Raw genomic sequence first — 72,089 nt, 5'->3', positions numbered from 1 at the left:
AGCCTGGCCAGAATGCGTCTACTCAGAATTTATGGATGTACAAAGTTTTGCTGGACAATTTTTACAGTTCATGAGGTACAATAAAATGTTCTCTACATTCCAAAAGAGCATCTTAGTCAGAAAACAATCACATGTAGGCAACTGATAAAAACACAGATGACTCTTGACCTCAGGGAGAGCTAACATGGGCCAGTGCGCATGTGTCCAGATGTCCGGTGTGAGGAGTGTGTGATTGATACGTGTGGTGTGCATGTAGTGTCCTGATTGGCTGAGTGTACCTATCTACATGTGGTATCTAGCCTTGTGATGTTTCTGGGGAATGCTAGCTTTTGGCCAAACAGGTTTTTTTGAGAGCAATTACCTTAGACTTGTTTGTGGTGTAAGTATTTGTATGTGGAATAGATCCGGGTTTTCCCTGTGTTTGCGTTTGCCTGTAATTTATGGAGGCCCCACCTGTGACTTGTTACTCAATAAGCATGGGTATGGGTGTCAGGACCTGCCCAACCACTTATCTCCGGGTTCATGGGGAGGTCGCCTTGGGTGATCCCGACAGCAATGATGTGAGTACATCCTAAAGTCTAAAAATAATATGGCAGTCACTGGTATCATTTTTATCGACATTATCACGCAGGCGCATCCAGTTGGCATCTCGTAGATTGATGTTGTTCTTAGTGATACTGTCAAAGATAAGCATGCTTTGATCTTTACGTACATTGACATAGTTCTTATTGGCAACAACTATATTATTGTATGAGCGTGAATTATGACATGCATTGGTATCAGTCAGTCAGTCATTCAACTTTATTTGATCTTAGAAAATAAGATCATAAAGTACAATATATCATAAAATATATATTCAATAATACATTATTGTTCCAATAAATTGAATACAAATAAATACAGATAAAAACCATGAGCAATAACTGAAGCTAAAAACCCTCTGTTAACACATACTAAATTCTTCCAACACATAATATAATATGCAAAAATGCCAAGACTGATTAAAATAGAACTGCAGGCAATCAATCTCCTGGTTGTTAAAACCATACAGAAGTAGTAAGAGAAAAGCGTACATAAGAGTCACACAGCATTTGGAAAAAAAAAGAGCTGGGCAGCATTGTACAAAGTTATATTTCAGCAATAGAGGAAGAATATACTTTTGCGTTCATACATATAAAATTTACAATAAAATAAAGATTAGATTGAGGGGCGGTACCATCACATGTACAAACTGACAATTCATTAACTGAATAAACCTCTGCAGGAAAGCCCAGCATGCACAGAATAGTATTTAATCTAAATTGCATCAATACATATCGATGTTGGATGTTTGTAGCAAAAGCCAGATATGAATTTGCTTCATTAGGAATAGTAGAAAGCCCCAAGTATACTGATCCCATAGTTTTGTTACAATTTTGTGTCTATCTTTCATTTTCCCTGTGAAAACTGGAATGAGATTTAATTTCAGCTTTAAAAATTGAATTGCAGTTGAGTGGTTCATTATACAGAGATTCAAGACCCAATACTGACAATGTTTCTTTTACATATTAAAGCCATGTTACCTTATGAGCCTGCTCAAGGGTTTAACAGTCCCTAATGATATTTTGGGGTAATCCCAAAGTGTCTCGCCAAATTGAATGCCAGAGTAAGACCAGGGCAAGGGATATTAAATCTGCGATATATGAAGTGTTCAGCTCATGATACATATTACAATTTGAACAGCTATTGAGAACGGATAATCATTTCTTATAAAAACCTCCTCTATCCATTGTAATCCATCAGCCTTCGTTATTCTCTAAATCCCTGCCCCATATGTAGCTGATCCAACAGCTTTTACAGAATATATCTTTTGAATTGGCTCCAGTTGCTTTGCACCCAATTTTTTCACAAAGGAAAATGTGGCCATGATGCCCTTTTCTAGAGCACTACATCTATTCATTATCATATTTGACCATGTTCCTGACACAATAAATAGATCACCCAAATATAGATAAGTATTTGTGGTTTCAACTCCACAAGAAGCGATATAAAAGGAGGGTGCCCTTCTTGGTTGTTTATCCGAAAATAAAATCTAGGTTTTCGCTTCGTTGATCTCGAGATCCAATGAAGCCATATAAGACACGTAATTAATAATAATCTTTTGCAATGCTAAACAGGTCCTAGCTGTCAATACGGCATCATCTGCATATAGTAATATGGGGATGCGTTTTTTATTTACCATGGGGACATCAGTTAAGGAGTGATCTACTGCTGATTCTATGCCATAAGTATAAAATGAAAACAAAAAGGGAGCCAGGACACACTCCTGCCTGACACCCCTAAGAATAGGGAATGATCTGGTGCATTCCCCCTGGCTGCCATATCTAATGCACGCAGAAGAATTGGCGTATAAAAGATCTTAAAATTGCATACATACCCATGTCATTCATGATACCCTATAGCTTGTTATGTGAGACACAATAAAACGCCGCCGAGAGGTCCATAAATACCATAAAGATATTTCCTTATTTAGCTTGGGTATACTTCGCCTCAATTAAGTTCAAATTTAAACACTGATCCAAAGTCCCCATCCCTTTTTTAAAACCGTAGTGTGCCAGTATTCATATATTTTTATCATTAGCCCAATCCTCTAGTCTGTTTCATAACAGACAGCTCATTAATTTAACTGTGTTATCCAAAAGAGAAATGGGCTTACAGTTTTTAGGCAGTGAAGTGTCCCCTTTCCTATGTAGTGGTGCAATAATTGTCATTTTCCATGAGTCTGGGTGTCCCACTACCGTAATTGCATAGAAACATTAATGAATAATTGGATCCAGAGGCCTGGGTTTTAAAAAAAGAAGTCCATCGTGGCCCCATCTGGGCCAGAGGCTTTAGTGCTGCTCTTACCACTGCCATAGAGAAGATAATAGGGGTAAGAAGGTCATTAGTCAGAGCATCAGCAGTTAAGTGTTCCCTTTCTGAAACTGACCCAAATATATTTGTGTAGTGATCAATCCAAGCATCCTTTCCCACGTGAACATCTAGAGATGGCCCTGTGTCTTGGTTCAGGAATGGGGTATTACTAATAGCCCACAATTCTTTTGAGTTTTTTGAGAATGCAGCGTGTTGTAGTTTATCCCAAGCATCCTGCTGCAAAAGTTTTACATCTACACCTCAAACTTTCCTCATATTGGAGTAGAGATAAGTGACCAATGCCTTGTCTCTTGGCTTTTCCTTTAGTGCCATATGTAATTTACTGAGTGCCTTGGTGCAAACAGCGTCAAACCAGCACAGAAACCAAGTTTGCTGCTTCCTTTAAGGGGGCTGTAAGTTGCTTTCAATGGCATTCAGCACAAATGCATGCACAAATGCCACCACTATAGTCGATGGTTTACTATAAAGGTCTAGGCAGGTCAATACATCCAGCTGAGTAGAACCAACTATATTCGGTATTAGTACAGCTTTGTTTATAGCCCATTCAAGGCCTTCCCCATTTGTTCTTACTGTAGTTGGCGTTGGTATTCACCGATCAGGAAATTTAAAACATCCTGTCTATAAAATTTGGAAGGTAATCGCAGCGTGATCGCTAAAATCTGTAATGAGGGTTTCTATCTGATTAAAAACATATTTTTAAAGGCAACGCAACCAACAGGTAATCTATCGTAATACCGCAGATAGTGTCTCCAAATGTTTTTTACCAAGGTGCCCATAGATTCATCAATTGGATTCAACATTACCAAGTTTCTTGTAATTAAAAGCCAATTCAACTCAGTACTATATGGAGTATGTGAGAAATGCGATGGTACGACACCTTCTTCATCAATCAGACTGCGTTTTTGTGTCGCGAACCCGATAAAACTATGAGCTCCCACCCACACTACATTCAGAGGGTTATGATGGTTCGTTATTGCCCTATCAATTGCACACTCTAATGAATGTTGACCTCAAAGTTATTATTAAAAAAATGAATTAGCAGTATGTCCTCTACTCCAGGCCCACTACGTGGAGCACCTAAATATTTTTACACATAGTGGGTTCTGTTCAAGGTCAGTAATCCTCCTCTCGCCCTACATGACCTTGAGGGGGGTAGCTGGTGTTTGATTTGTACAAAAAGCGTCAATGTGAACAACATCAACTTCCTGTGTTTCTTGAACACATACTAGATCATATTGTTGAATGATCCTAATCCAGTCTTCATTATCCCGCTTAGATCTAAGGCCAGCTATATTCCAACTTAATGATTTTATAAAATCTCTTCTCAGATCTAGGGGATGGTTAGCTATTATAGAATTTCCCACCTGCTGGTCCTGACTGTGCTGTACTTCCTGGGCCACCCTACTGACCATCTGTCAATCATAAGCTCCAAACCCTCCAGGGCAGCAAATTTATTGCTCAGGGCTATGGCGGCTATGTGATTAAATCTTTCAGGGGCGACTAAGCGAGGGGGGTTGAAATTATTATCGAGCCCTATCACAAAAAACGTAAGACCCTGTGGTCTATAAAGCAACCCCAATGGCTAGGCATAGATCTGTGTTATCGCCATAGGGCAATTCAGAAGTATATTCAACAGATGATTCACAAGGTGTTGATTATTAAATATGATTACTATACAATCCCCCATGATTGTGTTCGAAGAGTGGGCCACCCATTGTGCTCTTCTAGCCTTAATGATATGGCTTGCAATGTTGGTACATTTGTAAGGATTTATTAATCAATTGGTGTGTGGATTATGACTGCAAATATTGCTATTGTAAGGTGTTTGTTAAAATAATCACAAATTGACATGCAGCCGGGGAGGTTTAAGTTAAAAACGTATTTTGTAGTGAGTAACCTTTACGCCCTTCCCCATCCATATCATGCCTTGCTCTAGATTTAACAGTGGCTCTCGGTGTGTGGGTGTAGCCTGTCGAATCTGAGGGTGAGTGGGGTGGGAAGCCTTATTATTTGTAGTGACATTTCCATAACCAATACATGTATAACCTGAACCTTTTATTAGAAAATTAGTTATATTACTCATAACAGTCAATTGTGCCCACAGTGGCATATGGGTACTACTAAGACCTCCCGCGTATACCTTCGTATCACCCTGTATTTGCAGTGGGGTCAGTGAGCGCTCAGTCCTAACCGCAGGTTGCGGTGTGACAATGGAGGTATCTTTATATTTATTGGCCAAGAAGACCTCTGACATCTTTGGTGTCCCATTTCGGGTATACTACCCACGCATGTTCAACAGAGCTAGGCTAGCTTCAATTCGGTTCTGACTGTCCATTAAGAGTTGAAGAAGGCAGGACATAGTTTGCTCCAGCAATATGATGGCTCTCACAGTCCCAGATGGAATCATTGAAGGGGGATACTTCCCAACAGCAGTGTTCGATTTAGCGAAGCTATGGAGCCTGCCACCCCTCTTTTTTCCACCAGTGGCTCTTCATGTGACTCTTGATTACTGGTGCCACTTGGTAGAATTTGGGAATTCAATAATAAGTTAGCAATTAGAGCGGAAGGATTAACATCTACTCGGGTCACCATGTCATCAATTAAGGGAGGTAATTGTAGAGTCGAAAGCTCGGCCTTCTTTCTGCCCTATCAATCTCCTTCGATAATACGTTGGCAGCTCTCATGAGAAAGGACTTCAAAGTGTTAACAACCACTGTCTCTTGGTCACATGTTTTGGCCTTTCATTTTCCCGTAATAGCAACTGAGCCTCTGATAGTATATACAAAAATTCAGGGAGCCTACGTTAGAAGGGGGCCCAGCCCAGCCTCCTCTGGGTTCTGACAGGTGTGGATGGCCCCACCCTTGACCCAGGCTTTTCCCGGGCTTTGCCCAGGCGTGGCCCTGCACCATTGCTTTTTATGTGCGTACTGATGGTCAAGCGCTCCTGGGAGACTGACTATACTCTTCCTAGGCACACATATAACTAACGCAGAATCACTGCTCCTGTGCTGTGCAGCACTATACATCTACATGATGATGTAGGCCAAGGCTGAGATAAGCACACAACGGCAGAACTTTTGAAAAGGTGAGTGAGCCTGTAGGCCTCGCTCCAGTGTTGCAGGGTAAAAGGTCCTGGTCACTATTACTGATCAGTACATGGTGTGCTGCCACCAGGATGTTCATGCTGTTCCTGGTGAAGGTGGTAGCCTTTTACCACTATGAGGGTAGAGCTTTGGCTGCCCCTCTCAGTTCAGTGCGACAAGAACACAATCCGTGAGGCAGGCCTATGTCATGAAGCACATAGATGGAGCACGCGCATCATCCTTGTTCACTTATGATAAAAGATTTTCATTAGGGATCCAGACAACAGGCACTCAGGGTAGGGTTATACGTCTTTACCATGATGTGGACTTTTCTTTCTCAACACTATATATTGTATTTAAGGCATTCCGTCTCCTACCTCACTCCCAAAGCCTGGAATGACCTACTGCTGCACATCAGAGCAGCCTTCTCAATTCTTGAATTCCTCAAGAAGCTGAAGGACTGGCTTTTATATCAGGCCTAACGTCAGCTGGGCCCACACTGTTTATGCTTTAGCACAATGGTATGCTCCTGGACGAAAGGGTGCTCTACAAGTTTACATACCATAACAGATTGAGTGAATGGGTAAAAGCAGATTACATGGGTGAATCAAGTCCAAAATTACCATCATGAGTGTCCTTGCAATAGTTCCACTGGGTATCTTTGTATCAACAGTCATCCAAGAGTAGCCTACATAAGTTTAAGCCTATAGGGTCCTGCCACGCAATCAGTGCTACTCACATAATGCCGAGAAGCCATCAGTTTTCCAGGGACTCAATAAGAGCTACTAGTAGATTGTCCTGTGTACTTATGTAATGGTGTATGAGCCTTACTTTTGATATGATTTTGCAGAAATTGTTCCGAAGCAAAGCCTTCCTCTGCTGCATATACGTCTTGACAATCTGTTTTCCCTAGTTGGTCTTCCAAAGAATGTGAGGGGCATTACTGAACTTTACAGTGTATTTACTTTTCAGAACTCTTGCATGATGACAACTGGTGGGCTGTCTCCAACATACTGAGCTGAAGATACACAATTGATGGACAGATTGCAGAACAAATCAAAACATTCACTCGCAATCAAGAGATCTGTGTTAAATCCATCATTTTTAGTTCACCATGCCACCCCAGGTTAGACCTGCTCATATGCAAATCAGTCTTTACCCTGTGCCTCATGGCTACAGTCTAGCCCGAACTGCCAAGACAGGTCCTCCTTGGACTGGAAACAAGCATCCTAGGACCGGTTTCAGGGTTTCACCCCTCATCAGCCGGGATAGCTTGAATCAAGTGGCACAGTGAGCTGATCACTGATTCCTACGTCATGTCTAACGTTGGTTCTATTTACTGGAGTCACAAAGTACCAATAAGCTGCCAGAACTCGAAGGATATGTGGGATTTGAAGCAGGAGCCCAGATATTAATCTGCCTATCTTCCACACTATGGGATCTTGTTAGACCTGATATATTTTAGTATTTTTCCCCAATCTTTTAGCGTTTTGACCCCCTGTTTTTGATGGTTGCTGGTTTAGTGTCTGTGCACACTTTTTCAATGCTAACCAGTGCTAAGGTGCAAGTGCTCCTACCATAAATTGTGTTAGGATTGGTTTTTCCTGATTAACATATTTGATTAACTGGTAAGGTGTGTGCCCAGGGCCTGTGAATCAAATGCCACCAGTGGGCACATGAGAAGCTATTCAAAGGAGGAGGCGGAGGAGGCATTATTGCTGGTTAGCGGCTTGAGGATGCCACGTTTAAAATGTCTATGTTCAAAAATCTCCAGTGGGCAGAGCTGAAGGCTGGAGATAAGGGCTTCATGGGGCCGGATACCCTTTTTGTAAGGATGCACTTAACAGAATTTACTGCTGCAGAGAAGAACATAGTTGGAGCAGCTGCGAAGTCAGGTCTACTTGCAATGGATCACCAATCAAGTAGGTCCCATTCTCCTCTGAGTTCTCACAGCAGTCGATCAACAAAAATCTAACCAAGTTTTGGATTTGGGCTATCTGGGTTCCGTTAGCACCACGTTCTCAAGGTTCCAGGACTGGAGGGGCTCTACTTCGAGAGTCATGACTCACTCAGTCTGGGACCAGGTGTGGGTTCAAGAAAGTGGCAGACTTTTCTATTGCTGAGGCTCTTATCAAGAGGTCAGCCAACTAGCCCTGTAGACACCTGGATTTCCGGGTTCAAGCAGAGTAGCGGGTCTCAAGCAGCAGGACAGTCTATGAAAGCACAGGGCTGTCTTTCTTGGTGCAGCAAACCAGATCTAAAGAATGGCATAATTAACTGCATGGCAGAGAATTAATCAGGGAACACTAACCTGCACATACATTAGGAGTCTTTTAAGTTGACCATTAGAGGAGAAGCTGGGGTGATCCTAACAGGGACACAGTATGATGATTTACTGGTGAAACATAAAGTGACAAGTCAATTACTTGAGCTACAATGCCAACATCAAATCTCTCCTGTTCTTAAAATGGCCAGGTGTTGTGGGGTGCAACAGGGCCTCCTATAAGTCTCTATTTTTATTTCCTATATTAGCTATACATCGTTTTCTGATGATGGCTTTTTACTTGCTTTATTCATACATGATAATGTATTGAGAAATTATTATACATGCAGTTCATTTCTTAGAAAGCATTATTATCATGTAATTCGTAAACGTTGTCCAATGCTAGGCAAATAGAATGCAATGTTTTTTTATTTGGTTGCCTAGTTGGAGACAGCTTTACGGCTCCAGATTAACCATCACATCAGCTCTGCACCTTCAACACAGTGTGATTTGAACTGTGCCTTTATTATATGAAAGGCCTCTGCTTTACATTCATCAGAGGAGCACGCGATTGGGATTGTCCTGGAATATAACTCACTCTGGCCAAGATACTGTCTGGCTGACTGTGGCCCCTATCCTGCAAAGAATGATAGTCTATTCTGCACAGCCCGGCTTACTGATACATCATTCTTGGGTATGGGGGTTAGGATATGGTAGAGAGTACTCCCACTCTTCTCTCTATAGTATAGGTAGTATTAGGTATCAATATAATTACAAAGTAATGTTATCATGGTCTAACTGTTTATCTTTTTCACCATTCTTTTAATGCTGGTTACAATGCATTGTTCGTTCTGCCTAATAATTGAAGCACACTCTTTCTATACAAGAAGATGATTGTTTCAATAAATTTGTATATTTTTTGTATTTACATTGGGATTGCAAAAGTAAAAAAGGAAAGCATAAATCGGTTTCCACATTTTCTTTGGGGAGTAAAAGAGTGGTCATGTTTGAGGTTGCTGATATCATCTGGTACCCTGGTACAGTTAGGGATTCAGATAGGGCACTCTGAGCTAGCTAGGACCTAGGCAAACATTCTCTGATGGTATGTGTGAATTAAGTTCCCTTATTCTGAAGTTTATGTTGTCCTGAAACTCAGTTCTACTTAATTTGTAGGCACCATAGAACACAGGGACATTAGCATGATAAGGGGTCTGTTACAAATCCTTCAAAGTAAAATAACAGATACAGCCCATCTCTGAGAAAAGGGACATTTTTACAAGCATAATAATGCAGACCATCTCCTTTCTATGAGACTAAGGGAATGAAGGTTAGAAGGTGAACTTGTACATGATAAAAGTTAGAAAAGAGATATGCCCACCAAGTTCTGTCAATCCTTATATGCCTCTGAACACATTGATAACTGCACAATGTCTGCATTCCTCACTCGTGTATTTGATGTAAAAGTTGTGCAGCAAAGGATAGCTGAGGTAGACAAACTAATGCAGGTGCAGGAGATCCTGGTAGCCATGAAGACCATGAAATAAGGGACTGGAACCCAATGGTATTTTGGTAGCTTTCCATAGGGAAAATGCTGCTGCTTTTATTGGCCCACTGACCATGTTGTTCAACTAATTTGTGGCTGTCACAACCTTGATTAGAAAAGCGGATATTGCACTAATCCCTAAAGCGGGGAAGAACCCTGTAGATTGCAAGTCATCTTGTCTAATAGCCCTATTAAATGCAGATGTTAAACTATTAACTAACCTATTGACCTCTAGGCTCGAGAAGATAATAATAGTGCTGGTCAACGTGGGCCAAGTAGGATTTGTAGAAGGTAGCCAGTGCTCTGATATTATATGACAGGAAGTCCAATTAATAGAATATGTGAGATTCAACTAGATCCCTGTCGAATGTTATGCTAGAGGCAGAAAAGGCATTTGACAGAGTGAGATTGAAATTCCCAGACGATGTTCTAAGTAAAATAGGGATGCGGCCTACAATGGCTGATGTAATCTGGATAACTATTACAACCTGAGACTCACAGTGCATCAGGACTTCCACTTGTGCAGGGGGGCCAAGCAGGGCTGCCCCCTGTTGCCAGAGTAATTTGCTGTGGCCATTTCCCTAAAGTCATGTGTTTAGAAATGGCTCCCAAAGAAAAACCTTGATGGCTTCACGCAATAGCTGTCCCACTAAGTCAAATCCCTAAGATTCTAAAACCAACACTTCCATCAGCTACAAAATGCTCAGTAAGAAGAGACACAAACCAGCTAGCACCATATTAACATGCTCCATAAAGTGAAAGCTTTTCTCCATAAAACAGACGTCAGAATACTCTGGTCCTATCCTACTTTGGAGGGGCAACAGCGTTTTCACTGGTAGCCCAGACATATTCGACCCTCCTATCCTACGTATCAAAGGTCTCAGGAAGTTTGACATAATCTCATCCACCTTCAAATAACTCTACTGGTGCCTTTCTACAAGAGTATCAGTTCATTATTTTCAATGTCTACTGCATCACATGTAAGGAAGTGAACTTTAGTGTTTCATCATATCTGCCCAAAAATATATCAAGATCACCAGTGAACGACATAGCACTAATGGAATGAACTCTGACAGGCTTGAAACAAGATCTTTCCGACAGAAAAAAGCAAGATGGAATGCCTTACAAAGCAATACTCCTAGGAACTGAAACTCTCTGACTACCATGATCTGCAAATTTCAATCACTCATGTTCTTTGGAAGGAAATGAAGATACTATTCTTCAAGAAACTCTTCTTGAACATTCTAATCATCAGGAAAATGTATTCAAGATTATGTTAGCCCTGGTCCGACATAAGTCCCCGTCCTCATCCCACTCATCAGGATCCAACCTAAAAGACAATGATGAGGCATAACGAGTCTGAAGCCCATCGGGGGTTACTTGTGTTCCCATTTAGAAGGGTGGTGGACTGGAAATTCAGTTCTCTTGAGTTCAGGCTAGAGTTTTCTTAATGTAGAAGGACAATGACCGATTTGTTTTTAATTTGGCCAGTGTTAATGGGCCATTTGTAATTTGGGAGAAGATAGTGTTCTTAGATAAAAAAAAGTCAACACATTTAGTAAAGTAGTCCAATTTTCTAGACAGAATGTTGAGACAAATGTACAAATGTCCTAACTACATTATGCTACCATATGAGTCCATTCATACTCATGGTGAGACGCTTTGTGTTACTTCAAAGTTTCCCAGTCCTACAAAGTTATTCCTGGGAAGTTCCAACCCTCGCCCCCTACCTTGCACAGATTTGGAGTATTGGGTGACACTGCCAGATAATGAAAGCCTAATTTATCAGATATGCTTTACTCATACATTCTTGTACCTCTTCATTAATCACTGTTTATATTAACAACACCGGCCGAATGCAGAAAGTCAGACTACCATCGTAACACTGTGAACCCACAGAGATAAACTGCAGAGTGCCGCAGGTCTCATCCCTTAGCCCCACCCTCTTCAACATTTACTTGGCCTCACTCGCAGCCATCGTCAGGAACCACAGGCTCAACATTGTCTCCTAAGCCGATGACAAACAGCTGATTCCCTCCCTTACCAACAAACCAACAGCTGCCAGGAACAACTTCCACAACAGAATGAAGGAGAGCTGCCTCCAGCACAACCCAGAGACCAAAGTCTTCATCCAGGGCTCTATCCTCTTCGCCTGGGATGACCCTTAGTGGACCGCAGCACTTGGAACAACCCCACACTCACAGACTACATACAAAAACTTCGGATTCATCCTGGATCCGCACTCACCGTAAACTGCCAGATCAATGCCATCTCATCATAATGCTTCCACACGCTACACCTGCCCTGAAAGATCTACAAATTGAGCCTCACCCAGTCTAGAAAGTTGGTCACCCATGCAGTCAGCAGCCGCAGACACGACTACGTCAACACACTCTAGGCCGGAATCACCCAGAAACTCCTCAAGATATTACTGAACATTCAGTTAGCCACCACCAGGCTAATCCTCAACGTCCCACATCACAGTTACATCACCGACCACCTGAGTTACCTCAACTGGCTACCAGTCAACAAAACAATCACCTTAAAGTTCCTCACACATGCCTACAAAGCCCTACAGAATAGGGGACCTGCATATCTCAACCATCGCCTCACATTCTGTGCACCAACAAGAGACCTCTGCTTCGCCTGACTGTCCTTGGCCACCGTCCCAAGCATCCCACAAGACCATAGCCAGAGGAAGATCCTTCACTTACTTGGAGCAAAGACCTGTAGTACCCTGGCTCTCCACCTCAGGCAATCACCGTCGATGCTCAGCACAATAAGGACCTCAAGACCTGGTTCTACGACTGAACTTCAGCAACTTTGACGGATCAGCAGTCCACCCTAATGCCTTGTGACCCTTATGGGTGAGTAGTAGTTTTTTACAAGATCCCCGATTGATTGACTGTTAAAATGTGGTGTCTCTAGTTGGTAATGGTTTGGACCTTTTTACATATAGGGACTCTTGCTTCTAGTCAGGGTAAGGGAGTTACTCCTTTAGACAGCCCCTGCTCACCCCCTTGGTAGCTTAGCACGAGCGGGCAGGCTTATCTCTGAGTCAGTGTGTAAAGCATTTGTGTACACATACTAATACAGTGAAAACACTAGAAATAGACACCACACCCAGCTATTATGACGTTGTGACTGATAAAAATCCAAAGTACGGCGCCCACTGTGAGGCGTGCATCGTAGGGTATGGTGTCACTCAGACTCCCAAAGAACACTATCTTGTCAAACGATGAAATCAAAGACGGTGCATGGCAACGAGGAGGTGATGCTTAGTTTGCGTTGGTTCCTTCTGATCACAGGGGAGGGGATAAGGCAGTTCCTTACTACCCCAGGAGATGTGAAGTCTTGGTTCCTTACTGTGATGCAGGGGGGTGAGGCATCCATTCATTACTGCTGTCAGGGAGGTGAGGCGTCAATTCCTTACTATTGCCTGGGAAGTGATGTCACGGTGTCGTAAATTGGCAGCAATGGGTTAGCATTAGCTGAAGCCATTTTGTATTTCTGGCAGCCATCTTGTCTGCCATGTGCTGTAAATTGTAAAAATTGTAAATTGATACTTGTATAGCGCACTACTCACCCGCAAGGGTCTCAAGGCGCTTGTACGAATACCGCTGTGGAACCCATCCTGGCTTTCCCTGTGAGGCGTCCACTCCTGGGCACCCCCAAGGTGAAGGCCAGGCATCCTTAACGTTGTGGGGGCCGTTGTGGAGATTAAGCAAGCTATTGCCCAGAGTTGCAGAGTGGGAATTATCAGGTCCGTGGAATTTTGAGCCCAAGACCTGCCGAGGCGGGGAATTGAACCCTGGTCCCGTGCCTGAAGTCTGCCCAGTAACAGGATATTTCTAGCCTTCTCCACTTTAACGCATGCCCAGACATGCCCGGTAGGGTCTGCAGCTGCTACTTATTAGTTTCAGATAGGAATGTGTTTACTACTTTCTGAAAACTGTTAGCTCCTCCCACTTGGTTGAGCAAGTAGTACTTGCATTTCCATATTAGGCATTTTTGTGTGCTCACATGAGCCAGGACTGCCCCTTGCATTTATGCTTACTATGTAACTCTAAAACATATATAAAGCCCCAGGTTTCTGCATTCTTCAGGCTGCCTCATTCAGTTGCTAAGGCTTCTGTGTGACGTAGTCTAAACTCATGTGAGTTTAAAAAATATTTCTTTTGATATTGCAGTTTCTGTGCCAACTTTTGTTCAGCTTTTGAAGGACTAAGTATCAGCGAGACCCCTGAGAAGGAGTTTTGATTTCTACAACGGTGGTGGCAAGCGGTAGCTCCTCACGACAGTGCTGTGTTGGTGGATTCCGGATGTCACCCACGTCCAGTATTAACTCGGCGATGATGAAGCACCGGCATCGGTGAGGTCAGGGCTGCGGTGCATTGTGAGCGTCACGAGTGGGGCCCTCTGCTCCGGGGCAGGCAGTGGCCTCAGTGACAGCTTATAAGTCGATACGGTGGGGTGTTGGGAGGCGTCGGGGCTGCGGTGCAAGTCAGGGCGGTGCATCATGCTTTTCACAAGTGGTGCCCACATCTTCGTTGCAGGTCAAGGTGTTGCTTGCCGACATCAGTTTTGCAATTTCCCTCTATGGCAGCTGAAACAGCAATTCCAGATGCAGGAGGACAGAGGAAATTAAGTCTCTGTGTCCCAGAGACTTCAGAATAGGGAGCTAGCTCTACACCAAACCCTTGGAGATCTTCTTCACGCAGGATACACAGCACACAGCAAAGTCTTGGTCCTCTCCTTGGTGGAAACAGCCACTGCAGGCCAACCCCAGACAGCACACAGCAAAAGGACAGTACTTTTCCTTTAGTTTTCCCAGCTCTTCCTCTTGGCAGAGGTTCCTCTTGCGTCCAGAAGTATTCTAAAGCTTTGGGGTCTTGGCCCCAATATTAATACAGCATTTTCGTCTGTTCTTTGGTGGCAGAGAGGTGGCTGTGCTCAGTCAAAAACTGTTCTGTCCTCTCTGGTCCAGCTTCTCGGCAGTAGGTGGAGACAGCATTGTGTAAGGCAGGTCAAGCCCATTGAGGGACAAGGAAATCTCCTCCCCTACTCTAAATGTATCCCAGATCTATTCAGCCTAGCCCTGACTCATCCAGGTAAGGTGGAACGCACCTCAACCCTCCCAGTGGCTGTCTACAGTGATTGCACATCCCCAGCCCCTGTCACTCCAAAGCCAGATAGTCAATCCTCAAACTAGCAGAGGCCCACAGGATGGCTAAGCCAGAAAATAAATACACACTTTCTAAAAGTGGTATTTGCAAACACACAATCATGTTTACTAAAAGATGCATTTTTATATTCTGACTACAGGCATACTAAACTCCATCTTTCAATCTTGTCCCAATGGGAAGTTATACATATAAGATGTTATAAATAAACTCTCATTCTATCCTATGGACCGATAGCCTTTACAATAGTGAAAAACAAAATACACTGTATTTCAGTATCGGGATATGTCACACACATCAGTACATGTCCTACCTTTCACATATACTGCACCCTGCCCACAGGGGTACCTTGGACCTACGTTCGGGGTTACTCATATGTCATAAAAGGTAACGCTAGGGCATGGTAGGTGGGTACTAAGGGTGGGCGTAAAATCCGTTTCGCGGGCGAATTTGCGGATTATCCGCGATTTCGCGACCCGCGAATCACGCCAAATTGCGGTAAAATCCGCGAATCAGCGGGGACGAATTTTCAGCATAGCAAGGGTTACAGCAGCAGGTGCAAAAGTTGAACCTAATTTCTTTGTAACCTTTTACAAAAAGGTTACAAACAAATTAACTTCAACTTGGACACCTGCTGCTAATTGCTTCCTGGCGCCTCCTTGCCTACTTGCAACTATTCTCTGACCCTGCTCTGACCCTTGAAGCAGGGTCAGAGAATAGTTCCAAGGAATTAAATCTCATCAGGAAGCACTTACAGATATAAAAAACAGGAAGAATGGAGAGGATGGCAAATACACCCATTTTGAGTTGTCAGGAGGGGTTAAACTAAAAGAGACCTTTACAGCACAATTTTCATATGCATTTTGCTAAAAATAAAAAGCTGTAAGTTCTGTAGGGGCAACTCAGGAATCTGGCCCTTCAGAGATCCGGCCTCTCTTTCTTTCTCTCGTTCTCTCTCTCCCTCTCTCTTTCCCTCTCTTTCCCTCTCTTTCTCTCTCTTTCTATCTATCTATCTATCTATCTATCTATCTATCTATCTATCTATCTATCTATCTATCTATCTATCTATCTATCTCTCCCTCTCCCATAAACGACTGCATGGGTAACTTCGCTATGCAAGCGGCTCGCAAAGAAGCAAAAAGCCCCGCGAACAGGCAAAAAACCCTGCGAACACGCAAAAAAACCCGCGAACACGCAAAAAAACAAAAATCTGCAAATTTGCACAAATTCGCAAATATTGCGGATCGCAAATTCGCAAAATTCGCAAATCCGCAAATTCACGGATCGCGAATCGCAAAATTCGCCCATGCTTAGTGGGTACACTTGCCAGGTTGACATAGCAGTAGAGACTGGATGCAGACACTGAAGTGGCAGGTTTGAGACCCCTTTGAAAGGCTGCTTATGTGGGTGGAACAATCAGTGCTGTAGTCCCACTGCCAGTAGTTGACTTACAGGTCCTGGGCCCACACAGTGTAATGTAATGTAATGTAAGTGCCAATTTGTATCGCGCGGCAATCGCTCCAAGGAGCATCTAGGCGCCCAGAAAGGACCACCAGGTGTTAGGTAGTCCCTATGCTTACTTGACCGAGACCCGAATTACACTAGGCTTCTGGCAGTTATATCTTGGAGATTAAAGATCCAGGTTTTTAGATGTTTACGGAAATCTATTTCTTTATCCAGTAATCTCAACTGGGGGGGAAGAGTATTCCATACTTTTGCTCCCAGTACCGCCAGGGATTTGCCCCCTCGAGTTTTAAGTCTGAAACTCGGGACGGTAAGCAGGTTGGCCGTTGAAGAACGCAGTGCTCTGGTTGGACAGTATCTGCTGAATTTTTTCCTCAGATAGGACGGGCCTAGGTTGTGAACAGCTCTAAAAGTAATTACCAGTACTTTGAACAAAACCCTTTTTGTAATGGGCAGCCAATGTAATGCCTTGAGGGCTTTGGTTGCAGATGATCTTTTCGGCCATTTTAGAACCAACCTCGCTGCTGCATGTTGCACCATCTGAAGTTTGTGTGTGACAGCTTTATTTGTACCAGCATAGAGGCTGTTGCAGTGATCGATGCGTGATGTTACAAGTGCAACCGTAACTGTTTTCCTTGCTTCAAGGGGCAAAAGATCAAAGAACTTTCTCAGTCCCTTTAATACCCCAAAGCACATGCCTGCCACTCTAGCCGCTTGTTGTCTAAAAGACAGGTCAGAGTCAAAATGCACCCCCAGATTACGGGCCGAGTTGGTTGTATGAGGTGGTATCTCAGCTTTTTCTGGCCACCATAATCGTGGGATGAACTCATTTTTTGGGCCTGTAGGCATGATCTCTGTTTTACCTGTGTTGCATTTCAGATGATTTAGGCGCATCCATTCAAAGGTGGCCGTTAGGCAACCTTTGAGCTTATCCTCCCAGGCTTGGTTATGCTTATCCATTACCAGGATAAGTTGTGTGTCATCGGCATAGGCTATAGCGTCTATGCCAAATGACGATATCAGTTTTATCAGGGGTGCAGTATAGACATTAAACAGGGTCGGGCTCAGGCTCGAACCCTGCGGAACTCCCGTCAACAGCGCTTTTTCACTGGAGCAGAATTCCCCCAGGGTCACCACTTGCCTCCTGTCACTTAAATAGTTTCTTATCCACTCAAGCACTGTCCCTGTGACACCAGATGTTATTAGCCGGTCTAATAGGATGGCATGTGAGACCGTGTCGAAGGCCGCCAATAGGTCTAATAAAATCAGGACGGCCTTCTTGCCTTGGTCTAGGGCTGAGCGGATAGTTTCTGTAGTGAACAGGAGGGCCGATTCGGTGGAATGTGCACTGTGCTAGGGACTTAGCAATAAGTCAAACAAGCCAAGCATGGAAACTCCAATCCATATTCACAATTTCTAGAGGGAGCACTTGCAGTTTGTCACTGATCAGCAGTGGCAAAGTGCCCGAACCCTCTAGACCGGCAAAAACGGAATCCAGCACCCAGCACAAATACAAGAGGTAGATAGATAGATAGATAGATAGATAGATAGATAGATAGATAGATAGATAGATAGATAGACAGACAGACAGACAGACAGACAGACAGACAGACAGACAGACAGACAGATAGATAGATAGATAGATAGATAGATAGATAGATAGATAGATAGATAGATAGATAGATAGATAGATAGATAGATAGATAGATAGATAGATAGATAGATAGATAGATAGATAATTGGATGGACGGATGATGGACGGATGGATAGATAGACAGATGGACAGACAGACAGACAGACAGACAGACAGACAGATGGATATTGCTCATAGTAACAAATGTCTTGCCGCTACTACATGTGTATGCATGATACAGGAGTGAGGTATTTTAGGTTACAGCTATACTGCAAATCTGTCCGCCATGTGCATGTATTTTTGGTAAAAAAAAAAAAAAAAAAAAAAAAACACACTTTTAATATTGTACCAGCATGATAAAACTGGAGAATTGAACAGCCAGCCAGATGGCGTAATCTGCTCACAGTATTTAATTGAATTTCTGTAGGTGGCACCGTTTTATTAAAGTGTCGTCATAGCCGGGTAATATGCCCACTCTGTCAACAGCGGGGCGCCAGCTCACTGTGTTTGTTGGAGCCATCTTCCTGGTTCCTCGTAGCCATATTTATCACTAACACACTTGAGCGGGAAGTTTGCATACAGGAAGAGGCGTCCGTCGCGTGTAGCTGTGGTCCTTTGGAGATTAATGACGGCGACCACGCGAGCTGCGGGCCATGGGTGGTCTCCTGTCCGCGCGAAGCTACATTCCGCATGGATGTACAGCAAAACCACATCCACACACGGTGCAATGCTTTTTGGGAAGGTTTTAGTAATCCTTTATAAATTATTCATATGTCCTCTCCCAGGAGATCTGTGTTCAGACCTGGTACCGTGGAATCCCTGCGCCTGGGTATGGCCGGCGGCGACAATCACACCTTGCATGCACCCGGGCCCCGTGGTGCAGACACATATTTGCAGGTAAACACGAGCCTCGCATAGCTCCCAAGGCATTCGAGAGGCGCTGTGTGCGCACACGGTACGGAGATGATGGCCGCGGCAGCTGAGCAGGTGAGTGCGGCTGCGACATTTTATATGGCATAGACTTTGAAGAGCTATAATCCATCGAGAGCGTGCCCATTGATGTATTGACGCAGTCGCTGTAATAGTTCGTTCTCCGAAATATGACATGGACGATTCCCCGTTTCTACGGAGCCCCCTAGGAGCGCGGTGGAAGCAGGGATACATATGCAGCATTTAGAAGCGGTTTGTATCGCAATTGTACTTATATAGCGTTCTACTCCCCTGACGAGGCTTCTAAGCGCTTTCAGTGCGGGGGTGCGACGGTACTCTATAGTAATGCACAAATGTAAAAGCAGTATTCTAGAAACGGTAAAAAAAAATTGTAAAGCATATTGGACTGATTAATGATTGCAGAGGTGCGCATTTTGTGCTAGATTTCAGCTCGATAGAGACAAAGAGTAGGTGCCGAAAACAACTGCAAGAGAAGCACATGACTGAGAGCCGATGGTTTAAGCATTCACATTGGGAAACAAAAAGTACAACTTCACACGAGATAATGAGAAATTAGCATTCAGAAGTCATCCTAATACAGACTTTATACATGATTGTTAAGCTTATAGTTCATGTTGCATTAATTTTGAAAATATATACTGAATTAAAGGATAACTGTGTCTGGTCTCAAAGGTATATGGACTTTATGAAAAAGCCGCTAGAAAATACATTTTTGTGGGTATGATATAGCCTGACAATGAGGTCCTATGTGTACCCCTGTTGGGTACGATAACACCTGTGAGAAGTCGTATAGAAGCTATTCTACAGTGCAAATTGTTTAAATGACAGTTTTTTTTTTACAGTCAATGGTTACAATCCATTTAAAATTCATACATAAGTAAACACTTGTTTGTTAAATAAATGTGAAAATAATATACCCATTGCAGATACATTTTTTACACTAAATACAAAAAAATATAGATAAATACAGATAGAAATGCCCCAAAAATAAATACAATATAAACGGTAGCTCCACTTCATTATATACTTTGACTGTTATGGTGGTTCTCTTTGACCAGCATTTATCACTTTTTAGACCCTTGTTCAAGTCAATGAACTTTAATTAAATTTTCAAAGAAAATCATACAAGTCCACAATAAAAAGATTTCTGCGTAAACAAATAAGTTTAAATAGCTAATCACGCACATCTGGCCATAAAATAAATTAAAAGTAGTCACATGAAAAAGCAAATACATTAAAATAATACAAAAAAGAAAAAAATAATAGATCATTCCTAAAACAGACAATTAGATATCTCTCGAGTAATGCTTAAACCCCCAGTTAAAAAACAGTCGGGTCTGATATGGTTACAACCACATGCAGATAATATAGGCCTTAAATATTTATGCTGGAGGGCAGAGAATTTTGGACATAAAAGTACTATATGCTTGAAAGTCCAGGTGGAAGTCACAGGTACATGGAGGTAGGTTATGTTGAGAGAACGAGACCTCCTTTGGAAATAACAATTGATGAAAGATATTCAGTCTCAGGGGTGTTAAGAGATGTTCAGCCACTTGAATTTGATCAATTTTGCCAACCCCCTAAATTTAGAAACCCAAATTGACCATGAATGCATTTGGCCTTCTATAGTTTTAATACGAAGTAGGGTAGTTTATGACCAATACGCCTAGAAGAGTCATGCACTTCTGAACTGGCTCTTTACAAAGTGTGCCCGTTTTTCTTTACTAAAGGTGTCCAGCTAAGCCCCAAGCTCAAAAGGAGCCCCAGGTAGGAAGAGTCTTCCACCCTACATAATGCCTGGCCCTGTGCAAAAAGACAGCAAGCTTCGGTATTTTTTGGGCATGCCGCCATAAAAACTGTTTTTTTTAATTGGTAGAAAAGTCCCAAATATTCATAAAAATAATAAAAGAATCTAAAAGCATTTGCAAACTCCTAGCAGTCTGGGCAATTAAAACAGCATTGTTGGTGTAGAGGAGAACCGGGAGTGGTCTTCCACCGACCCTAGGAACATCTGCCCCCATATTAGTTAAAACACCCTACAACCGATTAATATCCCTAACAAATGAAAAAGCAGCAAGAATGTATCCCTGCCGGACACCTGTTTCTAGAGCAAATGGGCTGGTAAATTCTCCATTAGGACCATATCTAACTACTCCTATGAGACCAGCATGGAGAGCTCTCATAAATCCCAATAGTGCCTAATCCACCCCCATGGACTCCAGCTCGGCCCAGAGCTTCTCACTATTGAATTTATTGAAGGCCAAACTTAGGTCCACAAAGGTCATATGTATAGCTCCCCCCTTCACCCGGGTATATTTAGAAATCAAAAGATATAAATTGAGATTCTGTTCAATTGTGCCCCTACCAGACATAAACCCAAAATGCACATCAGAGACAATGGCCCTTATTTTTCCATGTGGTAAGTCTCTGTCAATGATGTAGACCACCACATCGATTAGCAAAATTGGCCTATAACAGGCCAGGTTGGCTACGTCTCCTTCTTAAATATTGGGACAATAACATAACTCTTCCAGGCCTCAGGCAGGTGGGCCTCTAAGGGTTGCATTGAAATGGTGGTTGATAAGAGGAGCCCACACATCCATCAAAGATTTCAGAAGGTCACCCGGGACCCCATTGGCCCGAGGGACCTTGACTAGAGGGAGTGAAACAATGGGAATTCTCACCTACCAGTCAACCGTGAACATATCGGTCAGAGTGACACACGTTGGAGGGGGCTCAGATATCTCCAAGTCATAGATAGATGGAAAATGATTCTCCATCACTGGGCAGGAACTGCAGCCGCCTGATAAGGATCACTATTAGAAAAGGAGTGGTTCAGAATGCTCCAGAATTAGCTGGTGTCATTCATTTGGTTCACCATCACCAAATGATCCCACAACTCCTTCTTCAACTGTAGCTTCCTATTTTCAGGGGCAACTTTACAGGCCACTCTGGATCTTTTGTCAGAAGCCGTGTTCCGCATGATGCTTTAAGTATCATAATCAACTCTCTTTTGGCTGTAACACAGTGCTTGTCAAACCAGTTGCAAAGTTTGGAGCAACCCCCTACACCTTGCTTGGTCAAAGTATGGTTACTGTGTGCACATATACGCTCAAAGGCCATAAAGACCTGGGTATCACTGGTGTCATCCTCATAACAGATATTAAAATCATCCTAACATGTGTGGAACATGCAGGAATTACAATCTTACGCAATAACATTTCCCCATTTAATCTTGCGCCCCTGATGCTTAGTCTCGATAGAAATTTTATATAGACTAATAGTTCCTTCCTTCTTTTTTCCTTTTCCTGCCTTGAGTTACAGTCAAGGGATTATGATCACTTTGAGGGTTCCGGGTAAAACTCACCAAAGCAGAAAAAACCCTAGATACGCAAATAAAATACATTTTGGAACCAACCCCATGCCCTTTAGATGTACGTGCTCCAGATGACTGTTACAAAACATTTTTAGAGAGAAGATTCACTAGGTAAAAGTGGGTAATTAAGTAGCTTAACATATCCCCTTAAGCCACATGCTTCACGGGAAGCTGAAAATCCGAGGCACCATCTAAATCATCTGAGCAATACCGATGACAGTCTTTACAGAGGGGAAGATCGAAGCCCCCCAATACAATTAACATCACATTTTGGGATGAATGGGTGAGAAGAAAATAATTAAGAAATTTGCCTACTACAATGGAAGGGCGAGATTTTGATCGATACCTTATCACTATTGATCTAAAACCCCGATCTGGTCGACTGAACCTTTATTGCCTGTCATTGAGGGAAGAAAGTGCATCTCTTACCAAGTTAGTTCACCCAATAAAGGACTCCGCTCCAAAAGATCACAAACAACTTCTAGCTTTCAAAGGTTTATTATAAGGTTAAGATAAGTTGTAGGTACAGGCACCTCAAGATGAGATTCACAAAATACACAGGCCCAACTACATACATGTGCTCTCTGAAAGCCCTCAGACGAGCAACGGAAACTACCAGCACAAGTTCTAAGAATAATAAAGCTATCAGCATTGACACATACTGCGATCTCTCCGTCATTTAAGTTGGAGGGAAAACACAAGTTAGGCTGTCCCTACCCTGCTCTAGATGGTATCCCTACTTAACCAGGTCTCAACCTAACAAAAGGTGTCAGCAGTGAATGACCCCCAAGGGAAGTCACCCACTCTCAGTCTCTTGGTGAAAACCTATAGTTCTCCAGTCATGACCCCTCTCTGCCTACCCATCCGCTCTCTAAAGGGTCCTCAGGCTTCTGCTCTAACTCCACCCAGGGGTGCTGTCCCTAATACAAAGAACATAACAACATTTGGGACGCCCCTCGTGAGACGCCCCTCACATGGTGTAGCTTCTGGCTTTTTCCATGATGAGGCCTTGTGGTTAGAGTCGACCTTGCTTCTCAGACTCTTCTCCGGCCCGCTGATACCCCTCAAAACATTCCGGAACCCTCCTCCATGTCTGGGCCGTCTCCCGAACAAACCTCTATTTATTTCATTTATAATTGGATACCCCCTTTTCTCTTGCAGACAGACATCTGCAGCCAAAATCCCAATTCTCATAGACTTCCAACAAAAGTTTGCAACATTTCCCGGCCCAGACCAGTATGTGTAAATCAACGTTTAAAACATTCCAGCCCTACAACATTTCTCATAATGATTATAGCATTCAACTTCTTCTTTAATTATTAGCATGTTAGTACTCTTATTCTATTTATTCGGTAAACACATCTATAAATCATGGCCTATTAACGTTATTACTAAAACATTAGTGCAATCCATGTTGTGAAATTGAACCACCTTCCCCCTCCCTTCTAGCTCTGGCCCTGAGGCCTACCTCGTTCTACGTTTAACCGTATGCCATCTTACATTTTAGCAGCTACACAACATGGATTCAGGAATAATCACGTCTACTAAAGTCATATAATTCACACAGTTTTTCATTAGTTCCACTTCTACTTAAATCTCTATATTAACTACACATTTTAGACTATAGATGTAGATACTATCAGCACTCATGGCATTTCTCTTCATGACTTGTGCTTACTACGTGTAAGTGTGGTGTACTTATACATTTAGGTCAGTTTGCGCTCTCTCAGTTCCCCCCTTTGATGACCTCTCGGGGTCATCATTAACATTTAAACTGCAGTTATTGCTAGCATAACTCGTTTCTGCGTTTCCAGAGCCCTCAGACTCCTGTACTGACTATCTTGTATGGCAGCCAATCTCTGCAGCTGTTCTCTCTGGGCCCTCTCTGACCTTCTTGCTCTGTACCATTTGAATACCCTCACCAATCCCCACAACATGATCCCACAGATCAATATTATGATGATAGGTTTTAGGATAGACCACACAAAGCTTTTGCCTAAGGTGGTGAGCCAACTTCCAGCTTCACTCATTCCATGGCCCACCTTTTCCCAGATATTTTCTCTACTCAGGTCTTCGATCTCCTTGTGAATATTAGTTATGTTCCTAATAACTTTCTCAAGGGGCTTTGAATTGTCTGGAATGTAAGTGCAACATTCTTGGACCTTCAAAGCCTTACAGACTCCGCCCTCTTTTGCTAATAGGACGTCTAATGCAAGACGGTTCTGGAGAACCATAGCCCTTATCGATTGCATCTCTCCTTCTACCAGCATTAAGGACTGAGCAGTGCTGGCAGACAACCTGTCTACGACTGTTGCCAGACGTCTAATTTTAACATCATTAAGGATTAATCCCAAAAGAGGGAACACAGCTCCAAAGACATCTCCCACCATTTCTGCATCTCCTACATCTCTCCTTCCCCTCGATGATGTCTTGCCCTCGATGATCTCTAAGTCTTGGGCATGATATATTTTGGGGAAGATAATTGCCAAGTAACATGATCCATACCAGTTGTCAGGTAGTTTCACGTAGGCATTTCTTCCACATACAAAATATACATTTGGAATCACTTGCATTCCCTTCAGGAAGTCCTTGGTATAGTACTCTAGATTGAAAGCATGTTCACAGCTAACTTCTCCCACGTATACATTTTCATAATACGTTTTGGCTCTATGAAGACATAACTTTCCTCTCTGCATTCTATCTAAAGCTATTGGACCACTACTACCCTTTCTCTTGTGTGCCTTCTCTTCCTCGGTCCAATCTGTTTTCCATTGTCCTGATTTTTTCAAAATCTTTTGTCTCCTATTTCGATCATCCACCTGCCCTATGAACTTCTTCTCGACTTCTGACACCTTGCATGTCAGGTTATTTCTACGGGCATGTGAAGTATCTAAGGTAATCCAAGGAATGAAAAACTTTGCCAACCTGTCTTCACTTTTCCAGTAGTCCCATTTGTTCATCTTTTTATAATTTGGGACTTCTGGTAACACTGCATCGTAATTGGAGAAATAGTATTCAAAACTATCTCTCCCATAAAATATACTAAGCAACAAGCTACATGTAATGCCATATGTCAGCGGGAGGTGATGATATCGAATGCCTTCATCTACAGACGCCGGCAACTGCATGCAGACATAGCAGTCCTTGACTTCCATGGCATCCACGTATTCATACAAAAGTTTCGCATAAGCATTTGACCTAAAATCTCCTTGGGACTCATCTACGTGTAACCTGCGGGCTTCTGCAGCTAATAACGCTTTTTCTTGTGTGTTTTCCCCTTTCTCCCCAGCAACGGTGGGTGTAAGCGCCTCTACAGATTTCACATCGGTTACCTTTGCCTCTTCCTCACGTCCCTCTACATAAGAGACAGTTACCACTAAAGCTATTAATATTATCACTCCTACTATTAGTGTACCTATTATACATTTCGCTCTGCGGTTCTGGGTGCCGGCTTCCATTTCGTCAGACAGTATGGCTCTCTCGTAACTCAGCACAAAGTTCTTTTCTTTTCGTTCCTTTACAGTCTCTTTTACTCCACTTGTCTTTAGAACCACACAACTGGAAGCTGACAACCTTCTTCGCAAAAGTTCTTTATAGTTCAATACAGACAACCCTAGCCCTTCTCCATCAACTCAAGGGAATGTCCCTACGATTCTCTGCTTCCTGGGCGCTAGGTAATCTTCTTTTCTTCTCGCTTATTTACAAAGTCTTTTAAGCATCTACTATCAGCCGATTGCCGGCAGCTTCGACAGCAAAGTTCAATATTTCCATACGAAGATTGTGCTCTTCTTGGTCTGTTATCTTTGTACCAAAATCGGGGAATTGCAATTCTGTGAGAAACATGTGCTTTAACTTGCTGAGGCGGGGAGGTCTGGGGAGCATGAATGTCAGTGACCCTTCTTGTTCGACTCCGGGTACTAACAGTCGTATTTCCACTGTGACGATGGGCTCAGAACTGGACACCACCACCGCTCGGATCCTCCCGGTCTCCGGTTTCAAAGACATTTGTCGCCAGATATGTCCACTCAGGGGTGGAGTATCTTCTGTTAGGCACACGCACTCTTCTTGACCTCCTCAAGTTCGGTGCTTCAGCGCCCTGAGCACCTTCTTCCGGGTCTGAGTCCTCTGATATCGGAGGAAGGGTTCTCTCTGGAGTTGACCTCAGACTAGAGCTTCTTCTTTGCGGCCAATCAGCTTCTCCACGTACCCTTCTACTCCTTCTCCTTCTTGCCGGTTCACGCTCTCTGTCAGACCTGTCAGTGTCTGACTCGTACTCCCAGCTACTTTCTCCTTCAGTAGCGTCGTCTGTTTCGCTGTTGTACTGACCGTCCTCAGTTTGGTCGGACTCGTTCCCTGCTTCCGCTGGCACCTCTACAGCTTGGCTGGCCCCCTCTATGGCTTCTCGGTCCGCAGCTGGACGTCTATCCGAGAGAGGAGCTGTTTCTTCCAGAGGTGCTGGAACCCTCCGCGTATGCGACGCGTGGATCCAGTTGGGCAGGCCTCCCACCTTCACAGCCGTGTTCGTGATCAGGATGATCTGGAAGGGCCCACGCCAACGAACATCCAGGCAGCTTCTTCTCACGTGTTTTTTCACCAGGACCCAGTCCCCAGGAAACAGGTCATGACACGGGCCCTGGCACGATGGAATCTCAGCAGCCTGCACCTGAAGGGACACAGAATGAATGGCGTCAGACAGCCCCTTACAATAGTCCAGGATCATATCATCTGTGATGTTAATCAGTGCAGCAGTTGGGACAGAAGGCAACCTCATTGCTCTCCCCATCAACACCTCATGGGGAGACAGCCCCGTTCTCCTATCTGGGGTACTACGGAGGCTCATAAGAACCAATGGCAAAGCGTCAGGCCAACTCAAGGAGGTTGATGAGCACACTTTCGCAATTCTGGCCTTAATGGTGCCATTTATCTGTTCCACAATTCCTGAGGCCTCTGGTCGATAACTGCAATGCAATTTCTGATCTATGTTCAAAGCCGCACAAATCATTTTCACAAGTGAGCTGTTGAAATGCGTTCCCCTATCTGATTCCAAAGAGGCCGGCACCCCGAAGCGCGGAATAAGCTCCCTAAGCAGTAATTTGGCTACTGTGAGGGTGTCGCACCTACGTGTAGGGTATGCCTCAACCCATCTGGAGAATACGCAAACAACCACCAAGACATAGCGGAGGCGGTTGCACCTTGGCATTTCAATAAAATCTATCTGCATTCGATTGAATGGACCTCCTGACCTCCCAATGTGGCTCAGTGCAACTGGTGTCTTTTCCCTACATTCAACTGCTGACAAGTCACACAACGCTGGCACACTGCTTCGGCTGCTACTCTGAACTTAGGGTTGTACCAGGTCTGTCTAAACACTCTCAGCATAGCATCTCTTCCTAAGTGGACAGGACCATGTATTTGTCTGGCCATTGGGCTCACCATCTCATTGGGCAACACTGCTCTGCCATCTGGTGAGACCCAGAAATGGGCCTCACCCACCACACATCCTGCCTTTTCCCATGTTTCTTTTTCAAAATCAGGAGCATTTTCTTGCATGTTTTTCAGTTCGTCCCAAGTATCAACAGTTTCTAATATCATGGCTAATTCAGTCCTTACATTTATTCCACCCACTTCCACCTCCGTGAAAGAGTACCCTTGTTCTGCGCAATACCGCGCGACTTCGTCGGCATATCTATTGCCTTGTGACACGAAGTCCATATTTCTGGTATGTGCGGTGCACTTCACAACTGCGATACCTGCTGGACATTGCAACGCCTCTAACAACAGGTGCACAAACTCTCCATTGCGAATGGGAGAGCCTGAAGAGGTCATGAAACCTCTTTGAGACCACAACTGCCCGTAATCATGAACTACCCCGTAACCATATTGGCTGTCGGTGTATATGGTGACTCGGATTTGATTGCTTGCCAGGCAGGCACGCGTCAGGGCAATGATCTCGGCTACCTGTGCGGAGTGTACTCCTTCCAGGCATCCAGCTTCCACAACTCCAGTAATTGTACAAACAGCGTAAGCTGCTCTCAACTGCCCAACTTCGTCTCTTACACATGAGCCATCAACAAAGAAAATTTGGTCTGGGTCAGTCAGTGGCTCATCTACGATGTCGGGTCTTGGTTTGGTGCATAGTTCAGTCACATCGAGGCAGTCATGGTCTGTACATTCATCATCATCCTCAATATCATTTGGGAGTGGCATTAAGGTGGCAGGATTTAAAACAGAGCATCTCCTGAGGGTCACGTTCTCTGCAGCAAAAATAACTTGCTCATAGCGCGTGAGCCTGCTGTTGGTCAGATGCTGGGTTTTGGTCCTGGTCATTAACAATTCAACAGAGTGGGGCACATACACCTCTAACGGGTGCCCCATGACAATGTTCTCACATCTTTCTATGCTGACACCTGTTGCGGCAACGGATTTGAGACATCCGGGCAACGCTGCGGCTACTGGATCTAAAGTAGCCGAGAAGTAAGCGACTGGTCTACGGGCATTCCCATGAATTTGGACCAACACAGACAGCGCGCAACCCTCTCTCTCACAACAATAAAGCAAGAATGGTTTATCGTAATCTGGCATTCCCAAAGCCGGAGCACGACATAGGTCCTCTCTCAGCTGTAGGAACGCCATCAAACAGTCTTTGTCCCATGGTACCGGATCACTCACCTCCTTGTGCGTCAGTTTTTGCAAGGGCTTTGCTTTCAGTGAAAAGTTTGCAATCCACTGTCGGCAATATCCCACCATCCCTAGGAACATCCTGACTTCTCTCTGTGTTTTAGGCGCATTCATTTTCATGATGGCCTCTATCCTGTCTGGTGACACTTTTCGTTTACCTTTCTCAATTCTGTGTCCCAAGTACTGCACCTCTGTCAGGCAGTACTGCAATTTTCCCGGGGACACCTTGTGGCCATTCTCAGCTAGGTGATTTAACAATGCAATAGAGTCTTCCCTGCAAGCTTCCTCTGTTTCTGACGCCACAAGGAGGTCGTCTATGTACTGGACCAGAACTGACCTCTGGGGCAGCACTAGACTTTCAAGATTTTTCTTTAGAAGCTGGTTGAAGATCGATGGGCTCTCTGTATACCCCTGAGGAATACAACACCATGTTAGGACGCGACCTTCCAGCTTAAATGCGAAAAGAAAATGGCTCTCTTCGTCCAAAGGGATCGAAAAGAAAGCCTGGCAAAGATCAATTACAGTGAACCATTCTGCTTGGAACGGTATCTGAAACAGTATCACTGATGGATTCGGTACCACTGGACAACACGAAACGACTATGTTATTAATCTTTCTGAGGTCCTGCACTATCCGGAATTTCCCATTTGGTTTCTGCAAACCCATAATCGGGGAGTTACATGGACTACCCACGATTTCCTTCAGTATTCCCTGTTTAATCATGGACTCGATCACGGGTTTTATGCCTGCAATCGTTTCTGGAGTCAATTTATATTGAGGTGTTCTTGGAAACTCAGCATGCGGTTTCACTACAATTTTCACTGGGTCCACCCCTTTCACCAACCCAATCTCTTCCCCAGTGAAATCCCACACTTCTGGAGCTACTGTCTCTCTCAGATCCCAGGGGAGCTCATCTACTGTCAGAGTGGGATACAACTCCACACACATCCTGGAATTTGCGACTTTAAAGTCAGCATCATCGTCATTAGTCAATACCTCCACTCCCTGTGGTGTGCAGTATATGGTGCAATTTAGTTTGCACAAGAGGTCTCTTCCTAGCAGACATACAGGACTAGAATCGCAAACCACAAACTGGTGCTCATCACTGTACTTCCCTATTTTCACCTGCACGGGTTCAGTCAGAGGACTGGTCATCCTCTTGTTAGCGACCCCCACCACTTGTATGGTCTCTCCAGACATGGGCAGGCCTGGAACTGCGGCTGATCTGATCGTGGATCGAGTGGCTCCTGTGTCCACTAGAAATGTCGTGGGGAACCCTGCCACTTCGGCCTCAACATAGGGTCCCCTCTGGTCTACCTCCAAAGCTGCCCCGAGGGTGCAGTCATCCCTTTCCACCCTCTCTCCAGTTAGTGGGTCCACATAATAGCACTCCTCTCCTCCTACAAACAGGGGCATCTGTCTATAGGTCTTACCCATAGTCCCTACTCTGGGTGGCTGCGGGAACTGGGCTCGGGGAGGAGGGCCCCCCCCTTTGAGCACCTTTCCCTGGTATGGCGTTACCCCTCTTGTAGGCGCACTCTGGGTCTCTTCCTCTTCTACCTCTTGGTCTCCTATCTCTACATTATAGGGACACTCGCGTTTCCAATGCCCCACCTCGTTACACTGGTGGCACCTAGTTGTTTTCTTTAAGGCAGCTATATCTATCCTGGGTCTAAAGGTGGAGTTCTCCTCATTGCCCTTGTTCTGACTGTACTGTTTCTTTCCTCCAGTGCCTGTTCCTGGTTGCTGTTGCTGCTGTCCCCCCTTCCCTGCTGCCTGCATCTGTACCACCATCAGTTTCTCCTTTAGTTTCTTTGCCTTGGAGTCTATCTCATCACAGCAGTACCTGGCATACCTCAATATTTTGTCTAGGGGTTTATTTTGCCAACAAATCAAGTGTTGCTGTATCATTAAACTAATATCCGGTCTCAGGCCCAAGACGAACTTGGACACAAATTGCCCTATGTCCTTTGGATCCATTACATCCAGACCGCTATACTGTTTAAACGCCTTCAGCAACCTCTCATAGTATTCGTGAACCGTCTCTTTGGGTTCCTGTCTTGTTCGGTCAATTTTGACCCAATCTATGTCTTGCATTGGCACTTTATCTTTCAGCCAAGTCATTACTCTCTCGAATTTTGCCATCACACTCTCGGACGGCCCATTGGTCTTAGCATCTCTCTCTGGCTCTGTGGTGGGCCACTCAGCGCTAACCTTGCATGCGGTCCACAAATCTCCTGGCACTACAATGTCAAACAGCGTGTTCAAATCTATCCATAGGACCTTTGAGATTTTTACGAATCTCTCAACTTGCTTATACCACTCCACTGGGTTTTCCCGCAGTTTGGGGAAGGAGGTGGTAAAAGCAGCTAAATCTCCCCTACTCCAAGGGACGTGGACATAGGTCCCATTTGCGACTTCCCTCAAAGGGTATGCCTCTACTCCCTGCTGTCTTCCCGGCGTCATACCAAGTGTGCTTCTCCGGACGGTCCCTTTCTTGGACCACCTCTCTTCCCACTTATCTAGGGCCCTCCATGTCCTTATTCCAGTGATCAGCTCCCTTATATGTGTTTTCAATCCGATGGTTCTCCTCTCATCTAGGTCTCGGTCTGAGTAATGTAGCCTGTGGTTGCCCTGTAATGCTTTGGTTCTTGACAGGTCCACCATATATTTGCCTGCTAGTTCTACCAATTTCTCATGGATTGCCCTCGCCTTTCGAGTTACGTCTTTTGCCATGAACAGAATTTCATCCTGCTCATACATTTCCATTCTTTCTAAGGGCAGGGTACCGTCTACCATGTCATCCAGATCTGACCTTAAGCTGGAGACATCGAGTCTTTTGGCTTTTATCTCGGCTCGCAATAACTCCTTCGAGGGAGGTTCGCAGGTTTCTCTCCCATCCCAACTCCGAGCCCTACGTTTGGGTTCGGAAGAGCTGGGGAGTATTCTCCCTTGCTCCCATCTCTCCAGGTCCCATGCTCGGCCATCCGATCTTGGAAGGTGATGGAACACGGGCCTGTTACCCCCTATCTTACCTTGTCCATTCTCTCTCTCTTCTCTCTTTTCACAGTAGGACTCTCTGCTATTCTCCCTTCGGTCTCCATTCTCTCTTGGCCTAGTATCACTCAGTATCTGATACGATCCTTCCTGGTTTCCCATATTCCCTGGACTGCGCTCATGTCCATCATCACAGGGACTATGGTGCGACCTCTCGCAACTCTCATTCTGTTCTCTGTTGCCGGGCACACAGTGGATACACTTAAAGCTGTCTCTGTACTCCCGAGCCCTCCTGTCTTCATCACTACGTATTGGGCGAGACACCCCCCCGCTTCCTGGGCCCCCGTTTTCCAGGTCTGATCTACCTCCACTCCGGGCCCAATGGGTGACTCCCCTCCTATCCTTTTCCCTTCCGTCCCACTCCGGGCTACTCTCCTCCGCCCCACAGTGAGTCCGGGCTCTGCTATCTTGACTTTCTCTTCCAGCTTCCGCAGCTATGATGGTCTTGTGAGCCTCAACTGCCTCATCCCACTTCTTCATGTACTCGTTTAACTCCTGAAAGGATTTCCGTCCTGATCCCCTCATATCCTCTGGCCATCTATGGCCCCCCGGATCTCCTGCTGTGTGTACTGGGGTGCTCCACTCTCTTGGTATCGGCAACTGGCTTGGGGAGTTGATCGTATCATTCCCCCTTGCCATCTCTGCTCTTTCTCTGTCCCTCCGTACCCGTTCCTCCCCTTTAGCCCTCTCTGGGTCATATATCGATATTATAGGACCTATGGTAACAGGTACCTGTAGTGCATCGGGTAATGCGTAGGATGTGGCACACTCCGTCTCTGGCGCCCTTTGCACCACAAACCTCCCGACTACCTGCTGCACCTGGCTAGGCTGGGACAGTTCTTTCTTTGCAGCGGGATCCCAATCGGGACCGGGAAGCGGCCCATGCTCTCCTGCATTGCCCCCCCCTTTCTCACTATTCTCGACATCTCCCCCTGCTCTGTTATACGGGGGTGGCCTGTCTGTCAATAATCTGTTTATCAGGCTGTCCTCTGTCTCACTCTCGTCGTCTTCTTCTAGGGGGCTTTTGTTCCCGGGCATCTCTAACACCGGATACAATTTATTTACTTCCAAGTTATGCACCCTCCATCTTTTAGCATCCGCATCCCACTTGGCATCCTGTACTGCCCTTACCGAACGTTTCACCCTTTCTTGCCGTCTGTTCATGTTCTTTTCGTGCGCTGCCCTAATCCACGCATTAAGGGCTTCAAACTGGGTCGGTCTAGGCAAGGGTCTCGTTGAGGTCATAATTGCTTTTAATCTGTGTAGCACCTCTAATCTGAACGTCCCGTACTTCGGGAACGTGAGTTCCTCATTTCCGTCTGTAATCTTCTTCCACTCTGAGATCCACAGAATCGTATGCAGCCCAACATGTGTCCCCATATAACAAGCCGGCGTACCCTCCGGCGGGGCTTCTTCCCCTTCATACGATCCCCGCCGCTCTTTCCTAAACAGCGCTCTTAACCATTTAAAACACTTCATAATTACGCACACGATTTCCAGCTTGAATACTCTGTTTACTTCCTGATGACAATCCACCAATCCTAGCGCGGCTTTGCTAGCTGGCCTATCGCAGCGCGGTCTTTCACCGGCCGGCCAATCCCAGCGCGGCACTTTCTGACGTCACTAGTCTCCGCTTCGCAGCAGCACCCCTCCTTTCTCAGCTCTCCTCGCGGTCATGCATGCGTCCCATTCATACTCTGAAAAATGACTACTTCCGACCAAGCGGTCACTTCCCTCGACTGTACGTCCACAGTCTATCTGTAATTGTCAACACAACTGACGAGATGTCTATCGTCTCTCTGATAGGTTCTTTACACACACAGTAACTTCCGTCCAGCGTCCGTTACTCACGCACTCACTCTTACGTTCCCCCTATCACGTTCCCCCTATCTCGGTCCTTCGGGTGATCAATGGTACCTCATGACCCCCCTTCACACTAGTTGACAATTACTCTGGGTGTCCGGCACACCCGAACCACTTAAGCTCTCCTTGAACTTAAGATTTCCACCGGTTGTGCGCGCTCACAACCTGTTCCACAGTCTCTCTACAGTCATTCAACTCCGCCAGACATTACAACATAGATACAACACAAAAACACCGCAATCTAGCATGCATGACCCTTTATACTCACTCTCGACCGATACTGCTGCTTTTTCTGTCTCACGTCATCCGGTCCTTCTTCGGCGGGCGGTTCTTCCGATCATCGATCTCTAGGGGCCTTGGGGTAATCTAACCTGGCCTAGATCACCTTCCTCAAGAAGGCAACCATCCTCTATAGCTACCAACTGGAAGGGCGAGATTTTGATCGATACCTTATCACTATTGATCTAAAACCCCGATCTGGTCGACTGAACCTTTATTGCCTGTCATTGAGGGAAGAAAGTGCATCTCTTACCAAGTTAGTTCACCCAATAAAGGACTCCGCTCCAAAAGATCACAAACAACTTCTAGCTTTCAAAGGTTTATTATAAGGTTAAGATAAGTTGTAGGTACAGGCACCTCAAGATGAGATTCACAAAATACACAGGCCCAACTACATACATGTGCTCTCTGAAAGCCCTCAGACGAGCAACGGAAACTACCAGCACAAGTTCTAAGAATAATAAAGCTATCAGCATTGACACATACTGCGATCTCTCCGTCATTTAAGTTGGAGGGAAAACACAAGTTAGGCTGTCCCTACCCTGCTCTAGATGGTATCCCTACTTAACCAGGTCTCAGCCTAACAAAAGGTGTCAGCAGTGAATGACCCCCAAGGGAAGTCACCCACTCTCAGTCTCTTGGTGAAAACCTATAGTTCTCCAGTCATGACCCCTCTCTGCCTACCCATCCGCTCTCTAAAGGGTCCTCAGGCTTCTGCTCTAACTCCACCCATGGGTGCTGTCCCTAATACAAAGAACATAACAACATTTGGGACGCCCCTCGTGAGACGCCCCTCACGTGGTGTAGCTTCTGGCTTTTTCCATGATGAGGCCTTGTGGTTAGAGTCGACCTTGCTTCTCAGACTCTTCTCCGGCCCGCTGATACCCCTCAAAACATTCCGGAACCCTCCTCCATGTCTGGGCCGTCTCCCGAACAAACCTCTATTTATTTCATTTATAATTGAATACCCCCTTTTCTCTTGCAGACAGACATCTGCAGCCAAAATCCCAATTCTCATAGACTTCCAACAAAAGTTTGCAACATTTCCCGGCCCAGACCAGTATGTGTAAATCAACGTTTAAAACATTCCAGCCCTACAACATTTCTCATAATGATTATAGCATTCAACTTCTTCTTTAATTATTAGCATGTTAGTACTCTTATTCTATTTATTCGGTAAACACATCTATAAATCATGGCCTATTAACGTTATTACTAAAACATTAGTGCAATCCATGTTGTGAAATTGAACCACCTTCCCCCTCCCTTCTAGCTCTGGCCCTGAGGCCTACCTCGTTCTACGTTTAACCGTATGCCATCTTACATTTTAGCAGCTACACAACATGGATTCAGGAATAATCACGTCTACTAAAGTCATATAATTCACACAGTTTTTCATTAGTTCCACTTCTACTTAAATCTCTATATTAACTACACATTTTAGACTATAGATGTAGATACTATCAGCACTCATGGCATTTCTCTTCATGACTTGTGCTTACTACGTGTAAGTGTGGTGTACTTATACATTTAGGTCAGTTTGCGCTCTCTCAACAAGAAGGATATACATTTTCTCCTTTCCCACGAATAGGGATATAGATGATGAGATAAAGGATCGAGAGGTGACAACTGAGAGACAAAAAAACCTTGGAGGAAAAGGGGGAGGTACAGGCAATAGTATAGGGCTTAGGCACCAGGTTTAATTTAACTAAGGTAATCAGACCCTCTCTTGCTCTCCCGCTTTGGGAGCAAATTCCATTTACACAAAAGGATACATTACCTGCTAAATGCCAATCGCCCTTGATGTCCCAGTTCTCCTGTAGATTAATAATATCATTGCCTCTAAGAAAAGAGATCGCGTTGGGGTCCCCCAGCTTACCATGAGCACCCGCTATCTTACAGCTCAGAATTTTAAGCTGCTCCGGGTATGTTGGGACATTTGGCAAGGGGGTAATAATACCACCAAAATTCAGTAAATCTGCAGCATTTAACCAGCTTAGGGGCTCAAAACAGTTGCGCAATGGGAGGGGCGGGTGCTGCAAACAGGGAAACTAGGGACAGCTGATGACAGTGCTGAAGAAGAGGCCTACCTCCAATTTTAGCCTCCCCCTAACAGGGGCTTATAACAAAATCCAAGAGGAAGCACAGACATTTTAGAGGGACTCATGGAAATAAACATAGCTTCCCTCAGGATGACTCCCGCCCTGAAAGGGTTGGCAAAATTCACGATTATGAGTTATTCCTCCAGGGACTTTGGAGAGGTCCCGATCCATCCAGCTCTCCTTATCATGATGATTTCATTAAACAGACATTGACTATTCCGATTAGGAAACGTCACAGCCAACCAGTGGATGACCTTGTTCTTCACTTGGGAATATGTCTCCGATTCCCCATGTTTAAGGGAGGGTACATTTGTAAGTACAACCATGTATGCGGTACGTGCTGGTGGGAGCTGGACAACCATGTCATTACGAAGATGGCACAGTGCCGATCTGGTTTGCGGTTGTACATGATCGATCTGATTGCCATGGGCTAAAGTTGTTACATCTGTTTTGGTGGAAGAGCAAGTGCTTGAACCCTTATCAGCACTTTTGAAACTGAAAACCTGAGTAAGGGGGAACATGCAGGTTAGAGCTAAAAGAAGCTGCCACTGAACTCAATGTCTGTATTTGCCCTTCCTCTGCTATAATAGCAGAAGGTAACACTGGGCCCACAGACCTTGAAGCTAAAGGAGGTTTGGAGATGAATGAAGCCGCAGTAGTCGGGTGTGCACATACCACTGAGGAGGAAGCATGCTTCAAAGACAAGGCCTCAATCCCTTTACCCAAAGAAGATACATTGTCCTCCAGCTCTGAAAGCTCTCCTAGAAAGTACATCTATGGCCTCCAAAATCCTTCTTTACAACTGTTTAAGAGCGGTGAATACCAGAGGTCTCCTCCCGTTTACTGTGGGGTTTCCCCTTGTTTTACTAACTGCTTTGTAAGGAGCTTGATTTTGGTCAGCCAGGGGTGGACCCCAACAGTTTTTGACTTAACTCCCTTCTCTTTCACTCTATGATTCTCAGCTGGTCCGGAGGTAAGACTAGCAGTTTCAGAGTCTATGGGGCCCTATTTTGGGGCACTGTAGATCAAACTTTGGTGCAGTTAAAGCTCCTGAGGCTGAAGGCTGTGATTGGCCTCCAGAGAAAATCCTGTATCGAAAGGGGTATAGTCTGCAGGAGCAGAACAGGAACTAGGTGACTATTGGGATTGGATGAGGTGTTCCTCAACATTAGAAGTTTCCTTGGTTAAAGCCCCCACTGCATTGGAGAGGAAATATAAAATGGTATTGCTTGTCCTGGGCCGTTTACCCCTTATATTCACTGGCTCCCCCCCCCCCTTCCTTTTCCTCATATTTCAATCCTGACCAGGACCAATTCTAAAGAAGTGCTGGTACAAACAGAGAACCAAGTAAAGCAGACACCCATAAATAGGACCCCCAGCAATACACCCCACACAAATTGAAAAGGACTGCAAGTACACCAGGCCTGAGCCTTGTGAAAGTAAAAAATGCTGAAGAATAAAACTTAAGTTTCAAGCTGTTCTACAATGCAAATAGTATCAAATGACTGTTTTTTTTTACTGTAAATGGTTATAATCCATTGGTCATTTAAACATGAGTAAACATTTGTTGGGTAAGTAAATGTAAAAATATACCCATTGCAGTTTCAGTTTTTTACACCAAGCACAAAAGAAACATGGATAAATACAGGTAAAATGAGCAAACACTAAATATGGATATAGTTGCATGAAAATGAGTAAAACACCATCACTATAAGAGCAGATAGACCCAGACGTCTAGTCAACAATAATAGGAAATCCCATACATGACATTTGGCTCGGGCTCATAACTCGTGGAGGGGGCTTTAATCACAGTTAGAGCCCTGGGCACAGGACTATCATGCTAAATTTAGTTTTTTAGCATTTCTTCTTGATATATCAACCGATGACATTTATGTTTGAAAAAAAAATATGATCCTGTATAGCCATTGTTCAGAATATTCTTGTTTAAATTATGACATAGGATTTAATGATTGTTCCAGGAGTTTGCAATTATACATGACCATTTTCCAGTTGAGGTTCTGCTCACTTCCAAATTTTTGTTTTAAAGAACACTAATTTTCTAATTTGTAATTGACAGAAAGCAGAGGAAGACTTCTGTGAAAGTGCCAATACCATCTTGGGGACCATCCAGACGACAGTCTTCCCTGCCACGTTTTTGTCCGTCCTGGTCATCGGGCTGATCCTAAACCTCTCCGTAATGTGGATCCTCATCTACAGAGTGAAGCACTGGAACCGCAGCACCATATTCCTTTGCAACCTAGCCGTGGCGGATATCACCTGGATTTTAACGCTTCCCTGCTTGATATACTACCATTTCAACCACCTGCACTGGATATTTGGAGATGCCGCCTGCAAGATCACTAGAACCTGTTATCACGCCTGTTTCTACTGCAGCATCTACTTCGTCACATGCCTCAGCGTGGACCGCTATTTGGCCATAGTGCACCCGCACAAGTCTTTCCTGGTTCTGAAAAAGCATCAATCACTCCTGATCTGCATCACAATTTGGGCCTCCACTGGCCTATGTAGTTTGCCCGTTACTTACCTGGCCTCCACTCAGACTTGTGACAACAATAAAACCACGTGCTCTCTCTATGTCTTCTCCAATGCCACCCACATCACACTTCCCTTTTCCTTGTGTACTACCACCATTGGTTGCGTGCTTCCTTTTGTGTTCATCTGTTACTGCTACTGCAGCAGCCTTGGTGAACTGCGGAAGGGCAAGCTCCGCCGGTTTCAGAAGAAAAGCACTCTGACAAAGCTCATGTGCTCCGCTCTGATCATTTTTGGCCTTCTGTACTTACCATACCATGCGTCGAGGAACGTTTGCATCATCCTGAGAGCCTATTGGCCCAGCGCAAGCCTCCCCATTGAGGAATCTGATGCCTTCTTTTTCATTGAAATGGCGGTCTGCAGTCTCAACACATGCATCAACCCTCTTTTCTGTTTCATTAGTGGTGGGGATTTTCGAGAACAAGTTTGCAAGCTTTTGCCATCATTTGGACACATTAGCACCTGGAGACTGAAGAAAAAAAGATCTACTGTTCACCCTAATTAACCAATGAACCTAAAAAAACATGGAACTATGTCCATTCTTTCAGCCCTTCTGCAGCTGTCCCTCGATGAAATCGCATATTTTCTGTAGCCAGGGCTTTAAGTCGGATGAAAAAACTGGAGGTCTCTCTAAGGGGCTTGAACGAAGTAATTAAGGACGTGGCTCAAAAACGAGTAATATAAAAATCTCTGCTTGTCATAGTTGCTGCCCGACTGATATTTTGTAGCTTCTGTCATTGTTTCCAGATATATAATATCACAAACAACATTACACCTACCAGACGCCACGACTATTGGCTTTGTCAATGGTTTTTTGCTGCATAAGTTAAATTAGCAACATTCATGTCTTTGCTGTATATACAATTGGAAATGCTTCAGTTCTGAAATGATGAGACCATACAGAGTCTCTTTGAAGTTACATCAGAGGCAGTGAAGTGTGATGCAGAGTTGAGGTATATTTTTTTTATCCTGCAGATAAGGACAAAAATAGAGAGCGCGATAGGGACCCGTCTCAGCAATTGCTTTTTAGAACTGCCACTGCTGAGTACTGGCAAGACCGGGCCCACTTAAAGCCCTGACTGTAGCTGATTCAGAATTGTGCATGGAGCTTTGAACTGCTGTAAGTGTGTTTTTTAGCTCTGACATTTAAAAGAAGGATGAGGTTTTGCACATGCACCAACGACCAAATAATCAGTCGTGTTTAAATTGATTCAGTGGCTGTCACAAATTGATTGAGTATTGGTTATTACTTTGAAATGATGCACGCATGTGTGTGTTAACCCTTGATTACACTTAAACAATTGTGCCTAAAATGTTCTGGTGAAGACAATGAGCAAATGCCTCTTGTTCACAAATATAGACTGAGGGTGAATTAGTTCTGATTAGCTCAAATTTAACACAAGTCTACGATATCCTATAAAAGAACTTCACCAGGATACACTTGAGAGGTTTAAACAAAGTCGGTTTCTTCCTCAGAGTAGATCTCGCCCATCACCTTACAATACTGGTGCAACTGAGACTCCTTGCATTCTTTCCCTACATTCTTAACTATGTACTCTAATGTCATATCTAATGACATGCTTCGTGTTCCATTTAGAGGAAGCCTGATGACTCAGAATGTGCTCTCAGCTGCTAAGCACAGGTACCACACACCCCCTCCCTCACACGAATGCAAAGAACAATTTAGATCAAATGAAAATGAGACTAAACATAGGGGCATATTAACAAGCAATAGCGATAATTATCGCTATTGCTTGGTTAGAGACAAAAATTTACCGCTGAGCTGCGGCGATTTTTACCGCAAATAAACCTTGGTATTACCAAGGTTTATCGCAAATGCGATAAAAATCGCCGCAATGCATGAATATCGCTGAAAAGTCCGCGATATTCATGCATTACCGAGCTAATGCTCTTAGCCATGTTATCCACCTCCCATTGGATAACATGGATAAGAACTGCTCAGGGCAGGTGTTAGCTTTTGGAGATATTCGCACTTAGCGCGAATATCTCCAAAAGTTGGTAATAGGAGATAGCGATGTTAGCGACTGTTTTCAGTCGCTAACATCTTGGCACGCCCACTTTGCATGTCTTAGTGATAAATATCACTGACATGCAAAGTGGGGCCCAAGATGGTCGCTATCTCCTACTAGCTGCCGCTAACTGGTGTTAGCGACAGCTAGGTAATAGGGAGATAATTTTATCTCCGCTTTCTTGGCTTTTAAAGCCAAAAAAGCGGAGATAAACCCCCTTGATAATATGCCCCATAGTCTTTTAGATGAGCAGATTTTTTCACAACTCTCTCAGACCTTCTTCTCTCAACATTCTCCTCCTTATCTCCAGATCCAACTTCCTTACCCACACCTTTAGGTAAATCAGTCTTCTTTTTGAATACAGCAACCCTGGTGAGATTCTACATGCTACAGCCTTGAGTTTTTAATGCATTGTTAACAATCTTAATGCCATATATAGGGTTGTAAAACTTCAGACCAACCCCACACATTGCGGGATACTTTATCATTACTAAGTCTCTTACCACACTCTCTATTTTCTTCAATGCTTTTCTCTTATCAAAACGTATTTTGCTGTTCTCCACCCTTGACTCCTCTCCAGTTTGTATGTTACCCTCACCGCAAGTTTTCTGTTTTAATACTTCATATTTGCTCTCCCATGGTGGTACGAAAAAGTGCTGGGTAACCTTCCTCGAAAATCTTCAAAGGGAATGTTTTCAGTAGTGCTCTGGGGTGTGAACCTGTCAGGCGCGGTTCGTCCATTGGGGCGTAGCCCTCCCTGCCCGAAGCCGCCCGCAGCTCCCTCGGCGTTCTTTAGTTAAGACTGTGACAATCATGTCAATGAATCAACATGACGTCAGACTGCCCTGCCTGGTGGTCTGGCGTCATGTTGATTGATTGACCTGATTGTACAGGCGGCAACACAAGTGCGCATGAGTGGGGACGGAGGGTGAATTTTTACCTGTGCCCACTCATGCACACTTGTGTTTTTGCGATGTTGCGCATGCCCATTAGGATGCTGTGGGCGAGAGGGTACCTGTGCCCCTGGCACCAGGATTGGCCAGGGGCGCTGTGAGCCTGTGACGTGTGGGGAGCAGAGCCCAGAGGTGGCGCGGACCGGGACCGGGACCGGCAGCAAGGTAAGAGTGTGTGTTTTTCTTTTTTTTTTTAAGTGTTTGGTGCGAGCGTGCGTGTGTGCATGAATGTTTGGTGGAGAGTGTTGCAAATGGACGTGTTTGTGTGTATGAGTGTGTGAATACATTTCTTTGAGTGTTGTGTACGTGGGTGGGGGGCGGGGGGGCGCTGCCGGCCTGAGTGGCCTGGGGCCCGCACTCGCAAATCAGTTTGCGCCACACCACTTTAAAATGTTACCAGCCGCCCCTGGAACCTGTACATCTCTATTTTTTGGATTACATCTTTCCTTCAGTTCAATGTGTTGAATTTTGCCTTTCCTATCCTTTTGTAGAGCAATTTATTTAACCTTTTGACCATTCCACTGGTTTCTGGGTGATAAAGCGCACATTTGTTTATGCTGGATACCTCTACACCTTTAAGAATCCCTCCATTTCCTTAGACAGAAGCTGAGCACCATTGTTGGTCAGAATAGTTTCTGGAGCCTCCTCTCTAGACATAATTTCATACAGAAACACGATGAGATGTTTGGTATTAATAGCGCTTGTGTCTCGGTGTCCCATTTAACCTCATGCGCGCTAGCGGAATTCCGCTCGCACGCTGAGATTTTTTAAATCGCATGTTACGTGACGAGCTGGGCTCGTCATCAGCGTGTGAGGAGGCTACGCCATGACGAGCCCAGCTCGTCATCAGCGTGGAAGGGGTTAAAGGAAGCCTGAAGAACCAGAAGGTGCTCTGAGCTGCTAAGCACAGGGACCAAAAAATCCTTGAACTCAGAAGTAGCTTCAGACTTTAAATAAATATTGGCCTTCATTACACGAAAGTTACTTTAGGACCTATTGGAAAACAATCATGAAATCAGCTGGGTGGGGGCACGTCTGGTTATGGCCTCTTTGCTGGCTAGCTTTGAATGCATTGAGCGCTCAGAAGGCTAGTATGTGATCAAATGCTAGAACATACAAAAAGTCATCATACATGCACTCTGGCACTTATTTTGTGCTCCTGACATCCATTCACTCACTGATTGATCTTGTTTATCCGTCAACACCAAATATACACCTGAACACAACAAGATAAAGTAAAATAATAAAAAAGTATAAAAATGAAAATGCACTTCTCTAAATTTGTTATCTGAGAACTTTTTTAGCAGTATCTATCATTGTTTTAAATTTACAACATCGCCAACTTGTAGTTGTAAATTAATGGTACACTATGCACAATACTATTCCAAGATGGGTGCTCAGGGTGCCTTTGAATGGTATTATGCTTTGTATTTTGTAGTTGTGCTGATCCAACATGAGCCAACACAATGCTTAAAAATGCAGTTGCCCTCATAGAAAGGTAAAAGGATGATATACAATGGATAATACCATTCTAAGATGGCCGGCTTGTTTAGAATCATGGTGATGTTGCTGTAGCACACTGCAGATTAAATAAGTGGTTAGCAGTGTCCAGGGAGCTGCAGGATGCTGTTAAAAACAAAATAAGAAGGAAAGACATTCAAAGTGAAACAATAATGCAGAAAATTCAAAGAAAAAGGCTAGCCTAACAGTATTGGCACAGAAACATACTCTTTTTTATGCAGATTTGCACGTTATGAGGCAAAGTTCTGTCGCTCAAAGACAATAGAGCCAGTGACTGAAGTGGGCCAACCTATTACCCCATTCTGTATATTGCCATGGACAGAGAAGAATATGAATGACACTTGAACACACCAATGCAGAAGAGGGCTGACCAAAGCTGTACAAGTATGTATTTGTGTGATTTGTATTTATTACAAGAGTGTGTATTATCACTAGATCTGTCTGGCCCTCCGAAGAGGATTATCACAGTGCAACCCCTCGCCTGTGAGATTTGTGAGAGTTGGGTAACCATAACCCTGTCTACTAAGTTAATCTGGGATATATTATGTAACAAAATGCTGGTCTATGGGTATTTATAATTTGCTTGTTACCGTATCCAGAGCGGGCCTGCTGTATTGAGCATACCGTTTCTCACCGAGCACCCAACATACTATCAAGAAATTACAAAAATAAACAAACGTTTGGCTGACCAAAAAATATTTAACCCCTCCTAAGAAGAAATATTAACGAATGACAAGCATTCTCACAGTGCAAAATGTCTACACCACGGGTTGGTTGGTAAGAAGGGATACCCAACAGCAAAATGGTTACCTATAACAGTAATCTATAAGATTCCATGTAACAAAATACTGATATACAGTCTTTAGAACACTATAGTAATAATTTACCCTTAGGAGGACTATTAGCTTTAACTTATGTTACTCACCTTTTCATAATTTTTTGTAAAAAACAGGTGAGACCTATGGCATCTGACATCATGTTTCTCTGTTAATCATCCTTGCCTACAGCCTACATCATTTCCTTGTCACCATCACCAACTCAGGCCTATGATATTGAGCATAACCTTCCCACTAGGCAACCTTCAGACATACCGTGACAAAATTACAAATGTTTTTTTACAATTACAGTTGGCAAAATAATATGCATCCTCTCTCAAATGACCCAAACAGGATTATCACATTCCAATACCTCAACCCCAAGGGTGTGTCATAAGAGATAATCAACACTAAACCACTTGTCTACTATGGGAATCTTTGAAAGTCCATGTAATAAAGTAACAAAACATATATATACTGTATACTTTAAAACAGTGCAATATCCTCAAAACCCTATTACTTTTGACACAGGGGGTTCACAGTAAATAAGCAATGCTTGCTGCCTTTTTCATAGCTTTTTACAGGTAAGACCTAAGGCATCTGAACTAACTTTTCACGATGAGTCAATCAGGTGTATAAGCTTCATCATTGGCTTGTTACCATAACCAGCTCAAGGCTACTACATTGAGCAAAAGCTTTAGCACAAAGTAATCATCAAGCATATAGTCATACAATTATACACCTGTAAAAATTTCCGTTGGAAAAAACATTATACAACCCTTCCTAAAATGGGCTAACAAGGATTACCATAGAGAAAATATTCTACTCATGGCATTTGTCAGAGGAGATAACCAACACCCAAACCCTTGCCTATTACGGTAATCTGTGAGATACCATGTAACAAAATAGCTATATATAGTAGTGTGATAACCTCTTACCAAGTAATTATGGACACTGTTTCTAGTCCTGAAATGCTGGACCTGGTCCTTTTTTCAGGGTTATCCCCAACCTATTGTCTTCCTTTGTGTATTTTTCTGACCTTCTTTTTGTTGGCTTTAGTACTCTAGGCACTTTACCACTACTAATTAGTTATAAAGTGCATATGCTCTCTGCTCTAAAACATGGTATATGTGGTTTCTCCATGATGTACATATTTGATTTACTGATAAGTCCCTAGTACAGTTTTGTGCATGTATACAGGGACTATAAAGCAAATACCACTAGTGGGTCTGCAGCACTGATTGTGCCACCCACATGAGTTGCTTTTCAAACCTGTCTCAGCTCTGCACTGCAAAGCTTGTGTGTGCAGTTGTAAACTGCCATGTCGACCTGGCAAGTTCACCCACATGACATGCCCAAACGTTTCCTTTTACTACATGTAAGTCACCCCTAACGTAGACCCTAGATAGCCCTATGGGCAGGGTGCAATGTATTTAAAAAGTTGGACATGTACTTTTGAGTTTTATATGTCCTGGTAGTGAAAAAACATACATTTGTTTTTCACTACAGCAGGCCCTATCTCTCCCTTAGGTTAGCATTGGAGCTACCTTCGATAACTTCACAAGTACATCTTCCAATTGGGAGCAGATAGAAAAATGGAGTTTGGTGTCTCTGGACTAACAATTTAAAAATACACCTTTTAGTGAAGTTGGTTTTTAAATTACCGGTTTGATAAATGCTACTGTTAGAAAGTTATCCTTTTCTTACTTTAACCACCCTGTCCATCTGCCTGTCCCTAGAACACACGTCTGGTTTGGATGACAGTTGGGCTTTGTGAATTCCCTTTCTGGACAGTCACACTCCAACGGAGCTGAGGTGTACCCTACATATCCTGATGGCCCATCAACTGGCTGAATAGTCTTCCTGAGCCAGAGTAAATAGGGCTGTGCCTGTCCCCACACAAAGTTGCATCCCCCCCCTGTAGTGTGTCTGGAGCAAGGGCACTACAAAGACATTTCTGAGAAGTCTCCCTACTTGAAATACTAAACTGGATATAAGTGCTGGACCTCTGACCTCTGACACCATATACTAGGAACACTTCTTGACTGAGGACATTCTGTCAGGAAGAAGCACTGTTATGCTGCCAGGAGGGACTGCCATTTTTCTGCTTGCTTTGCTGTGTTGACCTGCTGCATCTGTCCTGGAAGTGAGAGGCCTGGACTTTGCTCTCTGGATCCTGCTTTCTAAAGTTTCTCCACGGACTTGAGTTGAGCTTGCAAGATGTAAAAACTATCCACCCTTGAATGTCTATTAGCTTTAACAACTGCTTTTCACAATAAATAAACCTGGTCCTCTGCCTTTCAATAATAAACAACTTTAGTCATTGACCTTGCTCATTGTCTTGTCATCATAATAAACTCTGTAAATTTGTTTTGAACATAAGCTTTCAATATGAGATAACATGTATCAGTGAAACATACATTTCTGTCCTGTCAAATACTGCACTCAAGAAAATGAACATGTGGATTGAGTCTAAGCAAGGCTCCTTAAAACTTTTTTCTGTTGATACCACAAGTTAACAGCTGTGCTATCAAGTCAAATTTAAAAATGTGTGCACATATAAGTAATATACCAGAAAGCTTTCAATGATGCTTATTTCCAACAAACAGCATATTCAGCAATAAGTCTGTCTTCTTGAACCTGTACTGCTGCTACTACAGCCCTGTAGCCCATTCTTTGTTTTTTAGAAAGCTTGCACCTCTGCCCATAATGCACCAGTGTTGTTTGATATTTAAAGATGAGGATAACAGTTCCTCAAAAGGCAAAATGATTTGCATATGAAGAGGGCAATGGTTGAAGGAGCGTTTGTTGCAAGGGGGCAGTGAGCGTAGCGTGCCAGGGGGCACTGCGTGCAATAAGGATTGTTAGAAATGGGGGTCTCTAGTTGGAAATGATTTGCACCTTTGTCCAAATAGGGACACTTGCTTCTAGTAAGGATAAGGGGGATGCACTAAAATAAACCCTGCTCACCCCCTTGGTAGTTTGGCATGAGCAGACAGGTTTATCTCAGAGGCAGCGTGTACAGCATTTGTGAACACATACTGTAACACAGTGAAAACACTACAAATGGACACCACACCAGCTTAGAAAAATAAGTAATCTTTATCTAAACAAGACCAAAGCACAAAATTCCACAAAACAGTATCAAAATTAGGCTATTCAATGGTTAAAATAGTTCAGTTCAATGCAAGTTGTAGATGAGACACTTTTCCAACAAAGTACTTTAGATGCATCACGCAAAGCAAACACAAGGGTCGCCGGGAATGTTGTGCGATGTTCCTTATACTCAGGGGAGTGGATACGTCTGTTCCTTACTGCAGTGCAGGGGAGGTGATGCGTTGCTTCCTTACTGTGTGGGGAGTTGATGCGTCAGTTTCTTACTGCATCCCGCTTACGATGCGACATCATGGCCCCTCGATGCTATGCAACAATTCGGTTTAATGCAGTAAAATGGCAGCTTGCTCTGATGCGACGATCTTGTCCGATGAGTAAACTTTTGCAGCCACATGCCAGGCACTGCGACGAAGTACTCTGTGATGCATCGAGACTCAGTGTAGATGCAGCATGCTCCTTCCCCGGGGTTCGGTGATGCGCCAGGTATCGGTGCGGATTTGACACGCTACTTCATTGCTCCGTCGTGCTTCCAGCTCCCAGCGACAAGAGGTCCTAAACAGCAGCCGGCACCTCTCTGTAGGTTAGAATTCCAAGCAAGGACATTCAGGGAAGCTGGTGGTGAAGTCTTTGTGTCCCTGAGACTTCAGACAGGAGGCAATCTCAATTTCTAGCCCTTGGAGATCTTCCTCAAGAATGACAAAGCAAACAGCAGAGTTATTTTCTCCTTTCCTTGGCAACAAGTTACCACTGCAGACCAACCCCAAACAGCAAACAGCACAGGGGCAGTAATCTTCCTTCAGCTTCTCCGTTTTCTTCTCCGTGGCAAAGGTTCCTCTTCATCTCCCAGAAATTCTGGGGTCCGGGTCCCCATTTTTATATACACATTTCCTTTGTCTCTGAAGGCAGAGAGTGTCTGTACCCAGCCAAAGCCAGTTCTGTCCTCTCTGGTGCAGCTTCCTGGCAGGAGGTGGAGACAGCTTTGTTGAACGCAGAACTGGCCCAGGCAGGTGAAAGGAAATCTCTTCCTCCTATTCTAAATTCAACCCAGGTCCCATTCAGCCGAGCCCTGACTAATCAGACTGCTGGAGCCACATCCCTCGCCCAGCTCCTGTCACTCACAAGCCAGACATGCAATACACTAACCTAGCAGAGGCACACTGGATAGTCAGGCAAGAAAATACCTACTTTCTAAAAGTGATATTTTCAAACACAGAATGTTAAAATCACCCACACTAAATGATGCACCTTAATATTCTGATGAGTTCAGGCATACTAAACGTTATATTCCTATCTTGTTCCCTGGGTCAGTTATGTTTATAAGATGTTATAATCAAACAGCCCATTCTGGCCTATGGGGACAGATAGCTGGGCTTGAGTCAGAGCTGGGTCCGGCTTGCCCAGTGGGGTATAAGATCCTCCACAACCCCAGGCTTAGGGAACGAGGGGGGTGGGGACTGGAGTCATTTTCAAGGAAGAACTGAACATCGCTATGTTAGACATTGACAAAGTATCCTGTGCAGAATTCCTTGGATTCTCAATAAAACATGACTCAGGCCACTGCCTTACCGGCTTGGTATGCTACAGGCCACCAGGGGCCATTAATGCCATGCAACAGCAGGAACTGATTGGTGTTATTAATAACATGACACTTACACATAACAGATTACTAGTGTTGGGCAATTTGAACCTATGGACCAATGGCAAACTATCTCCAAAAAATAGAGAGTTACCCAAGGACCAGAAAGGACTGGGTATCAAGTATTTATCAAAAAGAAATCCTTTCTGTGTATTGATCTTTCCTTTGGTGACCAAAAAGCCTACCCATTCAAATCATTATCAGTGTTATAATTATGGTATTTGCAAAGATATATTCCAATGGCAAACTAGACACAGCTTTCCACAATATCACACAATCCTGTGCCAATTTAGGGCTAAAACAATGGGTAACCACTCCCACACACAGGGAAGGCAACATCTTAGACCTAATCTTCGCAGAAGAGGACCTTGTATCCATGGGAAAAACCCTACCAGTGGGATGGTCACATCACTATTTAGTAACATTCAATGTCCATACTCTGAATAAAGCAAGGCCTAGGGACAAACAGGTCAGAACCTTTATCAGCCGTGACTGGAAAGGACTATTAACAAAAGGGGATAGAGGGGAAGCTCTTTTTCAGCTAGAAGCTCTTTTTAACCCGGTGAATGACATTACAGTGAACTATCGTTCGCTCCGTGAACACGTGACCATGAAACTTGATGAAATTGCCCCTCTGAAAGTAATCAGGAAAAGATGCAACCCTTCCGCACCCTGGTACACGGAAAAACTGAAAAATCAGAAAATCGCCTGTAAAAAGGTGGAAAGACACAGGAGGAGGGACTACACAGAACAGAATAGACTACTCTTGAGGATGTCAATAACAAAATATAAAAAAGAGATTGCAACAGCCAAAGCAGAACACTTTTCAGCCATTATTTTGAAAAGCACAAATAAGTCACAAGTAATTTTTAACATAGTGAGAGAAATGTCCCACCCGAATTGCGCCAGCAGCAACATCAAACCTTCCCAGGAGCTATGCAATGGTCTGGCCTCCTCCTTCCGGGATAAAATCATAAAAATAGTAGAGAGTATGGAGGACTCTCCCACATCCATAGCACAGCACCAGAGCACTGGGGACAGCGGGAAAAAGAGAGAAGGAATGGATAGGCACTCACCACCAAGGGCCATCCTGGACAAATTTGAAATCCCCCCAGAAAAAGAGTTTGCTCAAATTGCCCTCAGTATCTCCTCTGGATCCCCGCTGGATCCTCTATCCCACAAAGTTGTAAAGGAATTCAGGGCTGAATTCTTTCCCTTACTCCGTCAGCTATGTGGTCAATCCCTCTGCACAGGCATTGTTCCGATGGAATGGAAGCAGGCGGTTATTACACCCCTGCTAAAGAAACCAAATCTTGACCCCAGCTGCCACAAGAATTACCGACCCATCTCGCTCCTGCCGTATCCAATTAAGATCACGGGACGGCTGGTCAGTAGGTCCCTCTCCCTCTTCTTGGAGACAAACAACATCCTAGAAGAGGAGCAATTTGGGTTTAGACCAGCCCATGGGACCGAGTCAGCTCTGTTGGTGGTCCTGGACAACCTGCGAATGAGGGTGGACAGGGGTGAATCAGCTATTCTAATTCTGCTGGACCTGTCCACTGCGTTCGACACGGTGAGCCATGACATCCTACTGACAAGGTTGGAAACCTTTGGAGTAAAAGGCACGGCGCTCAACTGGCTGCGCACGTACCTGGCAGACAGATGGCAGGCAGTGGCACTCCCTCCATACCAGTCTGAATTTGCCAAAGTCCCACATGGGGTCCGCCATCAGTCCCATCCTTTTTAATGCCTACATGCAACCCCTGATGGGCATCATCAAGGCTTATGATATTAGCGTAATCAACTACACGGATGACACGCAACTGATTATCTCCCTTAATGGCGCCCATGCAGAATCACTTGAGACCTTCCACACCTGCATGCAGGAAATGGCAACATTTCTAAAAAGAAACTCGCTACAATTTAATAGCCGAAAAACAGAGATCATGCAATGTAAAGTGGGGAGAATTGCCAGAAGCCAGCCTGGAGACTTGTGGTCTTTAGCCTCAGATGGACCACTGACACCAGTAAAAACGGTGTGGAATTTGGGGGTCAGCTTCAACGAGAACTTAAACCTGGAGACCAATGTCAATAAACAGGTGAGCAGCTGCTTCACCCTAATGCGGGACTTCCGAAAGCTGCTGCCTCTTCTTCCAGCACAGACTAGAGCAACTGTAGTCAGGAGCACCAGTCTTAGCCGCCTGGATTACTGCAACACTCTGCTACTGGAATCTCCTGCATATCTGATTTCCAAACTCCAGAGTATCCAGGCGGCAGCAGCTAAACTGGCACTCTCACGAGCCCGCCGATCTTCCACTACATTAGCACTGGCCGACCTACACTGGCTGCCCATGCCTCAGAGGATCCTCTTTAAATCTCTATGTACTGTTTTTAAAGCAGTACACGGTCAGGGTCCTAAACCACTACAAAACAAGTTCCAATGGTATGAGCCCACATGGGCCCTTCGCTCCTTATCCACTAACCTTATCAGAATACCTAGAATCAGGAAAGCAACCCAGGGTAGCAGAGCCTTTAGCATAGCAGCAGCCCACCTCTGGAATAGCCTTCAATTGTGATTAGGAAAACCAGTGAACTGCTGCCTTTCCGCAAAAAGGTCACAACCTGGCTCTTCCCTAAAGTATAACTACCCTACGAGCAATAATGTCATTCCTCCATCCTGCCCCTATGCTGATCACTTCTTAGTTGCACCTTCTTCCAAAGTGCCAGGACGCCTCAGCCAGACTCATCCTCGACATCCCACGAACCATCCACTCCGGATCACCGATCGACCCCTGCCCTCACCATGTCTTCAACAAGGCCGACGCCGTCATCGCACCCCACCTGCGAGACATCATCAACACATCCTTCGACACCGCCACCTTCCCTGAGAGCTGGAAGCACGCCGAACTCAGCGCTCTACTCAAGAAACCTACAGCGGACCCCACCGAACTCAAGAACTACCGCCCCATCTCGCTCCTCCCGTTTCCAGCCAAAGTCATCGAGAAGACCGTCAACAAGCAGATGGCCGCCTTCCTCGAGACGAATGGATCCCTCGACCCCTCACAGTCCGGCTTCCGAGCCAATCACAGCACCGAGACCGCCCTCATCGCCGCCACCGATGACATCCGAGCCCTGATGGACAACGGAGAAACAGCGGCCCTCATCCTCCTAGACCTCTCCGCGGCATTCGACACTGTCTGCCACCGCACCCTAGTACAGCGCCTCAGCGACGTCGGAATCCAGGACAAGGCGCTGGAATGGATCATCTCCTTCCTCGACGGAAGAACACAGAGAGTCTGCCTACCACCGTACAAGTCAGAGGCCTCCGAAGTCATCTGCGGCGTCCCTCAAGGATCCTCTCTGAGCCCCACCCTCTTCAACGTTAACATGAGCCCCCTCGCGGCCATCGCACGCCAACACAACCTTAGCATAATCTCCTACACCGACGACACCCAGCTGATCCTCTCCCTGACCAACGACCCCGCCTCCGCCAGAGCCAACCTGCACGAAGGGATGAAAGAGGTAGCCGAGTGGATGACGACCAGCCGCCTGAAACTGAACTCTGACAAGACGGAGGTCCTCATCCTGGGCTCTTCACCCTCCGCCTGGGACGACTCCTGGTGGCCTCCCGCCCTGGGCACCGCACCCAAACCGACAGACCATGCACGCAACCTGGGCTTCATCCTGGACTCCTCCCTCTCCATGACCAGGCAAGTCAACAACGTCTCCTCGGCGTGCTTCAACATCCTACGCATGCTACGGAAGATCTTCTGGTGGATCCCCACCGAGACCAGGAAGACCGTCACCCAGGCCCTCGTCACCAGCCGACTGGACTACGGCAACGCCCTCTACGCCGGTACCACCGCCAAGCTCCAGAAGAGACTCCAGCGGATCCAGAACGCCTCAGCCAGACTCATCCTCGACATCCCACGAACCAGCCACATCTCCGGACATCTGAGAGACCTTCACTGGCTCCCCGTCAACAAAAGAATCACCTTCCGCCTCCTCACCCACGCACACAAAGCCCTACACGACCAAGGCCTGAGCTACCTCAACAGCCGGATCAACTTCTACGCTCCCAAACGCCACCTCCGATCAGCCAACCACGCCCTCGCCGCAGTCCCCCGCATCCGAAGAGCGACTACAGGAGGAAGGTCCTTCTCCTACCTGGCCGCCAAGACCTGGAACTCCCTCCCGACCGACCTGCGCCTGACCCAAGACCACCTCTCCTTCAGGAAGAAGCTGAAGACCTGGCTGTTCGAGAGTTGTGGTGTGGTGTGGCTCACTGGTTAGAGGCGGCAGACCCGGAAGCAGAGAACGGCCCGGGACCAGGGTTCAATTCCCGACGCGGCAGGGTTGTGAACCAGGGTCAACGGACTTGATAATTCTCGCCTCGGTGCCTACTCTAACCAGGGATCACACTCGGCAACTCTGGGCATTAAGCTTGCCTCATCTCTACAATGGCCCCCCACAGACGCCGGGGATGCTTGGTTTCACCTTGGAGATACCCAGAAGGGACCATATCACAGGGAAAGCCAGGACGGGTTCCCCAGCGGTCTTCAGCGCCAGGACACCCCGAGATGGGGTAACAGTGCGCTTTACAAGTATCATCATTACATCATTACATCCCCCCTCCCCCAGCGCCTTGAGACCCTACGGGTATGTAGCGCGCTCTATAAGTGTCTTTGATTGATTGATTGATAATGTCATTCCTCCATCCTGCCCCTATGCTGATCACTTCTTAGTTGCACCTTCTTCCAAAGTGCCAGGATGCCCATGGGGTTGCAGTGCGCACTATAAATGATATAAATAAATAAATAATAGCCTTGTAATCGTGAAAAACAAAATTGGCTGTAATTCACTATCAGGACATGCCACACACACCAGGACATGTCCTACAGTGGTACCTTGGGCCTACCATAGGTGTGACTAACATGCAGAAAATGGAAGGTTTAGGGACTGGCAAGTGTGTGCACTTGCCAAGTTGACATGGCAGTCCAAGACTGCACACAGGCTCTGCAATGGCAGGCCTGAGCCATATTTTATAAGCTGCTTTTGTGGTTGGCATAATCAGTGCTGCACACCTACAAATGTAAGACATTGTTCTGCATTCTGTCCAGAAGTGTGGCTCACTGGTTAGAGCAGGCAGACCCTGAAGCAGAGGTCAGACCCGGGACCAGGGTTCAATTCCCGACGTGGCAGGGTCTTGAGCTCAAATGTCCATGGACTCGATAATTCTCGCTTAGGTGCCTGACCTAATCATGGGTTCACACTCTGCAACTCTGGGCATTAAGCTTGCTTAATCTCCACAACGGCCCCCCGCGGCGGGATGCCTGGCTTTCACCTTGGGGATGCCCTGTAGGGGCTATCTCACAGGGAAAAACCAGGACGGGTTCCCAAGGCAAGCGCGGAGATACCCCTTCGGGGGTCGATTCTGGCGCTATATAAGAATATAATAATAATAACTGTGTTTTTTGCAATTTTTACCCCGAGTGGGCTGGGTATGCCCAGACCTGAGTCCCAGGCTCTCCACATCACTGGAGTCAAGCTATCCAGGCTTAAGTAGGCTGATGGACAGAAACCGGTCCTTGGATGCTTGATTCAGGTCTGGGAAAGACATGGCTTGGTAGTTCGGGCTGGACTGTTCCCATGAGGCACAGGGTCAGGGCTAATTTTCATATAGCCATTGTCTGACCAAGGGTGGTGTGGAGTGCAAAAAAACGATGGATTTAGGCCCAGATCTTTGTACTGCGGTGAAAGTAAGACGTTGTTCTGCATTCTGTCCATCAACTGTGTTTTTTGCAATTTTCACCCCGAGTGGGCTGGGTATTTTCAGACGTGAGTCCCAGGCTCTCCACATCACTGGAGTCAAGTTATCCAGGCTGAAGAAGGCTGATAGACAGAAACCGGTCCTTGGATGCTTGATTCCGGTCTGGGAAAGACATGGCTTGGTAGTTCGGGCTGGACTGTTCCCATGAGGCACAGGGTCAGGACTGATTTTGCATATAGCCATTGTCTGACCTAGGGTGGTATGGAGTGCAAAAAAACGATGGATTTAGGCCCAGATCTTTGTACTGGGGTGAATGTAAGACATTGTTCTGCATTCTTTCCATCAACTGTGCTTTTTGCAATTTTCACCCGAGTGGGCTGGGTATGCTCAGACGTGAGTCCCAGGCTCTCCACATCACTGGAGTCAAGCTATCCAGGCTGAAGAAGGCTGATAGTCAGAAACCGGTCCTTGGATGCTTGATTCCGGTCTGGGAAAGACATGGTTTGCTAGTTCGGGCTGGACTGTTCCCATGAGGCACAGGGTCAGGGCTGATTTGCATATAGCCATTGTCTGACCTAGGGTGGTGTGGAGTGCAAAAAAATGATGGATTTAGGCCCAGATCTTTGTACTGGGGTGAATGTAAGACATTGTTCTGCATTCTGTCCATCAACTGTGTTTTTTGCAATTTTCACCCAGAGTGGGCTGGGTATGCTCAGACGTGAGTCCCAGGCTCTCCACATCACTGGAGTCAAGCTATCCAGGCTGAAGAAGGCTAATAGCTAGAAACCGGTCCTTAGATGCTTGATTCCGGTCTAGGAAAGACATGGCTTGGTAGTTTGGGCTGGACTGTTCCCATGAGGCACAGGGTCAAGGCTGATTTGCATATAGCCATTGTCTGACCTAGGGTGGCGTGGAGTGCAAAAAAACAATAGATTTAGGCCCAGATCTTTGTACTGGGGTGAATGTAAGACATTGTTCTGCATTCTGTCCATCAACTGTGTTTTTTGCAATTTTCACCCAGAGTGGGCTGGGTATGCCCAGACGTGAGTCCCAGGCTCTCCACATCACTGGAGTCAAGCTATGCAGGCTGAAGAAGGCTGATAGCCAGAAACCGGTCCTTGGATGCTTGATTCCGGTCTAGGAATGACTTGGCTTGGTAGTTCGGGCTGGACTGTTCCCATGAGGCACAGGGTCAAGGCTGATTTGCATATAGCCATTGTCTGACCTAGGGTGGTGTGGAGTGCAAAAAAACGATGGATTTAGGCCCAGATCTTTGTACTGGGGTGAATGTAAGACATTGTTCTGCATTCTATCCATCAACTGTGTTTTTTGCAAACCTGCAAGCAGCATTTAATTTACAGGCCCTGAGCACACATGGTGCACTGTACTAGGTACTGACAAGTAAATCAAATACCCAATCATGTAATCACTAATCCATAGAACAATTTACAATAGAGAATACATGCACTTCAGCACTGAACAGCAGTGACAAAGTGCCCAAAGCATCTAGAACGGTAAAAACAGATGAGGCAACAGCAAAATATGGAAAGGAGACTCACGCCAATGGTGCCAAGTCTAACATGTGTCCCCTCCGGCTGAAATGTGGGTAGAATTACCCACACTCTTGGGAGTACTCTTCACTAAAGGGGAGAAATCTGGACAGACCATCAGCATTAGTGTGTTCTGTACCATGGCGGTGTTCCACCGTAAGTCCATCCCCGGTAGGGAAATGGACCACCTCAACAGTTTTGGATTCTCACCCCTCATCTGCATCAACCATCTGAGGGGCCTGTGGTCTGTCTGAACCATGAAGTAAGTCCAAAACAAGTATGGTCTCAACTTATTCAGTGCCCAGACCACAGAAAATGCCTCATGCTCAATCGTAATCCACCTCTGCTCCCGTGGCAGTAACCTCCTACTAATAAAGGCTACAGGTAGGTCTAGGCCCTCTTCATTCATCTGTGAAAGCACAGCCTCAGCACCATGCTCTGAAGCATCTGTCTGCACAAAGAATTCCATTGGGAAGTTGGGCGCCTGAAGCACGGCGCCGTGCACATTGCAGATTTCAGGGCATAAATAGCTTTCTGGCAGTAGTCAGTCCAGTCCACTTTCTTGGGCTGATTCCTGGAAGTCAGCTCTGTCAAGGTGCAACAATGCTGCCATTCCCCTTGACAAACCTCCTGTAATACCCTGTGAGTCCTAAAAAGGCTATCACCTCTGTCTGGGTCTTGGGGGATCCCAGACAGAATGGTATCAATCTGGGGCTGATGGGGAGCCACATGGCCACTCAACATCTTACTGACCTCATCCTTAATGCGAGATCTTACCCTGTCAGTCACTCTGTAAATATTATGTTTTACTGGAGAATATCCCCAGTGTCCACATCATGGACACACCACTGAGTGACCCCAGGGGTCAGGGAGAACAGGTCAGGAAAGTGTCCCAATAGTTGGCGACAGTCATTCTACTGCTCAGAGGTCAGGGCAGTAGAGAGGCTCATACCATCCACTGACCCATCTTGCTCCTTGGCAGACAAGATGTCAGGAAGAGGCTCAGTCTCCTCTTCCATCCCCCGCATCTGTTGCTAAGAGCCTGCCCACTTTGGACCTTTCCAAGTGGGTCTTCAGGCGGTTCACATGCAGGAGCCGCAAAGGGTTCTTAGGAGACTGCAAGTCCACCAAGTAGGTGACATTACACTTGCTCTCCACCACCTCAAATGGTCCGGTCCACTTATCCTGGAGCACACAAGGCTCCACTAGGCCCATGACCCAAACTTTTTGTGCAGGCTGAAACTCGATCAGAGTGGCAATCTGATCATACCAACGTTTCATTGCTTCCTGGCTGGCTTCCAGATACGCCTGAGTGAGTTGTCTGAAATGCCTAGTCCGATTTCTGAAGGCCAGCATGTAGCTATATACATCCTGGGGAGGTTTACTGGGAGCTTTCTCCCAGCCTTCTTTCACCAAACTCAGAGGTCCTCTTACATGGTGATTATTCAATAGTTCAAAGGGACTGAACCCTAAGGACTTCTGTAGCACCTCTCTGTAAGCAAACAGAAGGCAGGTCAAGAGGGCATCCCACTTATGCCTCATGGTTTCCTCAAGACCCATAAGCATGCCCTTCAGGGTCTCATTGAATCTCCCAACCAGCCCATTACCTTGGGGGTGGTTAGGAGTGGTGAAGTTATGGGTTGCACCGCACTCCTGCCACAGGGACTTCAAATACTTAGTTATGAAGTTGGTAGCACAGTCTGACACCATCTCTCTAGGGAACTCCACACGGGAGAAAATCCCCATCAATGCGTGACCCACCACAGGGGCCATCACAGTCCGGAGAAGAATGGCTTCTGAGTACCGGGTGGCATGGTCCACCAAGGCCAGGAAGAACCTGTTGCCCATGGCTGTCTTGGGATCCAGAGGCCCCACAATGTCAATGCCCACCATTCAAAGGGGGTGCTGACCACAGGGAAAGGCTGGAGAGGAGCCTTGTGCTTCCTCCCACTCTTACCACCTGCCTGGAAAGTCTGACATGTCCTGCAATGAGTATCTAAACTCTTGCGCATTTGGGGCCAATACAAGTGGGTGACAAGCCTTTTAAAGGTCTTGTCTTGCCTCAAATGTCCTTCTAAAGGCACATTATGAGCCAGACCCAGTAGGAAGGCTCTGAAGTGCTGGGGTACCACCAGCACACTGGCTGACCCAGGCTCAGTAACCTTAGGCTCCCTATACAGGAGACCATTCTCCCAGTAAATCCAATGTGATCCAGACTGATCACCTGCTGCCTGGTTTGCAGCCTGTTGCTGCAAACCCACAAGAGAAGGGCACTTCTTCTGCTCCTCACAGAACTGTTCCCTGGAGAGGCCTCCTTCCTGCTGCCAATGGGACAGCTCTGATAGGTCCCCCAGTTCAGCTACTTGTTCCCCTGTAGGTTACATGGCATCCCCCGCAAGGTATACCTCCTCCTGGACTGTGGGAACTTCGGGGGCTGATTTCCCGCTCCCTCTTCTCTTTAAGGCAGGCACCTGGGCCCCTCTTTCAGGCTCCAGGTCCTCTTGAACACCCTTACCGGCTGCCATTGACCGAGTGGTCACACACACCCACTCTGGCGGACCCAACATCTCCTAGTGAGACCTTCTCTATACCTTAGCCCAAAAGGAGCTCTCCAAATCATTGCCTAGCAGACAGTCATCAGGCATTGCTGACCTCACAGCTACTTAGAAGATACATGAGACCACCCCCATTCAAAGTGAACCTGAGCCACCTTTCAGAGGCTCTCTGAATTGTCAGTGGAAATTACAGGGTAGAATGCATTGGGGAACACCTGCTTTTCAGACATAAGCAACTGACAGCTGTCACACTGGCTCAGTTGTCTCTCAGAGCCTCCACCCTATGGCCATTGATGATCACCCACTGCCTTTGCTTCTGTTATCAGGCAGTTGAGTCCTAGGGGCCATCTCACTGTCTCCTAAATAGACTAGGGACATCTCTGCGGAACCCTTCCCACCTTGGGCACCAATCTCCTCCCCCGGGGCTACACTAGCCATCTGCCGGGGCGGTGCACCATTGGGTGCTGCAGTAACCTTGGTGGGACACTTAGGATCCCAGAAGAAGTGGCCCACCTGTCCACAACTAAAACATTTCTTGGGACACCTCTGAACAGGCTTATCTGTCAGGCCCCTGGCCTCTTCTCAGTGGGAGGCAGGGAACCCTTACCTTGGTTCCCTTGGGATTAATTAGGGCCCTTTGTGGAACTCTCTCTGTTTATCCTTGTCCCCCCTACTCTTCTCCTGGGGACTCTGCCTACCTATGGCAAAATCTCCCACATGACCCATGTGGACCCGGGTAACGACCCAGTGGTCCACCTCCATAGCACGCTCTCTGGGTACAGTTAGCTTACTATCAATCAGGTGCTGACGTAGCTCTGGAAATCAATTATTGGACAAGTACTCCCATGCAACCAAATCATAGAGCACCTGAAAATCATTTACTTTGATACCCTCCACCCAACCATCAAATGCTCTGCAAAACAAAGATTAATACTCCAATCAGGTACTAGACTCCAGCTTCTTGCAATTCCTAAATTTCTGCCTATAAAGCTCTGGGATCAACCCATACCTGGAATTAAGGCTTCCTTACTGGGGGCATAGGAATTCTAATCCTCTCTGGGTAGGTCTAACAAGTTGTCCCTCCCATCACTGACAAAACGACCCCACAACCGCGCTCCCCAGTCCTTTTCAGGGATTCTATGGGATGTCATTACTTTTCAAATATACAAAGAGCATTCGACATTGGGAGTTTAATTAATTCGTTCTTTGAGTTTATTTGGATGTACCGACAGACCTAAAAATTTAAGGTAAAATCATTAGATTCTGACTCCGCCCACAAATTCTGCATCTTTTGATGCGTTTCTTTACAAGGTATTTTGATTGGACAAGAGGACCACTCTCTAAAAATATCCCCCTTTTTTCTTTTTATAAACAGTTTCCTGTGGATAGGACTCATCCTGCCCTGAAGAGAGTCCTGTGACTATTACAGTGAGACTCGAAATGCGTCAGCATTTAGTTATTCACTAATTGTGCGAATTGTGCCATCGGCATTCGTCACATTCCTTGTGTTCAGCAATATCCAACTTAAGTAATATTGGAACGGGAACGTTGGGTGGTATTAAATAAGGCTTACCCCCTGGGAAATTAATTTATGTGTCAATCGCAGTTCTTATGTACTGTCCTCTGGCAACTGTTTCAATGATATGTTCATATTGATTTGTTTTTTGAGAGCACATTTGTATTGTATGTTTATTCCTCACACATTAATTGTATATATTGTTTTTCTTTTCCAACAATGATGTATGGTATAATGTAAAGTTGATGATGATCTTTCTCTGGCTTGAAATGTTTAATGTTTTATAATTCAACAAAAAGTAAATGACATAAATGAAGTGTCAGGGTGAACTAATAAATGGTGGTTTACCCTTCTTTATGCATGAATTGTTTTTTCAATCAGTAGCAGAGGCATAGGTAAAATTCCCCTTTCGTATTACTTAAAGGCCCAACCTACCCTCTTTCCCATAGGGCCAAACCCCTCCTTTTCTTTAATTCAAGTGCGGGTTGTTACCCGAGTGGGTAGGGATTGACACAAGGTGTCCTCCTTATCAGGTCATAACAGATTAGTTCTACAGCAGGAGACTCGTCTCCTGTTGAGCATGGCAGAGAAAGATACGCTGTCCTTCACGGAAAGCCATATTCAGAGTTTAATCGAATCCTCTCTATTCTCCAACATAACTTTGAGCACCTCAGCGAAACAGCAAAATGAGGCAAACAAACTAACCTGTCTCCAAAAAAAACACACACTAACTGAACTACACGGCCATTTTTTACTTAAACACCTCAAAGCAGGAACATTCCCCTGGGGGCTCCAGGTTAAAAATATTCCGGTCATGTTTACTGAAGACGCGGATTACAAGAAAGGTTTCAGTCAAATAAACACCAAATGCAGTAGGGACCTAATGGTTCATACCATAGAGACAGCCCAACGCATTTGTAGTCAAGAAGAGAAAGAAATCGAAGAGCTTATTAAGACCATTACAGATAATCAAACTGTAACGGAAGCCAAGATCCTACTAGATAATATCGAAAAGGAAATTCAGCTTTTCAAAGATAATACACTTAATGTAAAAGCAGTACAATTTGAAAGAGATTCCAAATCGTTCAAATTGGAACAGGTCTACCCCTTCCTTAAGGAAGATTTCTATACATCAGAAGAATCGAGGGGGGTACTGACATCATTCCAAGGTATATCAAGGAATAGGTTCCTCACATTCTCCGGTACAACCTCTTCTCACTCGTCGTCGGACTCTAGACAGGACAACTCCAAAAGACAAGGGGCTTCAGCAGCATCTCCTTTTTTAGCCAGAGGCGGACAGTCAAGAGTCTGCTTCAAGCAGCCATGGGAGATGCGAACCCGCAACAAATCCTACAAGAATTAGACAAGTCAACTATAGTTAACCTTTCTAATAGACAACTTACCAAAGATGAAGAAATACTTTTAACCCTGGGCCTCCTAACAAAAGAACGGATTTCACCAAACTTAAATTGGAGGCATTAGATTTTTGTCGAAAAATAAGGTTGAAGGTCTTCTTCGCGGATGCCGAAGTGATGTCAAATCAGGAAAACACAGGATTAAGGGTGAAATCCAGGTTCACTCCGACCCAAAATATCCCGAAACAAGTGATTGCCTTTGAGCAAGCGGTCCTTTCATCCCTTACCAAACTTGAAAAGCAAAAAAGTTTTGTACATAATAACATCAATAAAGGATTAACATCTGCCATTCGAGATCGAAAATCAGATACATCTATTCTAATAAAACAGGCGGGCAAAGGCGGGGCAGTAGTAGTATGGCCCCGCACTATGTATCTTGAAGAAGGCACAACACATGTTAATAATCGGGATTGGTACAGACCAGTCAAGGAGGACCCTATTTTTGCAATCCAGGACAAGATTGCAAACATTACCAAGGCAGGATTGGACGAGGGCTTTCTGGGTCCTAAGGAATTTGAATATTTGAACATAAAATCACCAAGAACGCCAGTTCTTTATTTTTTGCCAAAAATTCACAAAAACGACCAAACACCACCAGGTCGACCTATTGTGTCGGGCTGTGATTCCGCACTAGGCCGGTCTCTAAATACATTGATTTTTTCTTAAAATCATTTCTACCGCAGGTCAAGTCATACCTCAGGGATACAACTGATTTCATCACCAAAATAGAAGGACAGTCATTTAATGAGGTAACACAAATGATGGTGACCTTAGATGTCGCCTCACTTTACACCCAAATCCCTCAAGATGAGGCGTTGCAGGTGTTAGAACTATACCTTGACCAACGGGATAGACCCCATAAGGTACCCACCTCATTCATTCTATCACTGGCTGAAATCACGTTACGCAGCAACTATTTTAAGTTTGAAAATGCGTTTTTTGTCCAAATCAAAGGCATCGCCATGGGCTGTCCCTACGCACCTGAGAAGGCGGTACTATATATGGCGCAGTATGAAGAAAGATTCATATATAACAATAATCCATTCTCTGGCCATATAAATCAATGGTTAAGATACATTGACGACGTCTGGCTCCTGTGGCAGGGGAGCCAGACCGAGCTCGACCAGTTCTATAACTGGCTAAATTCGAGACACATTGATATCAGATTTTCAATGGAATCCAGTAGAAGCAAAATGACTTTCCTTGACATCACAGTAGGCATCCGCGATGACAGTCTAACAACAACTTTACACAAAAAAGAAACTGACAGAAACACCATCCTTCATTATAAAAGCTCACACCCACAGTGCTTGAAAGAAAATCTTCCTTTCGGACAAATGTTAAAAATAAGACGCAACTGCACAGACTTGGCAGATTTTGAGTTTTGTGCTGAAATGGCGAAAAGGGGTTACCCAAAAAAACTTCTAAATCATTCAAAAAAACGTGCGAGATTCACCCCTAGGGAAAATCTTCTTCAGAAAAAAGAAAAAGGTGAACTAAATAAATTGGTGTGTGTTACAACTTTTGGGTCGCACACTAACCAATTTAAACATATTATTTTGAATAATTGGCATCTATTGGAAAATTTGGAACATCTGTTGGAAAAACCCATTTTCGCCATGCGCAAAAACACGAGCATTGGCCAACAATTGATAAAAGCAGATAGCTACATCCCCAAACAGAAGAGCGGCTTGATAGCACAGTGGAATTTAAAACCTATATGCGGGCACCATAAATGTGGCAATTGTGTATCATGTTCAACGACATTGGAAGGTAACGTGTTTGACCATGACGGGGTGAAATGGAAACATGAGATGTTTACAAACTGTAAGACTAAGAATGTGGTCTATGCCGTGGTGTGTCCCTGCAACAGAGTGTACATTGGCAAAACTTGTCAACCAATAAATGTACGTATCACGCAACATCATTCAAGAATCAAGAAAAAAGTAGTATCTGCACACATGGTTGAACATTTTTTGAGTAACAACCATGGGGAAAATGATTTCAAGTGGACAGTACTTACATGGGTCGACCCTAAACATCAATCACCAAATGTTGAGGCTGCACTTTTGCGCAAAGAGGCATACCTAATTATGAGATTTAACAGTGTAAATATTGGTCTGAATTGTTTGAGTGAAGTGAATAGGATATAATTCCCTCCTACACTTCTAACTTATGAATAAAACCCAATGTCGTCTTTCATAATATACAATGTTAAAAATGAATACTACAATTCCCATAATTCATAGCTGTGACTTTGCATGCTGCTGACATGCTTGATTGGTCTCATTACACCATGTGACCAGATTGTTGATTGTTTTACCACAACCGCGCTTGCACGTTTTTGCCCCTAGCCGCCGGCGATAGAAATTGACATCGCGTCAAGTTCCACAACTAACGGTAAGACGCTTGATCCGCACTCTCAGTGCAGACTCGATTCCTTTCTCTAAAAACAACGAGTCAAGTGAGTTATTCCCTCCCGTTGTTTTTACAGGATACAGACTCTGGCAATTTGATAGCGGTAACTACCTCCCGCCTAACTGACGTCTTGATACAAGTAAGCCATTTGCCTTCCTTCGGCGGCTTTTAGTGTGTAAGTCAGTGCTTGCCTCCGGTTGTTGTATCAAAACTCCGCTCTACATTACTTTTCAGATATACAAAGAGCATTCGACATTGGGAGTTTAATTAACTCGTTCTTCGAGTTTATTTGGATGTACCGACAGACCTAAAAATTTAAGGTAAAATCATTAGATTCTGACTCCACCCACAAATTCGGGTGCAGTCCACATTTCTGATTCAGTATACTCAAACGATATTTCACTCTTTCGCAGGTTGATACCCACGCTAACTGATGACATTCTAAAAAGACCAGTAAATCCCTGGTCTTGTAAGGTATGCTGCATCTTTTGATGCGTTTCTTTACAAGTTATTTTGATTGGACAAGAGGACCACTCTCCAAAAATACCACCCTTTTTTCTTTTTATAAACAGTTTCCTGTGCATAGGACTCATCCTGCCCTGAAGAGAGTCCTGTGACTATTACAGTGGGACTCGAAACGTGTCGGCATTTAGTTATTCACTAATTGTGCGAATTGTGCCATCGGCATTCGTCACATTCCTTGTGTTAAACAATATCCAACTTTAGTAATATTGGAACAGGAATGTTGGGTGGTATTAAATAAGGCTTACCCCCTGGGAAATTAATTTATGTGTCAGTCGCAGTTCTTATGTACTGTCCTTTGGCAACTGTTTCAATGATATGTTCATATTGATTTGTTTTTTGAGAGCACATTTGTATTGTATGTTTATTCCTCACACATTAATTGTATATATTGTTTTTCTTTTCCAAAAATGATGTATGGTATAATGTGAAGTTGATGATGATCTTTCTCTGGCTTGAAATGTTTAATGTTTTATAATTCAACAAAAAGTAAATGACATAAATCAAGTGTCAGGGTGAACTAATAAATGGTGGTTTACCCTTCTTTATGCATTAATTGTTTTTTCAATCAGTAGCAGAGGCATAGGTAAAATTCCCCTTTCCTATTATATATATGAGCCTATATTGTAACAGGGCTCCTCTCTGATATAAGTGGGGAGGTAGTATATTTCAGTTAATTATATTTGATAAAGTTGTGAAGAGGTATATATATTGTAACTTTATATACTAAGGCAGACAGGCTTCGGTTAGGACATTTCCGTTAGAGTATAGGGTCTTTACATCAACGAGCAACATTAACTTCTATTAATTTTAGAATTCTTTATGAAGTCTAGGCGCTTAGCATAGTATACACAAAAAACTAAAAGTTCGAATCCACTTAATTGTGACAGGCTAACCAACGTATTTCCGCCAGAAATAGATGACCAATATTGGATCCTCTGTAAAACGGGGTATCGAAATCTGGATTAAAACACTCCTTTTGGGGCAATTGAGGTACGCTTATCTTGGTAAAATAAATTTAATTAAACCATCCCTGATATTAGGACCTTAATGCTAATAAATGCACTATCCTTTTCAGATTTGGCTATATTGGAGGCTGCCTTGGGTGGGAGTGACGTATTCCCGGTACCACATTCATGAAAATAGAAACGGATCCTTTGATAATATACTGGGTAAGCGTCAATTCTGCAGTTATGTTTGGGGTAGTACATTGGTTATGAAAGATACTTACTTACATTACTGTCTCACTCCTGAGGCGGTAGCCGGGGGCTTAGTTTGCAATTTTAAAAGTGTGCATTTGATGCTTATTTTGCGACATTTTTTTTGCCATTTTGGAAATCTTTTTCAAAACTGAAAGCCTCACTTTTGGAAATCACCGTATCCTTACGCTGTTCCCAGCGCAGCAGATTAAGTGCTGACGCTGTGGGAGAGAGGGTGAGCAGCCGCCATATTGGGGGGAGGAAAGGGTTGAGCTCCAGTTGCTGGCCGCCTCCCGCCCTCCCAGGCTACTTAACCACCATCAAAGCGCGAGCGCGCTGACTTACATTACTGTCTCACCCCTGAGGCGGAAGCCGGGGGCTTAGTTTGCAATTTTAAAAGTGTGCATTTGATGCTTATTTTGCGACATTTTATTTGACATTTTGGCAATCTTTTTAAAAACTGAAAGCCTCACTTTCGGAAATCGCCGTATCCTTACGCTGTCCCCAGCGCAGCAGATTAAGCGCTGATGCTGTGGGAGAGAGGGTGAGCTGCCGCCATATTGGGGGGTGGAAAGGGTTGCGCTCCAGTTGCTGGCCGCATCCCGCCCTCTCAGGCTACTTAACCACCATCAAAGCACGAGCGCGCTGACTTACATTACTCTTTCACCCCTGAGGCGGAAGCCGGGGGCTAAGTTTGCAATTTTAAAAGTGTGCATTTGATGCTTATTTTGCAACATTTTATTTGACATTTTGGCAATCTTTTTAAAAACTGAAAGCCTCACTTTTGGAAATCGCCGTATCCTTACGCTGTTCCCAGCGCAGCAGATTAAGTGCTGACGCTTTGGGAGAGAGGGTGAGCAGCCGCCATATAGGGGGGAGGAAAGGGTTGCGCTCCAGTTGCTGGACGCCTCCCGCCCTCCCAGGCTACTTAACCACCATCAAAGTGCGAGCGCGCTTACTTACATTACTGTCTCACCCCTCAGGCGGAAGCCGGGGGCTTAGTTTGCAATTTTAAAAGTGTGCATTTGATGCTTATTTTGCGACATTTTATTTGACATTTTGGCAATCTTTTTAAAAATGGAAAGCCTCACTCATGGAATTCGGCGTATCCTTACGCTGTTCCCAGCGCAGCAGATTTGTGCTGACGCTGTGGGAGAGAGGGTGAGCAGCCGCCATATTGGGGGGAGGAAAGGGTTGCGCTCCAGTTGCTGGCCTCCACCCACCCTCCTCTACACTGGCTAAATGGGGAACGTCATCCCATCCGCGCAGCGGGCGGGCGCGCCAAAGGCAAGCCCGTCCGCGCCTGGACCGCGCCCAGCGCCAGGACCCCTGGTCCCGGCAAGACGACGGAGCGGACTATGTACTCATCTGCTGATCTTATACAGCTGAGGTCACTCCATGGTTGCACATGCCTTTAGTATTATACTGAAATTATCCCCCGTACAACAATTAATAGCTGTCCCAGCTGTAATTCTTTCTTACCCTTCATTAACAAGAAAGCCAGTCTTACAAATGGATCTTACAACAAAACTAAGAACATTATATTATCACTTATTCATGCCCGATCGTTGGGCAGGCACAGACAGGAGATAGTCGACCTGATTCAAGATAGGAAAATAGATATACTATTTATCACAGAGACATGGATGGACGGAGCGTCAGATCCAGATTTAGTGGTGGCGGTACCGCAGGGATACAAAGTCATCGATTGGATAGACAGGGAAAAAAAGGTGGGGGCCTGGCAATAATCACCCAAAATATCTTCTTGGTCAGAATATTTCCCATACCTTCAACAACATGCGAAGCCTGCCACTTAGCCATCAAGCTGACCCCTTCGTATAATCTCAAAGGAGCACTTATATACAGACCGACTGGTCCCCGCTCCGAATTTCTGTCCAACTTTATGTCACTGATCGAATCTCTGGCAATCGAAGATTCCTTTTAGGTTTTGGGTGATCTAAATTTCCATCTAGAAAAAACAGATGATATCGAAACCCAAACCCTAACGGCCGACTTGGAAACCCTGGGGCTGGCTCAATTGGTAAAAGCACCCCCACATGAGGCCGGTCATACGTTGGATGGTATTTTCTCCAACATAAAAGCAAGATATTCTTCCCCTCACCTGGCCCCATCATCACGCCTTTTTTGTACCATTTCCACCGGTTACTCTCCCATAACCAAACAGGTTCCCTTTATTCAAGAGCCTTTTAGAGTCTGGAAGGACATTGACTACGCAGCTCTTAGAGCGCTGCTGATCAGTTCTCGCCCTACTATTTCCGCAGATGCTAACATAGCTGCGAAACAATTCTCCGTTTGGCTAGGCAGTGCAATGGACACATTGGTGCCTTTCAAGACCATACCTAGAAATAGGAAGGTGCCCTCTGCACCATGGTTCACAGTAGATTTAAGAAAACAAAAGCAAGTCTGTAGGAACCATGAAAGAAACTGGCGAAGGTCCTTCGACAGGGACAGTAAACTGCGATATAAGGAGACACTGGTTAACTACAAAAAGATGATTAATGAAGCAAAAAAGAAGTTCTTCGGGGAACAAATTGACAATGCCAAAAATTCTAGTAAACTACTGTACGACGTGGTGAAACAACTGGCTGGGAAATCTCTAGATATGGTCCCATCTCCCTCCCAGAACTTTTGTGATTCTTTGGCCAATTTCTTTTTTCGAAAGTAAATGATATTTACTCCGAGTTTTCAGCCATCGACAAGCTCACTACCCCTATTTCCTACAGTAAACACCATGACTGCTCACTAATTCAATTTAAAGAAACACAGGAGGATCAAATAATGAACATCATTAAACTCATAAGAACTGGCTCAACCCTGGACCCTTGTCCTCCGAAATGTTTTCCTCCAGTGATGGATTTGATAAGCGAAATCATTACGCAAGTTTGTAACGGGATGTTCAAGTCAGGGATCTATCCGGATATGTTAAAGAACACTCTATTAAAACCTCTTCTCAAAAAAACGTGTCTAGATAAGGACGTGCTGAAGAATTATAGACCTATTGCCAGCTTGCCGTTTCTAGCCAAGGTGGTTGAGAGAGCAATTGCCGAGTATATCGAACAAAATAACCTGCTTGATGACTCACAGTTTGGGTTTCGCAAACTGCACGGCACTGAGACTGCTCTTATCAAAGCTGCCGATGATATTAGAGCCATTTAAGTCGGCTGATTTGGCGTTACCCTGTGGGGTCCCCCAAGGCTCATCCCTAAGTCCGACACTTTTTAACATCTATGTGTCGGACTTAGCAAGAGTTATTAAAACCTACCGGATGAGCCTTACCACATATGCCGATGACACCCAGCTGGTTCTCACCATCAACAATGAAGGAGAAGAGGTGGCTGTACGTTTCCAAGAAGGCATGTTAGCGATTAAAGATTGGGTGGCCTGTAATTGTTTTAGGCTTAACTCCAAAAAGACCCGTTATGGTCATCAGTCTGGTGGCCTCCATCACTTGGAGCCTTACCAACTCCTGTTCAAAAGCTCAGGAACTTGGGAGTAATCTTTGATGAAAAGCTGAATTTTGTCATCCATGCAAACCAGACAGCGTCCACGGCATTTCATAAGCTGAGGCTTATAATAAAAATAATCCAGTTTCTCCCAGAAAGTGCCTGAAAAACTGTGGTGAGTTCACTGGTACTTTCCTCACTGGATTATTGTAACAGCTTATTTGCCAATGCTCAATCCCGGTGGTCGCCAAATTACAAATGATCCGTAATGCAGCGCCAAGACTGCTTTCTGGGACCCCCAAATTCAAACCGATTACGCAAACAATCAGGAACTACCACTGGCTGCCGATTAAAAATCGGATCAAATTTGAAACTTTATGTCTAACTTTTAAAGCACTTCACAAACAAGGGCCGGAGTTTCTTAAAGAGAAGCTTATTGCTTATTGCCCTACCAGACAATTAAGATCTACGACACTGCGTCGACGCCTAAGGTTAAATCTGAAGCAGGACATAGAGCAGAATTACTAAATCTTTGGTCTCTACCTGTGGTTTCAGCATAATACAGATTAACATTGCAAGGGCCGAAACTTATGGCCTTGTTTTTGTTTTCCTTCTGTTTGAGGTGTTATTGTCTTTTTGCTAGCTATATATATTTAGTTAGGAATATGATTTTTAATGTGTATTGGTAATGATGTTTATGTAATGAAATTTTATGTATTGTGATACAAATTGATTGAATATGAGATACTTATGGTCTCCTGTGTTTTTAATTATTTCTCTGATGTTGAATAAACTTGTAACAAACAGGCAATATATTGTCCTTTTGGTGGTTCCAAACCTGTGAGTGTGGTGTGTATGACTGACAAAGTGAATAGAAGAGTCCATAGGGAAGACTTGTTGTATAACTATTTCTGGTGCTCTGTCTCTATTGGAGTTTACAAGACCCTCTCCTTGGTTTCAAAATGCTTTACTGATTGACATTGTGTCAACAAGAAATATAGAGTATTTTGGACTGATAAATGTGTCGCGATTGATTTGGTTAGTTATGAAATTATAAAAGCTCATGTTTTTAATGATATACAAATTGTGAGAAAGTAAGAGGATTTTCATGTAGATTTTTAAATCAAATGTTATTTATAAATGTTATTCAGCAGTTTGCTAACTGATATCTGAAATGTTGTATTAGGCTGGTTGAAATTAAGGTGTCACATTGGAATGTTGATAAGTAATAAATTGTTGTAAATAGAAGGGCTGTATTATAAAAATTGTTTAAAAATTGTATATATGTTTGTAAATAGGATTGTAAATATAATACATTTTAATATATACCTATTTGTAGCCCTGAAGAAGTCCTTAGGGATAAAACGCGTTGGCTACGGTTGTTTCCTTTTAAAAAGAAGATTTTTGAATAAAGAAAAGTGATACAGAGACCCGCTGAATGGATCTGAAATTTTGTCAATTTTGACTTGTCTTTTTCTTATTGAGTGGAGTGCTGGACCATTTTGTCTTGTCAGGATAAGGGGGATACAATCCGCGCTTACCCCTTGGTAGCTTGGCACGAGCAGACAGGCTTATCTCAGAGGCAGTGTGCAAAGTATTTGTGAACACATACAGTAACACAGAGAAAACACTATATATGGACACCACACCAGTTTAGAAAAATTAGTAATCTTTATCTTTACAAGACCAAACGGTAAAAATGTCCACAATACAGTATCAAAAATAGGCTCTTCAATGGTAGAAACAGTTCAATTCAAGGCAAGTTGTAAATGTAACACTTTTACAACAGAGTACCTTAGATTCGTTACGTAAAGCAAACTAAAGGGTCGCAGGGAAGATGATGCGCCGTTCCTTACACTCAGGGGAGTGGATGCGTCTGTTCCTAACTGCAGCGCTGGGGGTGATGCCTCAGTCCCTTACTGTGTGTGGAGTTCATGCGTCAGTTTCTTACTGCGTCCCGGTTACAAAGCGACAAGATGGCGCTGAGATGCGACAATCCGGTGTAATGCGAGAAAATGGTAGCTTGATGCAACGCGATGATCCGGTTTGATGCGTGAACTTGTGCAGCTGCACAGCAGGTGCTGCGATGATGTTCTCGGTGATTCGTCGGGACTCGGTGTAGATGCGGCATGCTTCCCTGTGGCTCGGCAATGCGTTGGGTCTTGATGCGGATGCAACAGGCTTCTTCGTCACGTCGCGCTTCCAGCTCCCAGCAACAAACAATCTGTAGAGTTACTAAACAGCAGCAGGACCACTCTGCAGATTAGAATTCCCACCAGAACACAGGCAAAAACATTCAGATGTCCACATTTATATTTACACAGCCATTTTGTAAAGTTGCTTTAAAAAGCAGGAGTGGAAGACAGTAAGAATGAAACAGATATAGCTGAGGGCAAAGTAGAAGTCTTCCCGAATGAGAACTTGGATAGAAAGGAAACATCATCATTATCACCATTGGCAACGTTGGTATCCTTGTTTGATAAACCCCAAACCACTCCAAGAAGTATCATTGAATGTAATTCTGGTCCTTCTTTGACGAAGTTGTGTGGGCAGGCGCGACAGCTCAAAGATCATAGCCCTGTACTGATGAAAATGGAGGTCATTGCTATACCACTGAAAAGAAACAAAGCCTGAAGGCTCATTTGAGAAAAACAAGTACCAAGGATCTGT

General features: G+C 44.7%; 1 protein-coding gene across 1 annotated transcript; it reads left to right on the top strand.

Annotated features, from left to right (window-relative positions):
• Positions 1–18,658: 18,658 nt before the first annotated feature.
• On the top strand, positions 18,659–40,150 carry LOC147729199 (P2Y purinoceptor 1-like). The gene is made up of 2 exons (XM_086959888.1): positions 18,659–19,069; positions 38,466–40,150. The coding sequence occupies exons 1-2, from the start codon at positions 19,046–19,048 to the stop codon at positions 39,444–39,446; spliced, it is 1,005 nt and encodes a 334-aa protein (XP_086816014.1). The 5' UTR covers positions 18,659–19,045; the 3' UTR covers positions 39,447–40,150.
• Positions 40,151–72,089: the final 31,939 nt, after the last annotated feature.

This window comes from Lissotriton vulgaris, chromosome 2_2 (genome assembly GCF_964263255.1).
Source record: "Lissotriton vulgaris chromosome 2_2, aLisVul1.2, whole genome shotgun sequence".
NCBI lineage: Eukaryota > Metazoa > Chordata > Amphibia > Caudata > Salamandridae > Lissotriton > Lissotriton vulgaris.
The sequence above is the reverse complement of the archived record's forward strand: the minus strand, read 5'-3'. Positions and strand labels throughout refer to the sequence as shown.

Coding starts and splice junctions, on each gene's coding strand:
- LOC147729199 (XM_086959888.1), top strand. CDS start 19,046: ATGATGGCCGCGGCAGCTGAGCAG. Junction 19,070..38,465: donor TGGCCGCGGCAGCTGAGCAG/GTGAGTGCGGCT, acceptor TGTAATTGACAG/AAAGCAGAGGAAGACTTCTG.